This window comes from Lactuca serriola, chromosome 5 (assembly GCF_051521515.1).
Source record: "Lactuca serriola cultivar US96UC23 chromosome 5, Lser_US96UC23_V15, whole genome shotgun sequence".
NCBI classification, from domain to species: Eukaryota; Viridiplantae; Streptophyta; class Magnoliopsida; order Asterales; family Asteraceae; genus Lactuca; species Lactuca serriola.
This window is the reverse complement of record NC_136412.1, coordinates 8,825,509-8,897,597: the sequence shown is the minus strand read 5'-3', so window position 1 is coordinate 8,897,597 and position 72,089 is coordinate 8,825,509. Positions and strand designations below refer to the sequence as shown.

Here is a 72,089-nt window from a genome sequence, read left to right as displayed (position 1 = left end):
AACTTTTTTATTGAGACCGGCATAAGGTCGATTGGGAATGAATGGTTATCTAAGGTTAGGAGACAACCTAAGTATATGCTATTAGTACTTTCAGTTTTCCCATTGGCCATTTCTACTGTGAATTGTTCATTAAGTGCGTGTGGTTGTTGCTTAAGCATGCGAGCAAATTTGTGGTTTACGAAGCTTCGCTCCGCTCCACTATCGAACAAAATGCATGCATAGGAGTTATCAAGGAGGAACGTACCAGTTACCACTGTCGGGTCACCAACTGCTTCCCCGTGGCCTATAGCTAGTACCCTCCCTGCTCCTCTAGTATTCCTCGCCTTGGGGCAGTCCCTTTTAAAATGGCCTGTTTCGCCACATCCATAACAAGTTGGGCTCGCGCCAGAGCCAGGAACTTGGGAGGTCGGTTGCGCCGGGAACTTACAGAATCGGACGGTGTGTCCTTTTCTGTTGCAGTTAGAACACTGCATTTCACGGCAGGTGGAAGTTGCATTTGTTGCACTTCGGCAAACTTCCAGCATACTGCTTCCCCGGAGCAGTAACAGCAGTAGGGGTTACCGCAGCATGTACTGCCATGATTTGCTGTTTCTTTGAAGCTCGCTGCTTCTTCTTCTCATCCCAAAACTTCCGCTTGGTGCCAGCGGGTTTAGAGGGTTCTGGGATGGCTAGGGTGGTTGTGGTTGCAGGGGCCTTGACTCCATGGTCAATGAGTCTTTGTGCCAAACGCTTGACACTGTCGAAGGTAGCGGGGTTGGATGCTAAGACATTCCCCTGGTACGGAGGCACTAGCCCCCATACGTACCGTTCAATCTTTTTCCCTTCAGTGGGAACCATATTGGGGCATAGGGCCACCAGTTCGCTAAATCGGGCAGTGTAAGCGATCAAATTGGTGCCCTTCATGGTCAGATTCCAGAGTTCATGTTCTAACTTCTGGACTTCACCCCTCGGGCAGTATTCCTCAGTCATGAGGTCCTTCATCGTTTCCCAGCCCATGTCGTTAGCCACGACAAAAGTTAGGGCTTTGACGTGGCCGTTCCACCACGTTAGGGCTTTACCCTCAAAGGTGCATGCGGCATATTTCACTTTGCACGCAGCAGGGCATGAACAGATTTCGAAGACTGATTCAGTCTTCTCGAACCATTGCGAGAGGGCAATGACTCCGTCGGTGCCATAGAAAGGCTTCGGCTTGAATTTTGTGAAATCCTTGTAAGAGCACTCCCTTGAGCGCACAGGGATTTCGATCGGAGTAGATTCCACAGGGGTTCCACCTCTGCTGGCATCTGATGAGTGATACTGAGCCATGGCAGTTGCCACTGCTGCAGCTACGGCAACATTCAGGGCTGCAGTATCGATGACCGGAGGCGGTGGAGGCGGTGGAGGTGCAGGATAATTCCTATTCCTGGGAGATTTGCGAGGAGGCATCTTTCAGCTATAATTTTATAAAGATAAGAAAGATGGTAAGAATCAATTTGCAAGTAACTTGAGAGTGATACATGGACTAACTAACCATAGCCCAACAGTTGAATGAGTGTTTGAAATCACAATAAGAAGTATTAGTAGGAATACACAGGTGTACAAATTTTTCCCACAGATTAGATAGATTTCAATAGTACGGGTACTACTGATGTAATAAGTTCAAGGAAAATCGACCTAACAGTAGGTCTTACATCATACCATAAGGACAAGACTGACAGTCCTAGATTCCTAGTTAGAGTATCGAAACTTAGGAATATTTTACAGACAAGTGCTACTTAGAGCACATAAGTTTCAAGGCTATCCCTAAATCAAAAGACAGAGATGCACTAGACATCATCTAATGGCGATGGGAATTCCTCGGGCGAGCCCTGAGGTCGGACACTTGGCGAAACACCTCTTGAAGGTGTCGGTCCTGAGCTCTCTGACGAGCTCGAAGTTCTAAGACTTCAGCACGGGAGGCAGCTAGCTGTTGCTGCAGAGTTTCGTTGGTTCTCCGGGTCCGTTCCATGTCTTCTTCAAGACGGCGGATGCGGACTGTATTGACGCCTGAATTGGCATCAATCTCCATGACCCGGTCGATGGCTGCTCGACCTTGCTCGACATTACGACTTATTCTGCGGATGATTACCGGCAGAGCTCTGTCAGCAGAGCCACCATCGCTGATGTTGTAAAAGGTTCGGTCCCCAAAGTATGGTAAGGGTTGACCCTGTTCATCACTCCAGCGGTTCAGGTTGTTTGCCCACATGGGTGTAGGACCTGGAAACGCTGGTCGAGGGTTGTTGTTCGGGGCTTGACCTACAAGCGGTAGGTTGTTGACTTCAGGCTCGGAGTCAGATCCATCAGAAAAGCCTTCTGCGAGGTGATCATCCAAAGGGATTGGATGCTCATCTTCAGGCTCTTCATCGATCCACCCGGCATTGCCTTCATTGGGAAAGTACGGGTCGCCATGATGGAATCCAGCCATTTAGATCTACGCGAGAAGAGAGGTATAAGAATATAGTATACGTGTAACTAGTAGCACAAAATACACCTATTGTATTTTAAGTTTTAAGTTATACTGATCTTCTTGTGGTAGTGTTGGTAAGTTTTTAGACTTGTTAACATATCACAACCATTCTAGGGCATATCCTAATCACTCCTAGGACCAGCATAGTTGATTAGGCTATGCTATTCCTAGGACTGACCATACATCCCCGAGCTCACTTGTGATATTTAACAATCGTAATACTTTTGTTCTTGTCATTGTGACACTGATTTTAGTATGAATGTAGACTAGTATACTTAATTAAATATATTATTATTTAAAGTATAGACTCTTGGTCAGAGTGTTTTAGTCCCTTTTGGGTTTATAGATTAGTATATCTTTTATGGGTTGATATACTTGATTCACTATAAACAATGCTCTGATACCAATCTGTCACACCCGAAAACCAAGAACGGCGGAAACGTTCTGGGGCGGAGGACGTCATGTACAGTATCACAACACAGTAAATGTAAATAAGCAAACAACATCATCCATTGCATTAAATATATAATTTTAATACAAGTGTTCTGTACAGTTATAGACACCAAAAATAATGTAACACAAAATAATATGAGATGAGTCTTGAATGCACTCCATCTTCTCAAAAGCTGGCCTCGGTACCTGTCTACTGATGACCTGAGAATACAAGTTATTTTGAAAGTGTTTATCAGCATTAAGCTGGTGAGTTCATAAGTATTTTAGTGTCAATGTTTGTTGTCAAAACGTTTGAACCTGTCTCAATGTATAAGTTTGTAAAAATGTAAGCAAATGTTTGAAAGTGTTTGTAAAAGTTTGAATCTCTCAGAAAATCCTATATTTTCTATTAAAGTAACCTTCTACCAAGGCTTAACTGTTTTGTAAACTCGTCTGTTGTAAAAGTGTGTAATTACCCAAGTATAACTATCATTTGATAAAATGTAGTTTGTACATTAATGCTTAAGTGAGATTATCACCAAAATATGTAATGGGTAAATCATTGTAGTACTGTAGCTTTGTATAGTAAGAAATACTGTTGTACTAATTACTACTACCTTAAACCGGATTTATATTAAGGTATATTGTGATAAAAATTGCACCATGCTATCGACTGGTAACAACGACATAATGAATGGTCGTAATAAAGAAATGACGTTTGGCACCCGCAGACCTATAGGTCCAGCTGTAACTAGCAGCAAGGTGTAGGATAGTCAATCTAGTATAGATCTATACGCAAACTGACGCTCTCCCTCCAAGAGAATTCTGGCTACAACTCGGGCCATGACATTTAAGGCATGCTCCGATACAGTGGATCACAATTGTTAACGTATTCATGTATATGTAATGTTTCTCGTTCTTGTATAGTTGTATATGTTCATGTTTCTAGTATAACTGTATATGTACATGTTTCTAGTATAGTTGTATATGCACTTGTTTCTAGTATATCTGTATATGTACTTGTTTCTGGTATAGCTGTATATGTACTTGTTTCTAGTATAGCTGTATATGTACTTGTTTCTAGTATAGCTGTATATGTACTTGTGTTACCCTGATGGTAACTAGCTATTGATGTACTGATAAGTATGAATATGGAAGTACTTTTATGTCTATACATGTATATATGATATATAAGTAATATGGAAACGACCTTCGGATGGTCACCCGAAATCCCACCAGACCACATCCAAATCGAGGAAAAGGAAATAAGGCGGATGGCCTTCCTAAGCCCTTTAAACATTATTTATATATCTATACATATATGGGCATGCAATTGAATATGTAAAAGCATAAATAAGTTTTCATAAGACATTTGAAGCATAAATATAATTTCAAGAGAAGATCGACTTGATGTCGATCTATAAAACAATTTGAAAGCATAAGTTGATAAAACAGTTTAAGTATAAGAAACATTTGTTTGAATCACAGTTTGAGAATAAGTTTGGATAGTAAAAGAGTTTGTAAAACATTTCAAAGTAAAGCAGTTTGAATAGTGTAAAAATCGTTGTTTTCCTAGTTATTAATCACATGTGATTAAATGCAATCACATGTGATTGAAGCAATAACTATAAGTATTTGACTTGTATTCCCCCCATAAAGTATTTAAAACATTTAAAATCATTTCAAAGGTTGATTCAAGGGGTATGAACTCACTTGTGGTGAGCTGTTTGAATTGCAGTGTCGGATACCGTGCTAGGTGGCAAACGGAGACTTGTTTACACGCACGAGCCTAGTTATCATATAATAAGCATGTATATAACTAATTAGACAAATGATAACTTAATAAATAAGTTAAGACACTTAGGAAACATGTAAACACTTTTTATAAGTGTTTAAGGTCCAAATGGTTGCATCTAAGTTGCTACGGGACATGGCAAAAGGGTTTGAAACATCAAATGGCCTTGCATAAGAGTTCACCACCCAACAAACCCCACCCTTTGGAGTTTACGGCCATAAACTCATGGGTTTATGGCCGTGAACTCCTCACATGGTGGTTTTGGGTGCTTTATGGTGCTATCTTGATCCTATAACACTCCTAGCTTTGTTGGAATAACACATGAAGTAGTTTAAGGCCCTAGAATACTCCATAGCGGAGTTTACGGCCTAAAGTCCATTCACCCTAGAGTTTACAGCCGTAAACTCCTATGGGGTGATGGCTTTTAATTGTTTTGAGGCTCTTACACATCAAGGATGGCTTCCATGATTTTATCTAAGGCTAATGGGGACAAGAGGCACACATTTGTGCCATTACTTGGAGTTTACGGCCCAAGATATGTTCCTTGGCCGTAAACTCCTTTTAAGGAGTGATTATGATGTGTTTTACTCTCCATTCAAGTCCCATGTGTTCAAGGTAAATTGTCTTAAGGCCTATGGTGTGTTTGGAATGCTTTTTACCCTAGAAAAAGGGGTTTACGGCCCAAGAGGGGTTCTTGGCCGTAAACTCCGATAAACTTGTGATTTTGATGGGTTTTGATGTTCTAACTAAGCACAAGTATTAGTGGATAAAGTCCTTAAGCATTAGGGGGAAGTTTAGGGCACTAAATGCCCTTGAAAAGAGGTTTACGGCCCAAGGAAGTTCCTTGGCCGTAAACTCCAATGAATTGTGTTTCTTGGTTGCTTTTTAGTCCCAAATGATTATACACTAACCCCTAAACAAGTTGTCTAACAAGGAATCAGGACTAGGAAGCCTTTAGGCTCCGTTTTGGAGTTTACTCCCCAAGAACGTTCTTGGGCAGTAAACTCCCGGATCTTGTAATCTAAGCATGTTATTGATGTTAATAAGCCTCTAACAAGTATTGAAACACATTTAGTAAAGTAGACTCACAATCTGGGATGAAAACCCGAAGATCCGTCAGAGAGAATATAGCTTTTCTCTATTTGGAATTGTAAATAATGAATTTATTTAATTCAGAAAACTATTTATAGTCCTGGAATATTTTGGCAGAAAATATTTTTATTCCTGATTTTGGACTGTAACATTTTGAAAGTTGAAATGCCCAAATTTCACAAAACCAGGAGCATCCACTCTCCTGATATCTCCTTAAACATAAACCCTAATGTACACAAACTTGTTCGAAAAAGTGTGAAAATCACAGAAACTGAACTGGCTTCTATGAATAGATGATGTTCGTACAAATGGAAATTTCGGGTTGTCACATTAATTAGTTTTGGATAGTTTCAAAACTTGCCCTCAAGTTTTGGAATTTGTAATGTTTTCTCTTATGAATACTTTAATTCCAAGTTAGCCCTTAGAATTTTAAAAGTTAAAATTCAACCCTTATACTTTATAATATTATAAGTTAATATTATATATATGTATAAGAGTAAAGTTAGTCTTACCGCTAGTACACCTCATTCACGAAGCCGGTCTATAAGGTGGGTATAAGGTTGTTGCCTATAAAATGGCAACTTAATGGGTGTCCACTCTCACCCACCGCTTGCTTGACTGGTGGAGGGTCGTTAGCCGAACGGGTTTGACAAGACTAGAATTCTCCCTTCATTAAAAGTATTAATGATAATACTAAGTAACTAAACTCTTAATAATACCCAATCTTAGTTACTTAGGAAAAATGTGAATAAGGTGCTAACCCATGAAATTACACTTTACACTTTGTCTAAGTCGTTAGTGGAGCGTGTGTGGTTAAAGGGCACACTAACTTGGACTTAACAAGGTAGGTAAAGGGTGACTTAATATTTATCATAGTATCGATGGAGCGTGTGTGGTTAACCGACACATCGATTGAGGGGTAATTTATTAAGGGTACCAAGTGATTTTCATGGTTACTTCACACCTTGTTTTGTTATCCTCGGCATCCCAGTCACAAAACGTGAAGGGCACACTCGAGATTGAAACATGCCTTTGAAAAGTTCTATGAATCTCAAAGATCTAGGAGTTTCAAAACCAATTAAAACTTAATAATACATTTCGTTTATCTTGGTGGAAATTGGTGAATCATCATTCACCTACCTTCAAATATTTTATAGCTTGGATTACGGCATACCTCTTCTAAGTTATAAAATAGTTTGTTGGGTCCTAGCCTTAATATTTCATATTAGGTGTCATATTAAGGACTTTAAATCAACTATCTTGAATATCTCCCAAAAGATGTCTGGTTTAGACACCTATGATCTTCCCAAATCTCTTGAAACAAGGTTTCCTAATGAGGATGATGTCCCATGGATATCATACTTCTTTCTCCTCCTCCAATTATTCTCCCTAACCCACAAGTTCTTGAAAAGTTTAAGGTCACTCAAGCCCTATTGGCAGGGCAAGGTCTAGGTATGATCACATCTTGGAGATGTAGTCACATATTGACAAGCTGGAAGAGTTGGGTGTCAAAGTCTTGAGAAAGTTGGTGGTTCAACTACTTTCTAAGTCACATAGTGAGTTCTTTTGGACCACCTATGAAACAGACTATGACAAGACCCTTAATGATCTTATCTATTTGCTAAGATCAACTTCCTAAAACTTTATGGACATTGACAATGATGACATTGGATATCTAGTAAAGCTCTCTCTTCCCAGTGGAAAGGGATCGGCCATAGTCAACTCAGTTGACCAAATGGTAAAGAGAAAAGCTAAGTCTATGATAGTCTCATGTACCATTATCAAAGGGTCCATATGTTTATATTGCCAAAGGAAGGGGCATTAGTTGCGAAGCTGCCAGATTTACCTAAGGATGTTAAAGTCAATGAGTTTGACTCTACTTTAGGTAAAGTCCACTATCTAGCTCTGTTAATTTTCTATTATGAGATTCTTGATACATGATGTGACTGGGTCACATGGTGATGTTTTAAGAATCAAAGAAAAGTGAAGAAACTTAAAGAAAGAATATGCTGAATCTGATCGCATAGATGGATTTCTATCGCATAGTTTGAAAAATAGGATTCTTGAGCTACTTCTTAGGAGTTACGAGATATTGCTTAGGAATAGATAACAACAAGTTTTCATATGGATTGTAAGGATAAGTTTTTTCGCAAAGTTTTAAAATAAAAGAAAAATTTTTGATTTTATTTATTTTAAAATATCCTTACAATGGCATTTGAGGGAAAATTGTTGCTTATATGATTCCATTAAAAGCAAGAGTGGAAATATGAAATTGATTCTTTCATTTGCGGTAATGTCTAGATTTACCAAATAAGGAAAGATTCTCATCACCCAAGTTTCAATTGGACCGGAACTTGGAATCATGCAAGTTGTATAGCATGATGAATGAGAACTTTCAAGTATTGGAAAATTAAGACTAATTATTTGTTCACATGAATGTGTGAGTCAAGTGAAGGACTAAGGGTTCGAGTACACATTCTTGTGCACTGGTCAAGTCCACCACAAAAAGATTGATAAAACTATTCGTCATAGTTTACTAAAGCACAGTAAATATGATTATACTTACAAGCTTAAGTGTAATTCTGAGACATTGGAAAAGGGTTCCAATGTAAGGCAGAGCGAATAAGAAGAATCAAATTAGGCAGAAGGATAAAAGTTTCTCAAATCTGAAAAGATGGGAGCATACTTTAGTATCAGTTTTTGTGATCATCTCAATGATTAAGAAACCATATCAAAATTAGTTCTCTAAGGAAATCTTAGTGCATTCTTATGACTAAGAAGAGGGATCTTGAATTGTTGAAATGGTTAAATCAAGAAGATGAGTCATACTTCGTTCTAATACAAGTCTTAGAGTCATACTCCAAGATTGTCATTTGAATGACATGTCTTAAAGAAGGTTTAAAACACTTGTAAGAGTAAAAGTTTTCTACTCTTGTACATTTGAAATTGGTAAGTTGTGATGTTTTGGATAAAACAAAGACCAACTTAGGCCAATTGTGTGAAGTGTTTGTCTTGATTAGAATCCACACTATCTCTTGGATATTTGACAAGGGAGTCTTATAGGTCAAGAGGACAGTGGGAGTCTTAAAGGTCTTGAAAGTCTCAAGAACTAATCAAGAATAGAACCTGAAGTTCTTCACTAGCACACGACTTGAGGTTTATAACCTATCGTGTTGACATATTTTGTGCCCATTCTAGTTAAAGTTGGCTTTGCATATGAGTTCTTAGAGTTCTCAATTTGTTGCACAACAACTTGGAAGCAATGGCAGGCCCTTGAGCTGCCAGGTGGCAAGAAATTAAGATTGAGTTCAGTCCATATGAGTTTGGATTTGTCATTATCCTTGTCTTGTGACTATGATTTTGACAATTCACATAGATAAGAACACATACACCAATAAATCTAAGTGTCATAAGGTTTCTCTCCGATTCATGAAAGTGATGGTGAGGAAACACTTTCACTAAGTAGATTTTAGCTAGATAGCAACTGTGACATTTGCATTCTCAAAGTCGTTAGTGGAGCGTGTGTGGTTTACCGGCACACTAACCTGGACTTGTGAGAAGCGGCAAAAAGGTCTAAACATTATGATTACGGCATCCCTCTTCATAATTGTTTAGACACACAAGTGTGCTATCTAAGGGAAGGTGTATGATTTTGATAAAGTCTTACCAAAACAATCTAGTATCAGAAATCTGAACTTTGGTAAGAAAGTCAATGAAGTATTGATTTCTAGAAGTCCAGCTGATTTCTAAATACATGTCAGAGCTAGTGGGAGCATAAGTGTTATGCTAATAATCATCATGTTAGTGGGAGCATGATAATTATGATAAGTATTGCAAGTTAGCAATGTTAATTATAGAAAACAAAAGGTTTCAATTGGGAAAACTTGTTTTGCTATAATTAAGGGAGAGGAAATTATACTTCATCTCAAATCTATAAGCTTAGATCGTGAGGTTTTAATCATTTAGTCAAGGATATATATATGAACTTCATGTTGGAATGGCTCAACATAAGGAAATTCTGTATATGGGTCCATTATTTGCGTTCTAAAATTCGATTATGATTACGACATCCCTTTTCATAATCTGAATTATGAGAACTTGGCAAATAGAAATGGAAATGTTATAGCAAAAGACTGGTTTAGTCTTTATGTGAGACATCATGAATCGTGTCCCATATGCTTCGGATATAGGATCGATTACATGTGCTATATTCATCCTTTCTAAAATTTTCCAAATGTCTGGGGCATTAAGAAGGGAAAAGGTTTAGAACTGGATATGACTAAAAGGATTAAACAATTGTCGAGGACAATCTAAGGTTTACCAAAGATTGGTTGCTCAAGGACAGTTGGAAGTATAGTGATAATTCTGGAAGGACCATATTGACATCATCTGTAAGGAGGCAACTCTTGTTCAGAAGTGATAGTCAAAATGGAATCTAGAAATGTTTCAAAGTTAGAATTTTCAATCTGTGTAAGATTAAGGAAACTTAATGCAAGAAGGATGTTTCCAAGGAGTTGATCTCCTTTGGAATGCTCTGTAATGTTTGTTGTCAAGTCTTTATGACTTTGTGCATAATCGTTACAAGAGGATCAATGCATATAAGTTTAGAATCTAACAGATTTCAGTAAATGGCATGAATTTGGAATTCTTGCATTTGCAGTAAGGATTTGGGAGTGTGAAAAGAGAATCATTGAAGTTATGTTCAATTGATCTAGTTCACAAAGTAAAGATCATAGACAAACATAGTATGCATACTTGGTGTATGGCATGACTAGTGTTTAGAAAACATTGTGTACATGCTTGGAGCATGGGACAACTATTGTTTTAAATTCAAGAATAAAGTTGATAGCTGAAACAGTATTACAATGAATAATGTGTAATAATATGGTGATAAATAAAAGGTGTTTTATTTATATTCATAAGTTCTGAGACCATATTGGATTCTATTATTATTGTGTTTCATTTTGCATGTTTTGACTTCCCGAATAAACTAGGTTATTCTTCCGGAATGACTAAGTTATTCAAACCATCCACAGTCGGTCATATGTTGGAAGTAGATATGAATTAAGACTGTCATAGGTTGGCTTGTAGAGGTCTAAGGTGTTGGACAAAGGGCTACAACACTCATGAGTGCTCATAAGTTTTGAGTATTAGATTCAACCCGCGCTCATTGGAATCACTTCATGGATTTTATCACGAGTGATCATGAGACGATAATATCTTATATTCTTCAAACCTAGAGATATGAGTTGTTACTATGAGTTGATAGTACATTGATTGCACGAAAATGCATTTGGTAACTCGGTGCTATAAAACGTGCCTTTGTGTATGATTCAACAAGTAGTAGAACAAGCCATATGAGTCGAAGTTTATCCGTTCCTTTAACCTTTGGGATAAAAGCGATATCTGTGGGCCCCTCGATGATTTGATGATGACAAATGGAAGTGCTCGGCCGGGCCAGGACTGATTTGATTTGTTCAATTAGTCAGTCGTCATAAATCGGAAATCGGGAAACAACAAATGGACAGAGAGAATGATTATAATCCATGTCTCAGTCCATATGATATCTAGAATGGAGGAATATATGATCCCTTATCTAATGGACAAATTCGTTGACAAGATCAGAGTTCGACAGCAGCTTTAAGAGCTACGATTGCCAGTTGGTACCTGAAGTCATACGCAATAATAGTTTTAGACTTATCCAAGTGGGAGACTATTGGATTAATGTCTAAGTCCATAACTATATTTGTTATGTACTTGACCCGACCCGGCATGGTCCATTTGGGTTGCACTTCACCGACACAATTTATATGGATAATCTTTTGAGAATAGTATGTTTATGATTACTATTAATATATTATAAGTTCTAATATATTATTATGGAATCATATTATTTAATTAGTATTGATCAAGAATTAATTTATAATTAATTAAGTGATCAAAAGGAACTAATTAAATATGGACTCTTATATATATGGAATGGGCCAAGTTCATTTAGGTTGGGCTAAGCTTTCATGGATAGTCCATGGAGTGTTTAACCCATGGATCCTAGGAAATGATAGGTCATGGGTATTAGGGTTTAACCCTAATCCTCCATACTATATAAAGATGTCCTTGGTTAGTGAAATGAGCACTAGTGTGGATACACTAAGAGGGCTAGCCGATTTCACTAAGAGAAAACCAAGTATTCATATTCTCTAAAGTCTTCCAAGGTGTCTTGGTGATTTGTGATTCCACTTGAGGCTTCCACACTATTGGGGCTAAGCTCTTAAAGCTTGAAGACATCAAGCTACATCAAAAGAGGTATGTATTCTATCTTGCTAAGTCATTGTTTTGTATGCCAGATTAGGATAATACCTTGGAAGTTCTTATTTACATGTATAGTAGAGAAAACATAGATCCAAGGTATTTAGGGTTGCATGTACACTTAGGAGTGTTAGAATGCTCAAAACCCAACATGCTATGCCTCCCCGTAGTCTTACAACACTCTCTCGCTCATTGACTCACCATGGCTCACTCCACGGTTTCTCCTGATAATCCCAAGAGAATACTTCCACCCGGATCCACTTGCTTTCTTATCACCCCATAACCTCATCATCACACATCACTACACTGATTTCACCAACTCATGCTACGTAGTTCAACATAGATAGGTGCTTACACTCACCCAACTTATGCACTACCACTCCTAATGTAAATTCTCGTAAGCCATGCACTTATTTCAACACAAGTACACCCTTAGACAGTCTCGCTCTAGGGACAATTAACCGATGGGTTCCCACTGGAATAAAAGCCACTCGATACTCCAATTAAAACTCAAATCTCATAATAATTCAAAAAAAAAATTAGGGCGTCATACTCCTATACCCCGGTACACCATCACAAAACCTCATGATTTCTTGTCACGCACACTGATCTTCCACTTGCATAGCTCTGAACCTCGAAATACTTCTACTCACAACTTGAAACAGGGGGATTTATCAACGACTGAAAACACGTTGACAATATCTAAAGCTCCACCCTCTAATGATCACTGCCCAAAGGAACTACTCATACCGACTCTAAAATTGGTCGAAAAACCAAATGTTGCCTTCTATTGGGGTTTAGATTACAATCTATACCTATACCTGCAAATCTCAGATATTGCACCCTGCCTCATCGACCAATAACCCAGGTCTCAAGTGACCGCACCACATATCTCCATAAGTAGATCCATAACTGCACTTGAACAAATCGCTAATCTTCCCAATTGACTACCCAATTCTCCCCCAATCAGGGTTCGAACCATCACCAGCGGGCATACCAACAATTTACTCCATAGACTCTTCCAACAAGTACATCACACTTGACTCATGGAACATACCACGTAAACACTCAATGATCTTCCCGATGGAAACCAAGCAACTCAAAATATCCCAAAACTCAGACAAAATCTCAAAATCCTCCCAACATGATTGCCTCTAGACATCTCAAAATCTTAGACCGATATCCCGCCGAACACCTCAATTTTTCCGAAAATCCTGACCCTTAGTCCGGAAACAATGCCCTATCACGCACCATGTCTCTGACTCCTCGACCTGACTCCCAACACGGAAATCATTATCAAAGCACTGAATCTCATTCTTACAACCGATACATGACATAACAACGAGGGCCACCACCCTGATATATTCCTTTTAACGACCTGAAATTGCTGCTAAAAGCATGCTAAAGTTATATAGGCACCTTCCTGGGTCTCTTCCATCTCAGCCTCCGCTAATGACTCTTTGGTACCCGAAAATACCTCATAGTAGTCAAAATGTCCAAATATTTTTATGAAAAGGTCACCACCAATGCTACTCCATTGGGTTTTTATGAAAAGGTCACCATCAATGCTACCCCATAGGATTTTTCCTCCAAACTCTGAAATCGGAAACTCGATATCTCATTCGCTTCTCCCGGAAAATAGGAACAACACAAATCTTGCCACAGAAGGTGACATCTCATCCATCAGCCGATGGCCCGACTCAGACCTCAATCCTCCAATCAGCATCATCTCTACTCATCCCTGATCCTTGCAACTCCCACTAATATCTTGCCAATAAAATTCCTTGGGAACGAACTCCATTTCCCTTTTTTAGGTACACTCCATTAAAACTTGCTCGACATGGCCCTCTGGCTCCACACTTTATCTCCTGATCTCAGACTAGTCAACCACCACAGGACAACTGGTAAAACCAGAAGCACTAACTGCCAAAAATCATGGTACTTGAACCATGTGATCACCTCTCATCTGATACGGGTCATGGTACTCGAACCATGTGATCACCTCTCATCTGCTACGGATCATGGTACTCGAACCACGTGATCACCTATCATCTGCTACTTAGATCCTCTGGAATTTTCCCTATATTGATTATGGGTCCTCTACTTTCAGTAGTACGGGCCATACTACCTGCCACATCCACCCATACTTTCCACATGGATCATCCCAAATTTCCTAAGTAGCTGCTCAACCTCCTTAATCACCAATCTCATCATACTTGGTCGCTCCCCTACGAATACTTTTCCTCTATCAGTATACTTATCGGAAAAAGGTCACTCCCTAGGCTCTTCCTAGGTTCTCACACTTCTCCACCATCAGCTGCTAAAGAACTCCTCATGATGCTAGCCATCTACCTCTTGAATATTGTAGCTGACTACCATCATCAAGAGTTCCTCAAAAGACGAAGCAAGAAACATTTGGGCATTGAATATTCCCTAACAACACGTGTAACCACTCTAGGTTATAACTCCGCTTGCTATACTCGTACTCAAAAGGTATAACCAAGCTCAATCAACTCCACCCCTCAAGATTATATGACTACTCTCTCAGTATGCTCCTCAAATACTTATCTAGATATCTCTCCTAGATTACTCCTCTACTCAGATCCCTCTCTAAAAAGGATTCATGCTGGATACTCTTACTCCGCACATACTCAAAAGTAAATCACTGCTAGCAAACACCTAGGCTAAGGCATCACAAATCAAGCCACTCTAGTCCTAAATTATGAAATACCTAGCCTACCTTCTAGCATGCATAGCATATCTCATAACACTTATAACACATAAAGTAAGGGTATTTTGGGAAATCACCGTTCGGGTGCTGGCTAATTGTACACACTGCTCGTTTCCTCTTTTTCTTAAAATTCTCTTACTCATTTTTAGAAAATCGTTCCTTTTTGAAAACTTTTCTCAAATCCTCAGTTTGAGTCCAGACATGCCCGGAGGTGTATCCGAATCCTTCAATCCAAGGCTCTGATACCATCTTGTAACACCGTAAATTTTCAAACAAAATTTTCAATTTTAAATTACGAACATCACATATAATAATTCCCAAAATTTAAAGTGTCGATGTCATAACATATTTCAAAATAGTTTTCAAAAGTAATTATCAAAATTCAGGATCCTCATTCATGACTCTTTTCTCTTGTGTGTACAATCGAGTCGCCGCCTTCCAGCGATCCTTATCAGAAAATGAAACACATAACACATAAAGATGGTAAGCACGGAGCATAGTGAGTTCCCCAAAATGCCACATACATATAACTAGCCAGTCGAGGCTATGACTCTGCGAGACCTTCCGATCGATGTGTCTTAGTGGACCTTCCGGCTCCACAACTCTGGTAGACCTTCCGGTCCTACCCATGATGACATTCCGGTCTTGCAGATCGTTGGACCCTTAGCTCCGGTCTAGCTCGTTGGATCCTCTGGTCCGGTCTGGTAGAGCCTTCCGGCCTCATATATTGTTGGACCTTCCGGTCCGGTCTAAATAACTGATAGCATAATATCACATAGATAAGATGCATAACTCAAGTAAGCACATAAGACCTTCCGTTCACACATAAATACCACTCTAGGTAACATATAGTGAGAAGACTCACCTCGGGTGCTCAACAACCCCTATAACGTTGATGCTACGCACCGGCCTCTAGCTCTGAGCCAAAACCACAATTAACCCATTTAGAAACTAAGTCCAGACTCTCAATCATTAGTTCTAATGGAAGACCTCAAACCATCCCATTAAAAGCCTACAACCCATTAGGCCCACCAAGGCCCAATAATAAATGGGCTCACCCAAGGCCACCTCTAAAAAATAAATGGCAAGCCCAAGACAAGGGCCCAAGCAAAATTATATTATTTCTCTGCTCATAGTCTATAATTCACAAGCCCAAAGATTTAGGCCCAACCCTCATGGCCCATGATAAGATCCAACCCAAAAGCCCACAGTGAAGTTACGTGGGACGTACCTCTCTTGGTACGCTCAACGTACTTACACATGCATGACACTGATGGGGACTCCAACCCAATACGCGGGGCGTACTGGAACTTACGTTGGGCATACGTCTAGTTTTGCTTTAGTCCATTCTCTTGGTCTTAACCCGTTAAGACCTTAACTTATTTCTCAGATCTGGACTCCCTATCATCTCTTACTCCATAGAGTTAGTGACTTAAAGCCATTTCATGGCTAATAAGGTCACAAACACATAAAACTCTTATTCTCTTAACTCAAAATGCTCAAATCTCATGCACGGGTTGACTCTCACATTCAAGACCTCATTTTTATGGATCCTCACCACTAGAAACACTTAAAAGGACAGATATTGAGCTCTGGAGTGCAACAACTCATAAAGCCTCAAGCTTGGGGACCAAAAGCCCTAAAATGCACCATATCATGCACACAATAAAAAGGATGGGAAAACTTTGAGCTTTATACCTTCAAATGATGCTCCAACCACAGAAAATCATAGATCCAAAGCCTGAACTCCATCTCTATTCTCTTCCATGCTTCTTCTTCACTCAAAATTTCCACAATAACACTTATAAGCTCACAATGGTCGTACACAAGCTCAAGAATGAGGATTAGGGTTTAGAGGGGGTGGTTTATTGAATGAGGATGATGGTCAGGAAAGAGGCCATCTCATTCTTTATATAGGGACACTCCTCTTAATTAGGGTTTTCTTATGTGCCTAGTATGCCTAGCGTACTAGGTGGCTCAGCTTAAATGTCACGCGCATGAGTACGCAAAGTGTACACGTACATATGCCCACCATACTCTGCTACTATCAATTTCAACTAAAGGACTTATCTTGCCAAATCATCAAACTGTTATCGCTCCCTCGACATAACCCCGATTCCCACGAACCCTAATCATGGACGATCAGAAACAGGATGTTACAACTTTATTATTCTAGAAATGAGTTTTTGATTTGGATTTGATATTCAGATATTGGAACATAATAACAACAACTATTAGATAATGTTATGATATATTAGGATATAGTCATCACATTAATACTTGTTGTGTTCTATATTAACATATTTAATCCATGAATAATGTTATTATTCTAAAAGTTCATAGTTAGTTATAATTCTGGGGGAAATTATAAAGTAAGACTAACATGAATTGAATTGGTTGGCTCTCACTAGATGAAAGTAGGAAATTGGTTGTAACCAAGTTTGAAAGGTACTTGACTGAGAACTAGTATTGAACTGACCCGCATCAAGGTCATCTCATGGATCGCTATCGTTAATGATACTTGACTAAAAGGTAGTATCTTTGTATCCATAACACCTGAGATACATAGTGGGACTTAAGTGTAGGGAGTACTATGCTTGATATGGTCAAATGTTGTTCCTTGAATGTGCAGTTATAAAAGCCATTTTCAGGTATGGTGTGAACTATGCAAGAGGCTTATGTAGTCAAGATGGGATTTGTTCCTCTTATTTGTTGAGAGTTAGACATCTAAGGCGCCTTACCAAAAGTTGAACAACTAATGAGATTGATCGCGATCCGCATGTTCAACATGATGACTATAGCAAAATGATAAGTGATAAACTTACCTTATACACCAATTGTACCTTTGAGCTTTTTGGGAATTGGGTGTTGATAGAATGGAACAAAAAGTCTTATGGTCTTAGGGGCAGTGGAATGTTGCTAGACGTTCACCGCTATCTATATCTGTCTAATATGAGTCTTGCGCAAGTGGGATATTGTAAGGTTTAGTATGATCAAGGGTCATATTCAAGTGATATTGATAAATAACATATGATACTAATGGGTCACACTAAGAACAACTTGATACAATTGATTATTTATTAGAAATTGATTTTAATAAATATTCAATAAAACTCTTATAATTAAATTGGGAAATATTTATTACATGGAAATAATAATTTTAATTAGCAAGTAATGTCACAACTAGCATTTTTACTAGGGGATTCAATTCTCATGTAATCATCACCTGTTGTAAGATTTGCAATCTAAGTGAATATCATGCTATATGCTAACATGAAATCATCTATTAGAATCTAAACTCCTGATTGAAGTTCAAAACCTAATACAATACATCTCATATATTCAACTATGGGTTGAAAACCCTAAAAATCCCGGTTCAAGTTTATAATGGACTAGGATCCTCTTATTGGACCTAATGGACCAATAAACTTTCAATTTGAGTATTTTGGGCCAAGGAACCCAATTTGGGCTCTAATTGGACCCACATCCATGAAACTAAAGTATTATGGGTCATGTGGGCCTAGAATGATTCATCTTATCTCTAATGGGCCATGATGGGCCATAAATGGTTTCATAAGACCTAATGGGTCGTAAACTATATTCTTGGGCTTCATTAGGCCGTGAACCCTCATGAGGGCCCAATAGGCCAAAAATCTTCATCTTGGGCCTCATTAAATTCGAACTACGTCAAGAAAGGGCCCAAACCCTTTCATTTCCATTTTCGTTTTCCTCATCTCAGCCTAAATGAAAAAAAAAGAGAAAAACCTAATTTAATCAAACCTTGACACCTCATAATTGTTTAATGGACATCCATGATAATTACCTCACATATACCAAGAATTAAGTCCTTAACCCTCCATGCAATGACCACCTCACTCTTTTCTTTCTTCTTCCTCTATCTCTCGGCCTCTCACTCACCATTACATACATTCTCTCATTTCTAAAAACTCCTCTCTAACTCTCCAAAGAAAAGTTCCTCCTTTTCCTCCTAAAAATCGCTAATTGCTGTGCTTTAAGAGGTTCACTTCTAGCTTCTCATCAACTTGGTAAGTGATTGTGAAGCCCTATAGCTTTTAATCTAAGTTTACACTAGTAATCTCTCCTTAATCCACTCTCACTTGATGATCTATGCTCTTAAAACTTCATAGATCTCGAAAATCTCCTCAAGAACACATCAAGGGCCGAGATCTTCTTATTCCTCAACAAAAACCGAAAACTTCAAATCCAAGTGAGTTCATACTCCCTATTTTTGATTTTTGCTTTGTTTTGGAGGAAAATAGAAGTTGTTTTGTGTAGATCTATGTGTGTGTGCATGAGTTGTGTGTTTTCTTTAGTTACATATGTATTTATGTGTTGTAAACTTCATAAACTTAAAGATCTACTAAAATAATATGATATTGGTATAATATAATACTTATTTCAACATGTCTTAAAAGAAAAGGGTTTAGAATTTAGGAAAAACATCATAAAAAGGGCTAAAATCGACAAAATGACAAAAGTATGGGTTATTTATGTAACTTTTGGCTAGTAAGGGGTTCACAAGGGAATTTTTGCTAAATAATGGCTAAACTCGACATTTGAGACCTTATAGGGACCAAAAATGTAAATATTTTCGTAAATGGGCCTTATTTGGGCTTCTCACGGTTTTGGGCCCAAAATGTGAAAATTTTGACCTTTTGTGGGTTTAATTTTCATTTTCAAGAAAGTTGTCTCAAAAATGTAAATTTTTGATAAAGGTTGAAAGTTGCGAAAATTATGAACATTTGGGCCAAAAGATGAAATTTTCTATAAATGGACAGAAAATGTATATTTTCACAAAAACCAAGCCAAAAATGATATTTTTGACAAAAATGAGTTAAAAATGTTATTTTTATAAATACTAGCCTTAAATACAATTTTTGTCCAAATGGGGCCTAAAATGTTAATTTTTACTAAAATTGGGCCTTAATTGTAAATTTTTGGTTTAATGGGCCAAGAATGTCAATTTTTACAAAAAGTAGGCTTTTTATGCCGTCTTAGTAAATAATTTGAGCTAATACTAGCAAAATAATAACAAACGGGCTAATTTTGTCATTCTCATGTTATTTGGCCTGAGTGCCCCATTTATATACTTGATAGGTCTTGGATACTATTTATATGTTTATTGGGCCTCAATGACCCATTTACATGTGCGACAGACCTTAGATACTATTTGCATGCTATTTGGGCCCGTAAATACCTTAGATGTGAAATGGGCCTCGATTGTCCTTTTACATATATTTTGGGCCAATGTTATATAATCTCGTTCCTTTCGGACCTGGAAAAGACTCACATGTTTAGCGAGCCTCCGTGGTTTGTTTACATGACTCAATGGGCCTGGAATGAGTTCTATATGTTTCTCTTCACGTAAATTCGATTAAGGATCTAGTGAGACATGTCGGTTGACACCTACTGAGTGTACGATCGTAGCCTGTAGTTATAATCAAAGTCTATTAGAGGGAGAGCGGGGGTTTGTGTATAGATCTATAAGAGGGTGACACCCCACACCTGGGTTTGTTATAGTTAGACTACACCAGTCTAGGGTGACGAAAACCTTATTCTATTTCCCGTCGGCATTCAACAACGCCAAGACAGGTGAAATTGTCATAAATTAGTATGGTCATAACAACTCACTTAGAGGAATTAGTGTTATGAAATTTACGGGAGACCAACCTATTTTCTCTTTGGATTACTCAGGAACATACTCGCACCGGTACTCGACCTCTGGGGTTGATGTACCGACATTATTTTTACAGGAAACATAGGGTTGTCTGGGGGCATTCTCTTTACAATATCTTCATTTACCATTTCGAATTCCTTCAAACAAAAACACACATGCATTAATACAAGATCGGACACAAACATACTAAACTATTTTAAGAAAATAGAGGATTTTCTTGTGATTACAAAGCTATACAAATCATTTTCTCAAACATGCTTATGAACTCACCAACATTTTTATGTTGACCTTTTCAAATTAACTTGTATTCTCAAGAAACCATTGAAGCAAGTTGAGCTGAACAAACTAATGGATGTGTTGTTATATTTTTTTTCATCATACTTATATTATTTTGACATGTAGTATTTAAACACAATACTCGATGTAAACAATGTATGTTGTTATATTATTTGTGTGATGATGATGATGTTATGTTTCAATTATATACTATGTGATAATACTACAAGGATGAAGTCACGTGCAAGCCCCCAGACATTTTCGCTGTCTGGTTCGGGGGTGTGACAAGCTAAGCAGTTGTCGCGGTCGAAATTTCAATATCGGTCACATGCTGCTATTTGAAATCACGTTTATCGCGGTGGTATAGCAGTGGTATAGCAGTTTTTTAATATTATGTATAATTTATACTATATATTTATACAAAATTTATATATTATATTATTAATACTATACAAAATTTATATCATAAAATTCATATAGCACATAACATAATCTATATATAATATTCTAATATAGTAATATTGAAACTAAAAAATGTCAAATTGTCATCGCAACTCAAGTCGTTCGTGGTTTCGAAGTACGGAAAGAGACGAAAAAGAGAAGTTGTCATTAGTTGCTTTGTAGTTTGTAATTGATTATATTTATTATTTGGACTTATTAAGACAAAAAGTGTAGTGGACTAATTAAAAACATAAACATTTAATACTGAAATAGCAAACAATCGTTTTTTCTCTTTGTCAAAGCAACCTAATGTGTACGAAATTGTAAAAGCAGGTGCATCGTCGCTATAACGCTAATGAGGTTCGTGGTAAATAGCGGTCAATAGCACCGCTAATATCGTCATTACTATTCGTAAACGCTATTTCAAAATAGTGGTTCTGTAACACCGCAAAATGCTATAGCGCTGCTATAGCACCGCTATAGCGCTATTGATAGCATAGGTGACAAGTAACATTACATAATTCATATGGTATGAATTAATAAGTTGTGTACAACTTTTTTGTACTAGTTGAAAACCTTTTATCTTTTACTCAAAAGACAAAGTTTATATTTTATAAACCTTGAGTTTATAAAATTTAAACTAACATTATTATTTTGTTATAATTTTTGAAATTTATATCAGAAGAAGAAAAGTATAAGCTTTCCATTAGTTTATTCAAAAGTAATGAAGCATGGGAGACATGTTTATGAAATGGGGACATATGTGCTTAAAGTGTTAAGATCTAATTGTTAATACTTTCACTTTATACATATAAATAAGGGTTGCATTTGGCTATGGTGCTCATTCCTTACTTGATGCAATTGCCGAATTCTCTCCTCCATCTCCCTTTCTCTCTAGTTTTGGTTAGAAAAATTGAAGAACACTTGCATCTTCATGCCCTCTTTAAGTTCATATTGGTTATGAACTTAAAACTTAAGGGTTTAAGCATTTTGGGCTAGCATCTACATCAATTTGAGTTATTATTGGTGTCTCAAAGGTTCCACATTCTTCATCAATTTCCAAGCCTCCCAAGAGGACCCAAAGAACTACAAAGGTTGTTATTTCTTCATCCTTCCTTTGGTTGGTGTTTAGTCTTTCTATAACTTGCAAGAAGATCCTTATTGGGTATAAAATGTTTATGTTATTTCAAAATTAAAGTCTTCCGTTGCCATATTTTTCTAGTTTATAAAACTATTTTTGAACTAAAATTCAACAATTTATTGATTCGGTTATTATAAAAAAAATAATTATTTATTTCCTTTAATAAAAGAAGACATAGGCCCTAAGGTTATTTCATATCTCTCCCCCTATTTCTTCTCCACAATTCCACTCAAACAATATTACAATCAGCTCTCTCATATCTACCAGTATCACCGGTGGCCCCACTACTCTGACGACATCTTCGACCTCTCTAAGACACCTCCGACGACACTATGAACCATCACCCACCACTCTACACTACACCCCAACCCACCCTTCCCTTCAATTTCCCCTTTCACTCCTCTTCGGAAACCAAGTCACCAAACCAGGTTAAAACCAAGTTACATCTCAATGGCGGTGTTGATAATCGATGGTCTCCACATCTTAGACACGATGGAGGCAGAGATCAATCTGGATATGTCAAAGTCCTAGCTGAAGTAATGGCGATGATGCAAATGTGACAAAACACTAATCGGCGGAGCTGAAGGTGGCAGATTGGAGCCGATGGCGATGATTACTTGTAGGGCCGCCGTCGGTGGTTTAAAGGGGACGACGATGACTTTAGAGGTACCTCTAGTGACTAGATTTTGACTGTGTTGTTGGTGTTTGAAGGTGGTTGATGAGACAATAGTTGTGCTCGATGTGGAGGCTCTAACTCTAATTGTACCTCGATCCACCTCTAAACCTCAATTCCACCTCCTATGCTTTCTTGTCTCGAGAGATTGAATCCAAAATTCTCAAATTCTTCAAAATCTTCTTGAAAACCGGTTATTTTTGTCTCCACCAATTCATCCATCCAGTGACGTCTCCATAAAACTCTTACTGGCTAGATGAAATTCTTTCAAAATGTTCAAAAATATTCTTGCATTTCCATGAGGATTGGGAAAGCTTCTTGTGTTCACTAAATTTTTTTTATCCTTTTACTTAAATATTAATGAGAGAGAGGGCCCACTCTAGTTTTTATATATTATAATTAATAAAGAAATAAACAATCCAGGAGAAAATAAACAATGGCAATACAGTCTTTTTAAGTCTCGTAAGGGATGAAGTGTGTAGATTTAAACTAACTAAAGATGAAGCATACAATTTTTAATCAAACAAGGTCGAGTTATTTTTTTTTTTTTAAAAGGGACGAAACTTGTATTTTTGCAAGGTATGATTCGTGTAATTTACTTAATAATAATCACGTGGAAGATAAAGAATAAAATAGTAGGCCATGTTTGACGATGGAGATGTTGTCTACTGCTCTAGAATCGCAAAGTAAACACTACACACCGCACAATGCTCCGAGCTATTACTCTCAGTCACTTAATCGTTCACGTTCCTCATTCAATCTCCTCTTGTAGATACATAATCCTTGATATTGTATTCTGAATTGATTGCTCCTTTTAAGGTTAATTATTTATTTATTTAGTTATCGATTTTAAGTTGCGTTTTCATTGTTGCTCTGAATCTCATCTAATTCAATATTTTTGATTTATACTATTGGTTATTGATAGCAAACTGCTCAAATCACTTGATCGTTGATTCATATTGTTAGCTTTTGTCAAATTTGTGATGGTTATATGTGTCAATGGCTTGCCCTAGCATGCAAATGGTTGATTAATGGAGTGTTTGGATGTGGTACAAAAGCAAATATGCATCTGACTCTACTGATTTATTGGGGCACAAATAACTTTGAATTGATGTAGATGATTACCTATTTTGAGAAGTCGCAGTATAATGAATTTGGAAATTCACATCCGAAAACACTTTGCAATCAGGGTTTTAGAAGCTGAGTAGTTTAATTGCCAAATTTACATCTATGTTAATGTTATGTATCAAAGAGGACATTTGTTATTAGGTTAATTGTCAGTTGTAGTTTCTTATGTCATCCTTTCTGTTGCTTGCATAGTTGGTGCTACTAGTGCTGCTGTTGATGCATGATATGTTTCCAACGAGCTCCAGGCACAGATCTGACCCCAAGAGGTCAATAGAGCTGGTGCATGGCTTGAAATCGCCGAGTTGTTCTTGAGACTCGACGAGTAGGGTTAGGTTTTCACGTGAATAGCTTTGTGAGTAGACTCACCGAGTTGGGGAATAACTCAGTGAGTCAGAAGGGGATTAGAGGACTGGGGTTCAAGGCGGTACTCGCCGAGTTGTTCTTAAGACTCGGTGAGTTGAGTTGGGGTGGCCCTGCGATTCATGCCAGGTGTGACTCGTCGAGTAAAGAGAAGGACTCGACGTGCCAAGAAAAGGACTATGAGAGTCAGTGGACACGTGTAGACTCGCTAAGTCGCCCAAGTGCACTCGACGAGTCGGGTCAAAGTTTGGCAGTTGACTTTTGTTGACTTTAGGGTTTGGTCAACAGTTAGGCCTTTGAACCAGGAGAGGGGTAAAATGGTCTTTTACCCTTCAAAGGATGATAAGAAAGGTTGGAGTATAGTTATATTTATGGAAGTATTTGCTATATCTGATTAGGCGGAGGCTAGATCACGTTTCTACCGAGACAGAGACTTACCGAGTTATCAGAGGTGAGTCTTCTCACTATACTGTACCTGGGAAGGTACCTATGTGTGACCGGAAGGTCTTGTATGCTATGAGTTGCATGTTTTGTATGCTATGCGTTGCATGTTCTGTATGCGTTATGTATGTGAGATGTATGCTATGGGTCGGAAGGCATTATGACGTGGACCGGAAGGTCAGGGAGTCATGGACCGGAAGGTCAATACGAGTAGGACCGGAAGGTCTACTTGGATTGGGACGGAAGTCCCCTAAGACACATGGACCGGAAAGTCGTGTAGAGTATGGCCTGGAAAGGAGTACGTGTGTAAGGGTATTTTGGGGAACTCACTAAGCATTTATGCTTACAGTTGTTGTGTTATGTGTTTCAGGTACTAGCGAGGACTGTGGAAAGGCGCCGGCGTGACTCGTACACACTAGAGAGAGGATTTGATTTTTGTGATCTTGGGATACGATATGTTTTGATAACTATTATTGGATATTTTATAAAACTTTTTATGTGAAAATGGTTGTGACAAAAATGAAATTTTTGTTTTGAAATTTACGTTGTTACAAGTTGGTATCAGAGCCTTGGTTTGAGAGATTCGGATGCACCTTTGGGCGTATCTGAACTCAAATTAAGGATTTGAGAAAAATTTTATAATGAAGTAAAATTTTTGTAAAGAGTAAAAGAGTTTTGAGACAAACAGAGCAGAGACGTGTGTACGATCAGCCGGCGCCCGAACGGTGAATTCCCAAAAGTACCCTTACATTATGTGTTATGAGATATGTTATGTTACATTATGCATGCTAGAGTAGGCTAGGTATACATATTAGGACTAGAGTGGCCTGATATGTGATGCCTTAGCCTAGGAGATTTCTGCTGCTGAGATGCTTTGAGAGCGAATGGATAGCAGTTAGGAGTTCATGAGGGTAGAGTACTCGTAATCTAGGATCCATGGAGGAGGACTTGGAGTGAATACTGATGCGGTGTGGTCAGTAGTATTGGGCTCGTACTATTGAAGACATCGGATCAGCGAGCATTCGAAGTAAGCATCTTTTGGACAACGGAGGACGAGTAGGGTTGCGTCATTGAGTATGAGTATGCTCGATCGAGTCTCTAATAATTTTTGTTGTATTTCAAAGGCATCATGGTTGGGACACACCACAGACCTGAGGCGAGCGGTGTGAGTGATGAGGAACTTCGTCAGATGATCCACGATAAGGTGGCTACGGCGATCAGGGCCAAGATTTCGCAGATGTTTAGGTCTATCAAGACCACACTGTTGGAGACTTTTGATGAGCGGTACGCCAAGGTGACTGAGGCCGTAGCCGATGCAGCCACAGCAACTGTGGCTGCTGCTAGGCCTCAAAGAGGTGACTCGTTGTTGTTCCGGGAGTTTAGCAACACGAAGCCACCTGAGTTTGATGGGACGCAAGATCCGATCATTGTGATGAGATGGATTGCTGACATTGAGGGATGCTTCTATACGTGTTCATGTCCGGATCATCTGAGGGTTCGGTTCGCTTTGAACCAGCTCCGCTTAGGAGCGAAGGATTGGTGGAAGTTCGTAACAGCGAACGTCACTCTGGCAGAGATTTCAGCGGTGACCTGGGAGAGGCTCACCACCATGTTCGGAGACGAGTATGTTCCCCCGGTGGAGAGGGAACGGCTGGTTCAGGAGTTCTTGACCCTCAAGCAGGGTAATCATTCGGTTACTGTGGTCACCCGGAAGTTTCATGAGAAGGTGATGTTCTGCCCAGAGCAGGTTTCTACTTAGCAGGCACGGATGAGCCGGTATTTGGGTATTCTGAGGAGGGACATTCGGGAGTTCGTGTTGAACTCGACGTACCGGACATTTGCTGAGCTCCATGAAAATGCCCGGAAGAGGGAGATTGAGTTGGAGACTCAGTCCAGGGAGGAGGTTGAGTCTCATAGGATGGATCGGCGGCCGGCTCAGTCTCAGCCGGCAGCCAAGCGGACTAAGTCCGCTGATTCGAGGACTGGAGGCCAGAAGGGCCGCACTTACGGGAAGTACGGCAAGGGTCATGAGGGGGCCTGTCGATCCGGTGGTTGCTACAAATGTGGCAAGGAGGGGCATATCGACAGGGATTGCCCCAAAGGATTTATGGTTTGCTTCCATTGCAACCAGACCGGCCATCAGAAGGCCGAGTGCCCTCAGCTACACCAGGGATCAGCGCAGGGATCTGTGCCTGCTGCTAGGGTTACCGAGGTTCGACCGGTGAAGGCCGAGGCTCCGAAGGCTTGTGGGAGATCTTTTCAATTGACTGCGGAGGAGGTCCGCACGACGCCCGATGTTGTGGCTGGTATGTATTCTGTACTTTATCTTTTGTTTATGATGTTATACTTATATGATGATATGTGTAGGTACTTTTCTTGTGAGCTCTGTACCTGCTTTGGTATTACTTGACTCGGGTGCGAGTCGGTCATTTGTTTCCTTGGCATTTAGTCAGCACATTAGTATCTGTCGCGAGGCATTGAGTTGACCTCTGCGAGTTTCTATAGCTGATGAGCGCGCAGTGTATACTTTGGAGGTAATTCGAGGGTGTATCCTTGAGATCTTCTGTGTTGTATTCCCGATAGATCTGGTCCCGATTGCGATGGGGGACGTGTGTGTTATAGTGGGCATGGATTGGTTGAGCTGGTTTGGAGCTGTTATAGACTGCGAGCGTCAGTTGGTGACGATACGAGACCCTAGTGGGGGAGTGCTTACGGTGTATGGCGAGGGGACCCGGTGTGGGTCAGCGTTTTGTTCGGCTGCCAGGGCAAGGCAGAGCTTGCAGCAAGGTTGCATTGGGTTCATAGCCTATGTGATGGACACGCGAGTGGCCGCGGGGAGGCCAAGTTCAATTGATGAGGTTCCGATAGTGTGCGAGTTTTCAGATGTTTTTCCCGAGGAACTCCCGGGCATGCCTCCGGAGAGGCAAGTGGAATTCTGTATCGATTTGGTTCCGGGAGCAGCACCTATCGCCAAGGTGCCTTATCGCCTCGCACCGCCAGAGATGCAGGAGTTATCCTCGCAGATTCAGGAGCTATTAGGGAAGGGATTTATTCGACCAAGCAGATCGACTTGGGGAGCTCCGATCCTTTTTGTCAAGAAGAAGGATGGTTCACACCGGATGTGTATTGATTACCGGGAGTTGAACAAGTTGACGATCAAGAACCGGTATCCGTTGCCGAGGATCGATGATCTGTTCGATCGGTTACAGGGGGCATCTTGGTTCTCCAAGATAGACTTGAGGCCCGGTTATCATCAAATGAGGGTTCGGGATGAAGACATCCAGAAGACAGCATTCAGAACTCGTTATGGGCATTACGAGTTTATGGTGATGCCTTTTGGGCTCACCAATTCACCAGCTGCGTTCATGGATCTCATGAACAGGGTGTGCAGGCCGATGCTGGATCGGTCGGTGATCGTATTCATTGATGATATTTTGGTATATTCGATGTCCAGAGAACAACATGAGGAGCATTTGAAGGAGATCCTTGGAGTTCTGGGATCGGAGAGGCTGTATGCCAAATTCTCCAAGTGTGAGTTCTGGTTACAAGAGGTTCAGTTCTTGGGACATCTCGTCAATCAGAATGGGATATTGGTCGATCCGGCCAAGATTAAGGCAGTCATGAGGTGGGAGGTGCCGAGATCACTCACCGAGATCAAGAGCTTTCTGGGATTGGCCGGCTATTATCGTAGATTTATTAAGGATTTCTCCAAGATTGCGGTGCCACTCACCAAGATGACCCGAAAGGGTGTTGCATTTTCATGGGGTCCGGAGCAGCAGACCTCATTTGAGACACTTCGCCAGAAGTTACGCGAGGCCCCAGTATTAGCCCTTCCAGAAGGGATGGAGGATTTTGTGGTATATTGTGATGCATCGATATCCAGATTGGGAGCGGTGCTTATGCAGAGGGAGCATGTGATAGCGTATGCATCGAGGCAGCTCTAGCCTCATGAGTCGAGATATACCACTCATGATTTGGAACTGGGAGCCGTGGTGTTCGCCCTCAAGATTTGGCGACATTATTTGTATGGGGTTCGATGTACGATATACACGGACCATAAGAGCTTGAAGTATTTGATTGATCAGCCCAACCTGAATATGCGCCAGAGGAGGTGGTTGGACATTGTCAAGGATTATGATTGTGAGATCATGTATCACCCGGGAAAGGCTAATGTTGTAGCCGATGCTCTGAGCCGAAGGGCAGAGGGCACCCCATTGCGGGATGTTTGTTTGAGATTGACAGTGATGACCCCGGTGTTGGATGCTATCCGTGGGGCCCAAGCTGAGGCTATGAGGTCGGAAAGCCAGAAGAGAGAGCGAGTTGTCGGGCTGGTATCAGAATTCGTTACCGATAGCCGGGGGCTTATGACTTTTCAGGGTTGGATATGGGTACCGTCCGTGGGCGGAACACGTACCATTTTGATGGAAGAGGCTCATCGATCGAAATTCTCGATCCATCCCGGGGCCACTACGATGTATCTGGACCTGAAAAGGGAATATTGGTGGCCCTATATGAAGAGGTATGTCACATGGTTTGTAGAGAGATGCTTGACCTGTCGTAGGGTTAAGGCCAAACAACAGCGTCCACATGGTCAGCTGCAGCCATTAGAGATTCCCAAGTGGAAATGGGAATAGATTACCATGGATTTCATCACCAAATTGCCAAGGACCGCGAGGGGTATCGATGCAATTTGGGTGATTGTGGACAGGTTGACGAAGAGCGCCCACTTTCTTGCTATCAGTGAAAGGTCTTCTGCTGAGAGGCTGGCAGAGTTGTATGTGAGGGAGGTGGTATCGCGACATGGAGTTCCGATCTCGATTGTTTCAGATCGAGATGTGCGATTTACTTCCAGATTTTGGAAGAAGTTTCACGAGGAGTTGGGTACGAGACTGCATTTCAGTACCGCATACCACCCACAGATGGACGGGCAGAGTGAGAGGACGATTCAGACGCTTGAGGATATGCTTCGGGCATGTGTATTGGATTTTGGAGGGAGTTGGGACACATATTTGCCCTTGGCGGGGTTTTCTTATAACAAAAGCCATCATTCGAGCATTGGCATGCCGCCCTTTGAGCTGTTGGATGGGAGGAGGTGTCGAACCCTCATTTCCTGGGGAGAAGTAGGGCAGCGTGTGATGAGCAGCACTGAGATTGTGCTTCAGACGACAGAGCAGATCCAGCAGGATAGACAGAGGTTGTTGACCGCTCAGAGTCGACAGAAGAGTTAAGCGGACAGATGCCGGTTCGAGCTTGAGTTTCAGGTCGGCGACTTCGTGCTCCTGAAGGTCTCTCCTTGGAAAGGAGTGATCTGATTCAGGAAGAGGGGCAAGTTGGGCCCCCTATATATTGGTCCATTCAGGGTAATTGTGAGGGTAGGAAGGGTAGCCTATCGCTTGGAGTTGCCAGTAGAGTTGGGTCAGATTCATGACACTTTCCACGTATCGCAGTTGCGAAAGTGTATAGCCGACGAGTTGGCAGTGGTGCCATTAGAAGATATTCAGGTAGATGCGAGCCTGAATTATGCTGAGAGATGGTAGCGATCTGGGATCGGAAGATCAAGGTTTTAAGGAACAAGGAAGTGCCACTGGTGCAGGTCCAATGGCAGCATCGGAAAGGGTCATAGTTGACTTGGGAACCGGAGCAAGAGATGCGGGAGCAGCATCCGGAGTTGTTTGCAGAGTGAGACTTCGGGGGTGAAGTCTGATTCTAGTGGGGGAGAATTGTAACACTCGGATTTCCAGGTATGAGATTTTGTTCCTTTATTTTTGGGTTTTGTGGGGGAACTCGGCGAGTTGGCGTCTAGACTCACCGAGTATGGTCGCGGTCTTGGATGCTAATTCACAGCTGGACTCGGCGAGTTCATGAGTGGACTCGGTGAGTCCACGTTGTTTAATGAAACCCTAATTTCAAGGGTTTGAGACCTATTTAAAGGCCCTTATGGCCGTCCATTGCGGCTACCACACCCCAGAGAGAGTCCTAGATTGCTTGTGTTGGGTTTTGAGCAATCTAACACTTCCTAAGTGTGCATGCAACCCTAATAAACCTTGGATCTATGTTTGTCTAAATACACGCAAAATAATAATTTTCCAATGTTCATAACCTATCTAACATGGCATGGGGTACTTTTAAACATAAAAGAATTAGATGAGATTACATACCTTTTTGATGAGTTTGATTCTTAAGGAGTTTAAGGGCCAAGCACCAATAGTGTGAATGCCTCAAATGGAATCACAAATCACCACAAACTCTTGGAAAACTTTGAGAGAGTGTATACACACTATAAAATCGGCCACACACAAGCACACACACTAGTGACACTAGTGGCTATTTCATGCAATATAAGCATGCTTATATAGTGTACATGATTAGGGTGAAACCCTAATAACCCATGACCTTTCCTTTTCCAAGGATCCATGGGTTAAAAGCTCCATGGATCATCCATGGACTTCCATACAAGCCTAGCCCATTAACAAATGAGTGTTAGCCTACACTATATAAAACCAATAGCCCACAATCTAATTAGTCTTCCTTTTAATCTCTAAATTAATTCATAATTAATTTAAGACTAAGACTAATTAAATAACATGACTTCATATTAATATATTATAACTTATAATATATTAATAAACATATGTGTATAACTCTCATAAAATTATCCATAAATAGTTTGGATGAAATGCAACCCAAATGGACCATGCCGGGTCGGGTCAAGTATATACCAAATAAGTTATGGATTCAGACACCTTATCCAACAGACTCCCACTTGGATAAGTCTAATAAATATCTTTGCGTATGTTACTTCAGGAACCAACCAGCAATCGTAGCTCTCGAAAACTCTGTTGAACTATGAAGCGCCATTTTAGATAAGTGATCATATAATCCTCTGTTCTCATGATATCAGCCGGACAAATACATGGAACAACGTCGTACTTATTGTCCAGCAGTTTGTTTCCCGATTTCCGATTTGTTTGACAAAGAACTTAATCGAACACATCAATTTAGTTCTGACCGGCCGGTACATAGGTCACAACAAAATCATCGAGGGGCCCAGATATCGCTTCTATTTCTAGAAGGAACAGATAAACTTCGACTCATATGCTTGTTCTACAACTTGTTGAATTGTACACAAAGGCACGTTTTATAACATCAAGTTACTGATGCGTTTACATGCAATCAATGCACAACCAACTCATAGGTAACAACTCATATCTCTAGGTTTGAAGATTTATATGATATTACCGTCTCACGATCACTCGAGATAAATTCCATGAAGTGATACAAGTGAGCGTGGGTTTATTCCAATACTCATAACTTATGAGCACTCATGAATGTTGTAGCAACCATTGCTATGAATAAACCCATTTAGCCATCTACAAACTCGATTCATGACAGTCTTGATTCATACCTACTTCCAACATATGAACGACTGTGGAGTGTTTAAATAACTTAGTCATTCGGAAAGAATAACCTAGCTATTTTGGAAGTCAAAACATGCAAAGTGAAACACAATAATAATCGAATCCAATATGGTCTCAGAACCCTTTTGAATATAAATAGAACCACCTTTTATTTATCACCATATTGATTACACATTATTCATTGTATAATGTTTCAAACAATCAACTTAAGACTTGAATAAAAAACAACAGTCGTCCCATGCTCCTAGCATGTACACTTTGTTTTTCTAAACAATAGTTATGCCATACTCCAAGTATACACACTATGTTTGTCTATGATCCTTACATTGTGATGTAGATCAATTGAACATGATTCCATTGATACTCATTTCACAATCCTAAATCCTTATTGTAAATGTGAGAATCCCTGATTCCTATCATTTACCAAAAAAAATATGTTAGATTTTAAACTTTTATGCAATGTTCCTCTTGTAATGATTATGCACAAAGTCACCAAAACCTTGTCACCAGTCATTACAGAGTATTCCAAAGAAGGTCAACCTCTATGGAACGGAAGTCTTATATTCAAAGTACATTGCTTTGAACATCCTTCTTGCAGTAAGGTTTTCTAATCTTACATAGATTGAATAACTTCCACCTATGGAGACATTTCCATAGTCCCATTTTGACTATCACTTCCGAACAAGAGTTACTTCTTTTCAGAATATGTCAATATGGTCCTTTCTGACAACTTACATCATACTTCCAACTTTCCCTGAGCAACCAATCTTTAGCAAACCTCAGATTGTCCTCGACAATTGCTTAATCACTTTAGTCATATCCAGTTCTAGACTTTTCCCTTCTCAATGCCTTCAGCATTTGGAAAATTTAGAAAAGATGAATATTATAGCACATGCAATCGATCCTATATCCGAAGCATATGGGACACGATTCATGATGTTTGACATAAAGACATTATACTAGACCAGTCTTTTTCTACAATATTTTTTATTTGCCATGTTTTCAAAATTTAACTATGAAGAGGGATGTCGTAATCATAATCGAATTTTGAAAACGCAATATATATAGAATTTCCTTAAGTCGAACCATTCACACATAAAATTCATACATATATCCTTGACTAAAGATGATCAAAATCTCAATCTAAGCTTTAGAATTGAAATGAAGTATAATTTTCTCTCCCTTAATTATAGCAAAACAATTTTTCAACCCCTGCAACTTCACGAATTGAAACTTTGTTTTCTATAATTAACATTGCTAACTTGCAACACTAAACATAATAATCATGCTCCCACTAACATGATGATTATCAACATAACACTTATGCTCCCACTAGCTCTGACATATTTCCAGAAATCTGCTGGACTTCTGAAATTTAGATTCATACACCCTTTCTTAGATAGCTCACATGTGTGTCTAAACAATTTTAAGAACTATGAAAAGGGATGCCGTAATCATAGTCTTAATTGTTTAGGCATTTGCCATTTCTCATAAGTCCATGTTAGTGTGCCGGTTAACCACACGCGCTCCACTAACGACTTTTGAAAATGCAAATAACACAATTGATATCTACGTAAAATCTACTTAGTGAAAGTGTTTCCTCACCATCATTTTCATGAATCGGAGAGAAACCTTATGACACTTAGATTTTATAGTGTATGAGTTCCTATCCATGTGAATTTGTCAAAACCATAATCACAAGATAAGGTTAGTGACAAATTCAGCCTTACATGGATTAAACTTGTTCAGTCTTAGTTTCTTATCACCTTGGTAGCACAATGCCTACCAATGCTTCCAAGTTGAACTCTAATAACTCACATGCAAATTCAACTTATTTGAAGTAGGTACAGAAATAAGAATTATGTCAACACGATAGGTTGCAAACCTTAAGTCGTGTGCTAGTGATAAATTACAGGTTTTACTCTTGATTAAATCTTGAAACTCTTTCAGGATCTTTAAGGCTCCCACTGTCCCCTTGACATATAAGTTTCCCCAGTCAAGAACCATTCCTTGACAAAACAAATATTCAAGGGATAGTGCGGATTCTTATCAAGACTAACACTTCACACAATTGGTCTTAGTTGGTCTTTGTCTCATCCAAGACATCACAACTTACCAATCTCAAATGTACAAGAGTAGAAAACATTTTACTCTTACATTTGACTAGTGTTAATAAATCTTCCTTTATGTCACTCAAAGTTACAATCTTGGAGTATGACTCTAAGAATGGTTTTGGAAAGAAGTATGACTCATCTTCTTGATTTTAACCAATCCAACAATTCATGACCTCTCTTCTTAGCCATAACAATGCACTAAGACGTCCTTAGAGTATGAATTTGTAATATGGTTTCATAATCATTAAGATGATCATGAAATACGATACTAAAGTACTCTCCCATCCTTTCAGATTTGAGAAACTCTTATCTTTCTGCCTAATTTGATTCTTCTCATTTGTTTTGTCATACATTGTAACCTTTCCAATGTTACAGAATTATACTTAATCTCATAAGTATAATCATAATCTTTAGTAAATCATGACAAATCAATCTTTGTAGTGGACCTTGACCAGCGCACACCCAGTGTACCTAATTCCTTAGTCCTTCAATTGACTCACATATACATGTGATCAAAGAATTAGTCTTAATTTTCAAAGATGAAAATTCTCATTCATCATACAATACAACTTGTATGATTCCAAGTTCTTGTCCAATTGAAACTTGGGTGATGAAAAACTTTCTTCATTCGGTAAATTTAGACACTACCACAAATGAAGGAGTCAAATCTACTTTCTAATATTGCTATTACTGGAAACATATAAGCAACAATTTTCCACAGATGCCATTGTAAGGATATTTTAAAATAAATAAAATTAAAACCTTTTTTTTCTTTTATTTTAAAACTTTGCGGAAAAACTTATCCTTACAATCCACATGAAAACCTTGTTGTTATCTATTCATAAGCAATATATTATAACTCTTAAGCAACAGCTCAAAATTCTGATTACCGAACCATGCGATCGAAACCCACCTTCGCAATCAGAATCAATATATACTTACTTTAAGCTTCCTATCTTTTCTTTGATTCTTAAAAACATCAACATGCGACCCATTCACATTATGTAATAAGAATCTCCAAATAGAAACTTAATAGAGTTAGTCAGTGGACTGAAGTAGAGTCAAACTTTTTGACTTGATCAATCTTATGATCTTTCAGGTAAATATGGCAGCTTCGCAATCAGTGTCCCTGCCTTTGGCAATAAAACATATAGACCCTTTGGTAATGGCACATGAGACTATCTCAGACTTAGCCTTTCTCTTTACCATTTGGTCAACCGAGTTGACTATGGCCGATCCCTTTCCATTGGGAAGAGAAATCTTTTTCTAGATATCCAATGCTACCATTGTCAATGTCCATTTAAGACTTGGGAAGTTGTTCTTTTAATCAAATTTGCTTTACTAGTGTTCCAAATCATTTCTGATTCCACAACACCAAGCAAATAGATAACATCATTAAGGGTCATGTCATAGTCTGTCTCATAGTAGTCCCAAACAGACTCACTATGTTACTAAGAAAGTGATTGAACATCCAACCTTCACGAGACTTTGACACCCAACTCTCCCGGCTTGTCAATATGTGACTTTATCTCCAAGATGTGAGCACACATAGACTATGCTTGCCAATAGGGATTGAGTGACTTTAAATTTTTCAAGAACTTGTGGGTGAGGGAGAATAATTGGAGGAGGTGGAGGAAGTGAAGCATGATGTTGAGGGACACCATCTTCAAGAGATTTGGGAAGATCATAGTTGTCTGAACCAGACATATTTTGGGAGAAAATCAAGTTAGTTGATTTTTAAGTCCTTAATATAACACCCAATATGAAATATTAAGGCTAGGACCCAACACAATATTTTATAATTTGGAAGAGGGATGCCGTAATCCAAGCTACAAAATATTTGAAGGTAGACGAATGACGATTCACCAATTTCCACCATGAAAAACGAAATAATTTATTAGGTTTTAATTGGATTTGAAATTCCTAGATCTTTTGAGATTCATTGAACTTTTCAATGGCATGTTTCAATCTCGAGTGTGCCCTCTCAAATTTTGTGACTGGGATGCCGAGGATCACAAAACAAGGTGTGAATAACCATACCAATTCACTTGGTACCCTTAATATTATCACCTAATCAATGTGCCGGTTAACCACACACACTCCATTGATCTATGACAAACATTAAGTCACCCTTCGTGATCCTTACTAGTCCAAGTTAGTGTGCCGGTTAACCACACACGCTCCACTAACGACTTGGTAAGGTACAAAGTGTGAATTCCATGGGCTAGCACCAAATTCACATTTTTCCTAAAGCAACTAAGATTGGGAATTAAATAAAAAATATTTAGTTACTTTATAATATTCATCATACTTTTAATGAGAATTTAAAGTCATTGTCCTACCCGTTCGGCTAACGACCCTCCACCGATCAAGCAAGCGGTGGGTGAGAGTGGACACCCATTAAGTCGGCATTTTATAGGCAACAACCTTATACCCACCTTATAGACCGGCTTCGTGAATGAGGCCTACTAACGGTAAAACGACTTGTTCTTATACATATATATAATAATTAACCATTAATCTTATAATAGTATAAGGGTAGAATTTTAACTTTTAAAACTTCTAGGGTGTGGAATTAAAGTTTGTGTGAGACTTTACAAATTCCAAAATTTGAGGGCAAGTTTTGAACAATTCATAAACTTTTGGATATTCATAACTTATGAGTTTTAATTAAGTGTTTAAAACTTTTAATGAAGAGTCTCTTGGAAATCCATAACTTGAGGACAAGTTATGGAGTCCATAAAACATTTATGGGAAAAACTCTTCAAGAAAATGTAACCTACAACTTCTTAAAAAAACATTTAAAAGAAAACCTCTTGGAATTCCATAACTTGAGGACAAATTAAGAATTCCATTAAAAACACATTAAGATCAAGAATTAACTAACAAACAATTTGCAAATAATTCCTACGATCTAACAAAACTCATATGAACATGAACATCCACATCAACACTTTCAAGAATCATATGAACACATATAAAATTGAAATTTTGATTATAACTTTGAAATTGGTCCACCATCATCATTACCACATCAAAAACAGGTTTTATGAGTCCAAAACAGTTTAAGGTAATGATTCTAGACCAATTCCAGCACCAAAACTCGAAGATATGCTGTCTAGGGGTCCAACTCGTCGAGTGCATGAACCAACTCGCCAAGTTGGATGAGTTTTGCCTTGGACTCGGCGAGTCAGCTGTGCAGACAGCATAAAATCTTCGATTTTCAGCAATTTGCATCAAGTATTCAAACAAGCAAGCCTAGGCTTTGATACCACTGTTGGGTTTTGAGCAATCTAACACTTCCTAAGCGTGCATGCAACCCTAATAAACCTTGGATCTATGTTTGTCTAAATACATGCAAAATAATAATTTTCCAAGGTTCATAACCTATCTAACATGGCATGGGGTACTTTTAAACATAAAAGAATTAGATGAGATTACATACCTTTTTGATGAGTTAGATTCTTAAGGAGTTTGAGGGCCAACCACCAATAGTGTGAATGCCTCAAATGGAATCACAAATCACCACAAACTCTTGGAAAACTTTGAGAGAGTGTATACACGCTATAAAATCAGCCACACACAAGCACACACACTAGTGACACTAGTGGCTATTTCATGCAACATAAGCATGCTTATAGTGTACATGATTAGGGTGAAACCCTAATAACAAATGAGTGTTAGCCCACACATTTCATGCAACACACTAGTGACACTAGTGGCTATTTCCTTTTCCAAGGATCCATGGGTTAAAAGCTCCATGGATCATCCATGGACTTCCATACAAGCCTAGCCCATTAACAAATGAGTGTTAGCCCACACTATATAAAACCAATAGCCCACAATCTAATTAGTCTTCCTTTTAATCTCTAAATTAATTCATAATTAATTTAAGACTAAGACTAATTAAATAACATGACTTCATATTAATATATTATAACTTATAATATATTAATAAACATATGTGTAAATAGCCCACAATCTAATTAGTCTTCCTTTTAATCTCTAAATTAATTCATAATTAATTTAAGACTAAGACTAATTAAATAACATGACTTCATATTAATATATTATAACTTATAATATATTAATAAACATATGTGTATAACTCTCATAAAATTATCCATAAATAGTTTGGATGAAATGCAACCCAAATGGACCATGCCGGGTCGGGTCAAGTATATACCAAATAAGTTATGGACTTAGACACCTTATCCAACAACTTGTGGGGAGAAGAGAGGCCATTGTTGATCATTTGTTGGTGAAATTTGAAGGAGAAGATGACCAAGGCAAAAGAAGGCTGAAGGAAGTGCAAATTTAGTGTCTTCAGAGATCAAAGGCTTCATATTAAGGTATTCCTTTGGACCTTCTCCATTTTTGGGTGTTAATTCATAGAGTTAGGGTTTTTAAATCCTTTAGAAGAAGAATATGTAGAGTATTTAGTCCCCTCTCGAGTTTGTCCTTTGGATCTGGACTCAAAGGGGTCCAGAGACTTTAACCCATGAAGCTTTATGAGTCATTTTGGGATGATTGGACTTAGGTTGCCATTTTTGGGAAAAAAATCACCATTTGATGCCCTTAAGTATATATATAAGCATCAAGTTTCGAGCTTTACGTGACTTTCGTGCTTGGGGAGGGCAGATCTGTGGTTTAGGGGCACAGATCTGACCCCAGGAGGTCAATAGAGCCGGTGCATGGCTTGAAATCGCCGAGTTGCTCTTGAGACTCGACGAGTAGGGTTAGGTTTTCACGTGAATAGCTTTGTGAGTAGACTCACCGAGTTGGGGAATAACTCAGTGAGTCAGAAGGGGATTAGAGGACTGGGGTTCAAGGCGGTACTCGCCGAGTTGTTCTTAAGACTCGGTGAGTTGAGTTGGGGTGGCCCTGCGATTCATGCCAGGTGTGACTCGTCGAGTAAAGAGAAGGACTCGACGTGCCAAGAGAAGGACTATGAGAGTCAGTGGACACGTGTAGACTCGCTGAGTCGCCCAAGTGCACTCGACGAGTCGGGTCAAAGTTTGGCAGTTGACTTTTGTTGACTTTAGGGTTTGGTCAACAGTTAGGCCTTTGAACCAGGAGAGGGGTAAAATGGTCTTTTACCCTTCAAAGGATGATAAGAAAGGTTGGAATATAGTTATATTTATGGAAGTATTTGCTATATCTGATTAGGCGGAGGCTAGATCACGTTTCTACCGAGACAGAGACTTACCGAGTTATCAGAGGTGAGTCTTCTCACTATACTGTACCTGGGAAGGTACCTATGTGTGACCGGAAGGTCTTGTATGCTATGAGTTGCATGTTTTGTATGCTATGCGTTGCATGTTCTGTATGCGTTATGTATGTGAGATGTATGCTATGGGTCGGAAGGCATTATGACGTGGACCGGAAGGTCAGGGAGTCATGGACCGGAAGGTCAATACGAGTAGGACCGGAAGGTCTACTTGGATTGGGACGGAAGTCCCCTAAGACACATGGACCGGAAAGTCGTGTAGAGTATGGCCTGGAAAAGCGTATGTGTGTATGGGTATTTTGGGGAACTCACTAAGCATTTATGTTTACAGTTGTTGTGTTATGTGTTTCAGGTACTTGCGAGGACCGTGGAAAAGCGCCGGCATGACTCGTACACAATAGAGAGAGGATTTGATTTTTGTGATATTGGTATACGATATGTTTTGATAACTATTATTGGATATTTTATAAAACTTTTTATGTGAAAATGGTTGTGACAAAAATGAAAATTTTGTTTTGAAATTTACATTGTTACAATTTTTTAGTTATTTCTGTTATTATGTTTTTCTAGTTATGTTTGTTATTATATTGTAAATTTGCAATACTGATGATAATTTATTTTTCAAGTGCAGGTTGCGGACTTGTAGGTGATTTTTATGAAATAATACCCGAGTTGATAGAGAAACACCTGGAGAAAAAATAACTTACCAAAAAAATATTTTTACGTCTTCTTTTGTCCTAGCATTAAGAAGATATTGTGATTCAAGTCTCTATTTTTGTCGTCCCTTTGAAAAAAATAAAATAAAATTCACCCTTGTTATCCTCACCGTTGTAGTCGTGTACTCCCTTGGCTGTTTTAGTGGCATGTTCAATTTAATGTGCACATTCATGATTCATGTAAGTTAATGTGAATAAAGAGTGTTGAACCCAACCCACAGAACCAAAAGGACACTGATGAATTTAATAGATTAGGATTAGGATTAAGAAAATAAATTTGAATATGGTAAAAGATGTGAATGGGATGCCTGTTTCTTTCTTATATTAAATGCCGGGTGTGTCGTGTGTCATGTATATTTATTGATTTATTTAATACAGGTGATTCAAGGTCTTCGCTTCCGTCCATGTCTCTATAAGAATGGCCACGACCAGAGCTGCTTTTACTCCTCATTTCTCACTCATTATGTGTCAGAATTCGAATTAAACGGAATATTCAATATTTTGGTTTTGAATTGACGGGTATTATAAATTATAACCCTCCATGTTTACTGTCATTTTTAATATACCTTATTTTATTTTAGTAACTATACTTGTTCTTCTATAAGAATATTAAAAAGTATTAGATAATATTTAATTTAATTTAAGTTTCTTGATAACTTTTATCATGTTGAGCTAGATAGATTAGATTAGCTTTATCCGTTTTCCTTTATCCGTTTTCTTTTCCTATAGTTTAGGAACTTTGTATCCTTTTAATCCCATTATGGGATCTGCCGATGATGAGAATAAATCAACAATTCAATACCATCAAATTTATGATGGTATCAGAGCGGTTCAAGAAATTCTAAAACACAGCAAAACAGCAAAACAACATCACCTGTATCTTAATCGATGTCAGGCGAAAAGAAGACAGAAGGAGGAAGCTCCAGCAACCCCATCGATCACAATTCTCCCTATTATTTGCATCCATCTGACGTACCAAAACAACTACATGTCAACGACATCCTCACAGATTCCAATTATGCCGATTGGGCACAGGAGATGCAAAATTTCCTGTTTGCAAAGAACAAAATAGAGTTTGTTGATGGAACTCTTGCAAAACCAGAAAAGGGGACTCCCGAATACATGCCGAGGATGCGGTGCGATGCCATGGTGAAAGGCTGGCTCGCCACCGCAATGGAGAAAACGATACGGGATAGTGTCAAATATTCTACGACTGCCTCACAGATGTGGAAGGATTTGCACGAGAGATTTGGCAAAGAAAGCTCACCAAGGGCGTACGAATTAAGACAAAAAATATCCGCTACTCGACAAAACGGAACGACTGTCTCAACTTACTACACCAATCTGAGGTCCTTATGGGATGAGGCGTCGTCGATCTTACCACTTCCGGTGTGCACCTGCAAGAATTGTACCTGCGAAAACGGGAAAAGGATGCTAGAGTACCAAGAAAAGGAGCGCCTTTATCAATTTCTGATGGGGCTCGACTCTGATTTCAACGTAATTAGAACCCAGATTCTAGCGACCAAACCGATTCCATCCTTGGGAGCGGTGTACCACCTGGTTGCAGAGGACGAGAGACAGAGATCTATTTCCGGTGAAAGCAGATCGGCGCCGGAGGCTGCAGCATTCAAGACCAGTCAAGGGAAAAATTCGACTTTCAATCAGAAGAACAACTGGAAGATCCAGAAAGAGAAGAAGGAGAACGATTATTGCACTCATTGTAATCGCTCAGGGCATAAACGCGATGGTTGTTTTAAACTGGTGGGCTACCCAGACTGGTGGCCCAACAAGAAGACTGAAAAGGGAAGTCCACGGTTGCATTTGCAGATACAGACTCTAGCCCAATCCCAGATTTAACAAAAGAGCAATATCAAATGTTTGTGCGCCATTTTGCAAACGACGAAAAAGAAACTCCGGTACGAAGTGCGAACATGGCAGGTAAATCAAGTAATGAAGAGGACTGGGTCATCGATTCAGGTTGTACTGAGCATATAGCTTATATTCCTAGTCTTCTTAAAAATAAAACCAACACTCCTTTTGAATCACCAGTGGTCATACCCAATGGTGATTCCATTCCTGTCAAAGGCAAAGGTGAAAGTATACTCCCAGGGGAGTAAAATTAGATGGAGTTCTTTATGTACCGGATTTCAAATGCAACTTACTTTCAGTAAGTCGCATGACAAAAGACCTACAATGTGCTATAACCTTTTTTCCCGACTTTTGTGTCATGCAGGCCCTCTACAAGAAGAACTTGATTGGAGCGGGTAGACGGGAAGGGGGGCTTTACCGGATGAGGTCAAATAAAGATAGACGAGCTATGTCGACAACTACAAGAACTTGGCACAAAAGGTTAGGCCATGCCTCGAAGGGAAAGCTTTCAAATGTTGATTTTCTTAAAAGTAGTTCAATTGAATTTTGCAATAAGACTTGTGATTCGTGTGCCAGAGCCAAACTTATTAGAAACCCATTTCCCGTTAGCAATAATAAAAGTAAATTTGCATTTGATCTTATACACTGTGACATATGGGGTGGTTATCGTGTACCGTCTTACACAAAGGCAAATTATTTTCTCACAATTGTTGATGATCATAGTAGAGCAGTATGGGTTTTTCTCATAAAACACAAAAACGAAGCAAGTAAATGTCTTATTGATTTTCATAAAATGGTTAAGAATCAATTTGAGAAAAACATTAAGAAAATTAGATGCGATAATGGCGGAGAATTTACTTCAAATTTAATGCGCGATTTTTATAGTAAAGAAGGGATTTTATTAGAGACTTCATGCCCTCACACGCCTCAACAAAATGGCGTTGTTGAGAGAAAACATCGTCATCTGCTTGAAACAGCTAGAGCTATCCGTTTTCAAGCAAGCATACCAAAAAGATTTTGGGGAGAATGCATTTTGACAGCAGCCTACATAATCAATCGGCTCCCATCAAAGGTAATAGACAACAAAACTCCCTATGAATTAATTTGGAACGAGAAACCAAAATATGATCACATGAAAATTTTTGGATGTTTGACTTATCACAAAAACATGAACACTAAAGGTGATAAATTTGAAGAAAGAGGGAAACCGGGTATTTTCTTAGGCTACCCCTCGGGAACAAAAGGTTACAAAATTTTTGATATAAAAGAAAAGAAAATAGTCATTAGCCGAGATGTTATATTTTGTGAAAGTATATTCCCATTCAAAGAAATAATTGTAGAAAATGACGAGCTGGATGAAATTCCATCTAAGGTTTTTGATGACATGACCCACGATTATGAAACCCAAATATTTGATGGTGGGTCCGCTGAAACAATTAATGAGCCCACTGAATTTTTAGCCTAAAGTGATCAGACTTCCGCTAGTGATTCAATTAATACCGAGAGCCCAAGCGCCGTTTTTGGGAGTCCACCTCAAACTGATGTGGAAAATGATTCTGGTCCAGTGAATAATGATGGCCCAATGTTTCAGCCTGTCACGAGTCCAACAGAACAGCCAATCCATCAACCTTATTTTGATGACCTCGTTGAACCACAAAATTCAGAAAATCGAACTCGGAGCACTCGCACAAAATTTCAGCCTGCAAAATTTAAAGATTTTCAAGTAAAGCTACCCCCTTCCGTCAGTCACGATGCACCCGTTTCCAATCAAGAAACTTCTACGGTACACCTTATTTCCAATTTCGTGTCTTATAATAATTTTACTCACAATCACAAAGCTTTTTTAGTGGCCATTACTTCACATAGTGAGCCAACATCTTTTAGTCAGGCTTCAAAGGATGAGAAATGGCGTGTTGCAATGAAAAATGAAGTAACGGCTCTTGAACAAAATGACACATGAGAGATAACGATGTTGCCAGAAGGAAAACGAGCCATAGATTCGAAATGGATCTATAAAATAAAATTCAAACCCGATGGCACTGTGGAAAGGTATAAAGCTAGACTTGTGGCGAAAGGTTTTACTCAAATGGAGGGTGTTGACTATCATGATACGTTTGCTCCAGTGGAGAAGCTTGTCACCGTTCGTACACTTTTAGTAGTGGCAGTCAAGAAGAACTGGTTCATTCACCAATTAGATGTCAACAATGCCTTTTTGCACGACGATTTGGAGGAAGCAGTGTACATGAAGATTCCTGAGGGATTTTCAGTTAAAGGTGATGATCGGGTCTGTCGCCTTAAAAAGTCTATTTATGGGCTCAAACAAGCTTCAAGAAATTGGTACCATAAGCTTACCAAGTTTCTTCTTAGCCTTGACTTTATGCAATCCAAAGCAGATCACTCCTTGTTCTTATGGAATAAAAATGGTGTTTATTTAGCTCTGTTGGTGTATGTTGATGATGTTATCCTTGTGGGGAATGATCTACAACAAATTCAACGAACAAAAGACTTGTTGCATGAAGCTTTTACTATAAAAGATCTAGGAGAGTTGAAATACTTTCTTGGAATTGAAGTGGCACGAATGAAAGATGGGTTAGTTTTAAGTCAAAGAAAGTATGTCATAGATATTCTTCAAGACAGTGGGATGTTGGGATGCAAGCCAAGCTCTTTTCCCATTGAGCAAAATTTGAAGCTTGATAAAGGAGAAAAGTTTTGATGTTACCTATTCAGTTAATGTCCTCAGTCAGTTTGTTTCAGATCCAAGGCAAAACCACTTGGATGCTTTAACAAGGGTCTTGCGTTACTTAAAGGGAACAGCGGGGCAAGGTGTCCTCTTGCCTAAAAGCGGTGATCTCAGTCTAACAGCCTTTTGTGATTCAGATTGGTTGGGATGTCCTTATACTAGGCGTTCGAGGACTGGGTACTTCATAATGTTTGGAGGTGCACCGGTTTCGTGGAAGACTAAGAAGCAATCTGTTGTTTCTCGCTCATCGGCTGAGGCTGAATATCGTGCCATGGCATCTACTGTGAGTGAAATTCTTTGGCTTCGTTGGTTACTTCAAGATCTTCAAGTCAACATACAAGACTCGACTCCTTTGTTTTGTGATAACCAGGCGGCTAGGCATATAGCAAATAATCCAGTGTTTCATGAATGCACCAAACACGTGGAGATGGATTGTTTTTTTGTTCGAGAAAGAGTTCTTTCAAAAGAAATCATCCCTATGAAGATCGACAGCAGACAACAAGTGGCCGACATTTTAACTAAAGGACTTGGAGCTCAACATCTTCTCTACCTACTTGGCAAGATGGACATCATTAATTTACATGCTCCATCTTGAGGGGGAGTATTAGATAATATTTAATTTAATTTAAGTTTCTTGATAACTTTTATCATGTTGAGCTAGATAGATTAGATTAGCTTTATCCGTTTTCCTTTATCCGTTTTCTTTTCCTATAGTTTAGGAACTTTGTATCCTTTTAATCCCATTATGGGATCTGCCGATGATGAGAATAAATCAACAATTCAATACCATCAAATTTATAAAAAAGAACATTGAACTATATACAAATTGGGGCAAAGATTTATTGCAAATATTCAAATATTTATACAAAAAGCCATTTATCATATTGACATTTTTAAGTTGAGGATACCATGGAAATATTATTTTATTTTATTTAATTTGAGCTTTTGTAGAAAGAATCATACCTTTTACTGTACGTAGACCTAGTACAATAAAAAAAACAATGTTTAAAAATTGGTTTTACAATGTTTAAGAATGAAAACTGTATAAGTTTATTAGTGAAATTCATGTGATTCGAACTCGACAAACTTTATTAGAATGTTAAATCTCAAGTGATACTCAAAATCATCATGTGAATGTTAAATTTTATTATTTTCTCATAGTCTTGATTAATTTTTTATTTTTTTTCTAAAATGTCAAAAACTTAATAACATACTTGTAAGATGTTAGAGTAATTATTACATTGAACTACAAAGTTAGATGTATTCGTCCAATGATGATTTGCAACAAATTTTCTTGACGATGGTTTACATATATATATGCACATTAAGCAAAATTAAAAAGCAAATTAACCCATGCTTATTATGAAAATGCACATTATATTTCAACATGGTTTTGGATTAATTGCTACTTGTTTCGAGTTCATTATCACTGATAAACTGTTTCAGGAGTGATAAATTTCAGCAATCTCATTATATAGATTTTTGGATTTCTCTTGAAAAATTGATCCACTTTCAAAGAGCCGTTCATCAAAGAAAAAAAATTCAAGAAAAATAGTTGGCCAATGAAGATAAAGGTACTAAACAAAGCCCACGTTTCTTCAACTCCATATTTGGATTAACCTTTCTCTTGTTTCCTTCTTCACAAAACCCAACCTTCTCCTACAAAATCCAATCCACATTTACAAACAACTAATTAACCTTTTGTTCCATCATATGTAATTTCTTTAAGTCAAGATGTTGTGAAAATGGAAAAAGAGCATCACTCTTTATAAAAAGCAAAAATGTCAAAAATTATAACGTTTTTTTTTTTTTTTTTTTTTTTTTTTTTTTTCATTTGGGTAACACGACAGAGGAGGCCAGGATTCTTTTAACTAACCTGATCAGAGATGTCTACGAATTTAGTGTTCTTGCTTTTGTTCTTGATTTTCACTTGATCAAAATAAGCAACCTTCTTGAAATAACAAAACATGTGTCAATGATCTTTGTATATAAAGTGACAACCATATAAAGACCCGAGAATATGTAAATTAATTCTTGAAAACCCAAATGATATATCAGTGAACCTGCAATATGCCACTTTCATTTTGATCTTGGGTCGAATTACTACATTAAATCCCATTAATGAGTTTTAATGGTTGATATTAAATTGTTGAATTAAAGATAATTAAACGCATGAAGTCTAACCTTGGGACTACATACAGGAGAACTAGCGGTATCTTCTAAAGAATCATCAACCATTACTCCAATGGTTTTCCTCTTCTTGAATCTCAGTTTCTTATCTTGATAATGATCATTTCGGATCTTGTTGATAGCCAAAGAAGAAGCAACATGAGGCACTCGAGAATTTAGGGTTTCATCATCACAACTCATGATCATTTCTTCATCATTTTGCCATAGAAACTCCTCGAAGTAACAGGTCCAGCTGCTTTCTTCTTGCTCATCAGCTAAATCATTCATGGATGTTTCTTGAAAATTCATGTTTTCAAGACACATATGTATATATATATGAAGCGAAGAGTGAATTGTTAGGGTTTGTCGCAAAGCCCTTAGTTCTGGGTGTGATAAGTGGTATTATATATAAAGCTAAGGTTTCATAAATTTAAAGAAAAATAAACTTAAGAACATATATGTGTGGGAATCTCGATTGTAGCCTTATATAGAGAGTTGAGGGAAAGTTTTGACCTTTGTTGGTTGTGACTCTTGAATTAGATTATCATTAATAGACCATATTTCAAACCCATTTTCTTTCCACTAATGGTTTGAATGGGTCACCTTTTAAATTAATCTTTTAAAAAACTGATGTACGGATAATTTTGTTAAAATTATTCAAGACTATATCCTATCTTGTGAGTATATACCGTATATTATAAGTTGGTAAAGCACTAAAACATGATCATTAAACAAACTGATCGAAATGGTCGTTTCTTAACTTTGTGCGAAAAAGTTATTTGATTGTTAAAAGAAGATAGATTTTGTGATTTATTCTAATCGGATGGATGTGTAGTGTAATTTGGATCATATTATAATAGAACGAAACTTTTTTAACTTAACTTAAATTTAAGAAAATATAGGCCGAAGACACATTTTGTAAGAAAACAATTATTTTTCTGTTGCTTTTCTCTTTATTATGTATGTTATAAAAAATTAAACAGATGGTTTTGTTTTCGATGCCACTATAATTCATGAAAATGGCCGTTTGACCCTCGTATGACTTTAGATGTGCTGACAAATCGTTTTACTTGAGATAATATAATGTTTTGGATTTTACACTTCTTGCAAACATTATTATCATCATGGGTATGACATCACCCACAAATTCAAACGATCCTAATTGTTGTGGATTAGCCTATGACTTTATGAAACACTTGTCATATTTTGGTTGGTAATGGTTGACATTAATTTTATATATAAAATGTTATATTATTAAATTATTATATCCATTTCGTCACTCCATCTATATTAATTATTACCGATTTTTGTCATCTTAAAGGAACTTTGCAACTCATAACTTAATGTTTATTGAATAAATTTAGTTAATTAAAAGTTAAAAATCAATATGTCACTAACCATATCAATAAAACCGGTAACCAATATGTTTGACAACAAACATATTTAGCTGCTAATTTTTTCGTAACCGAAATACACATATAAAGCTGACAATTGATTGACATAAGCTAGGTTCGGGTTCAATCCATTTATTAATTGGATTGAATATTTCAACTCAACCCAACATTTTTATCTAAATGGATGGGTATTTCCAACCCAATCCAATCTTTCAAATACTTGGGTTGTCATCGGATTGACATGTTTATATAATTCTCAACCTAACCTATTAAATAAATAGGTTAAACCTGAGTTAACCCATTTAAAATAAAAAATTAAATAAATTAACTAAAGAATACCCAACTTAAAATAGTTTCAAAATTAAATAAACTTTGAAAGTATAATAAAAGCACAATCTTTTTATTGTTCAAATAACATTAAAGATATGTAATTTCGAAATAATTTTGAAGAGTTATAAGTGTTGTTGGCGCAAAAAAAGAGATAGGAATTAGGATTGCATTTTTTAAAAATAAATTTGAATACAACATTGTAATTTATAAATTAATACTTAGATTAATACTTGGTAATATTTAAATAATTGTTAAATTAAATATATATTAAAGTTAAATGGGTTAGAGGGCTGAAAATGGGTTGATAATTTTTACCCAACTCAACCTATTTAATTAAATAAGTTAGACGGGTTGACGCATTTAACATAAATGGGTAAAAAATCTCAACCCAACCTATGAATTTTGGGTTGGGTTCGGGTTAGATTATGTGTCAGATCGATTTTTGCTAACTCTATATACATATATAAATGTCGTAACTAGAAAGACCCTACAGGACAAGAAACAAGTACAATTACAAATTTTAACTTCTTAATACGATATCAAATTTTAACGGTCTTTATATCAACTTTTTCGTTTTTTGAGTATATTATAATTTTCGTTAAGATTACCCTCGTTAAAATGCAATACATTTTACTTATGATTTTATACGAAAAACATTCATACATACATTCATAAAAAAACGTATGGATATAAAGATCGTACGTAAAAATATATTACTTTTAACGAGAGTAATCTAAATGAATGATGTAGTAGACTAAACTAAGAACATATAGATATAAAGATCGTTAAAATCTGAGATCGTATAAAGAAGTTATGAGGTTCAAAACACATTACCTAAGCTATCAAGTAGTCGAGATTGCGATTGACATAAGCATCAAAAGCCTCAAACTTCTCATTAATGATTGTCCCACGTAAGATAGCATGAGAAAAACATAAAAAAAATCATCCATCAGTACTGAATGAGTAAAAAAAAATGAATTATTTTACAACAAAAAATACTAAGGACTAAATGTGTACAAAAATATTAAGACTAAATATGTACAAAGTGAGAAATATATTACCCTATTAAGTCATTTTTTACCGGCTAACTTACAGTAGTCGGTCATAAGAACCGAATTAACAAGTTGAAGGGGTAAATGTGGACGAAAAAAAACTCAGAGATTAAATGTATACAAATCGAAAAATACACTACCCTTTTAAGTCATTATTTCAAAAGGCAACGAGTAAAAGTATTCAACCACCATTCCTAATATATCTAAGTAAAATATTGTAAACATCGACGTGTCTATGTGTAACACCTAAAGTCAGGAAGGCCAAGAAAGGAAAGGAAACTCTAATTTTAAAGGACGACTAGGAGAGTCCAAGGAGAAACTCGGCGAGTCCGAGCGGGGTCCGGGTCGAAGAGTAAGTGATCGACTCGGCGAGTCGGCTAAGGAGACTTGGCGAGTCTGGTTTGTGCGAGGAAAACCCTAAATTCGGGACTTGGAGCCTATTTAAGCGCCTCATTCTCTTCCCTAGGGTCCCTTTACTGCCTCTCTAACCCAGGACACCAAACCCTAGCCGCCATATCCATTGATTGAGCCATTTGTTGCCTTGAAGAGTGCATTAAAGCTTGGAGAAGGAAGAAGGATCTTGGAGGTGCAAAAAGGGGCTATAGATCTAGGATTGGGAAGATATTTCTGAAAATTTGGAGGTAATAAACTAGTTCTTGGACTCTTTTGCACCTAGATCTATGTGTGAGTTTTGGGGCTTTTTAGCCATGATGGTATCCATTTAAGTTAGAAGCCAGATCTGAAGTTGCTACTTCGGATCTAAGCATATTATAGTCTTGAGAAGCATAAAGTATCTGCCCTTGAGTTGATTATGAAGCCTCTTTGCCTTAAACCCTAGTTTATGGTGTGTTTTGCCTAGATCTCCTTCTCTACACGTAAAGTTTGCAACTTTACGTGAGGAATAGGCTTGGGAAGGGTAGATCTACAGTCTGGGGTCCGTGCATGACTCAAAAGTCCTCTGCATGTGTGGAGATCTGAATGGGCTCGGTGAGTCCTTTGAGTGGACTTGGCGAGTAGCATGAAGATTTGAAGGAACTCGAACAAGTGGGATGAACAGCTCCTCGAGTCGGATGAAGTTGGGCAGGAACTCGGCGAGTTGGATGAACAACTCGGCGAGTTTGTTGAAGGTTGTCTTGGACTCGACGAGTCTGTTCTTGGACTCGGCGAGTCAGGTTGCGAAACCCCAAAACCTTCGAGTTGAGACTCGAATCAGTGAGTCGAGTGGAGACTCGGTGAGTTGGACAGGTCAGGACTCGGAAATCGGTAGACTCGATGAGTCATGGACTGACTCGGCGAGTCGAGTCGTAAATGGAAGGACTCTGATCATATGAACTCGGCGAGTCAGTAGGGTGACCCGGCGAGTAGGGTTCACCTGGAAGGTTGACTTTGACTAGGACTTTGACTTTGACAAGAGTTGACTTGGTTGTCTTTCGGGGGTCAGTTAGACTCAGTGTTGCATTGACATTGGTAGCTCGGGGAGCGAGTGGAGCAGGAGTTCAGAGAGTTGTCGGGCGGCAGCTAGTGGGATCATTAGCAAGTTCATCCAGTGCAGGTGAGTTTCCCTTTGTGTGAATGGGTGTAAGGCCACAATGTCGGCCCATGTAGTTATAAGTAAAAGACCCGGGGGTTAGCCCTAGGCACATTATGCTAGTATGATATTCAGGACGAGGTCCAGTAGTAGCGGGCGGGTGCCCAAGGAATGGTTTATGTGATAGTTTATACTTGTTGTCTATGTGATGCTTGTATGTGCCTGGTAGGGAAGTGAGTGTGGGCGAGGTCCTGTAACTCACCAATAGTAGAGTGTGCATGGTGTTCCACATCTCATTAGCAGCAGATCAGGAGCGAGGCCCGTATCTCACAATCAGTAGGAGCATGGACGTGGTTCCATGACTCATCAGTAGTAGGGCAGGGGCGAGGCCCAGGATAGGCGAGGCCCTAGGACAGGATCATTTCGTATGTGTTTAGCTTATGTGTTATGATATTTTTATGTTTTATTATTTGTTTGTGGGCGAGGCCCTGTGACAGGCGAGGCCTAAGTGAAACAGATTTGTATCCGAGCGGGGTTCGAAGTCAGGCGGGGCCTGGAGCGGTGAGGCCGTTGTAGCGGGCGAGGCCCGAGGTAGGGGCGAGGCCCAGGATAGCGGGCGTGGCCCGGTTTGTGCAGTATGTGATTATGCATGGTATGTGGTAGGGTGGGGAACTCACTAAGCTTCGTGCTTACGGTTTTCAGTTTTGGTTTCAGGTACTTCCGGTAGCGGAAGGAAGAACTCGGGGTGATCGCATGGCACACACCATAGATTAGACAGCCTGGGAATGTTTACTCTGATAACGAACATGTGCTTTGGAAATTAATACTATGTTTATGTTTTGGGTCGATGACCTTGCTTAAAGTAATGTTTTATTAAAAGAAATTTTTAGTCTTGAATTTTGGGACGTTACAAGTTGGTATCAGAGCCAGGGCATGGGTCGATGTGTTCGACGGGGACGTCAAACCCTATAATGGGGGGGGGGTGAAAGTCGGTTAGATCTGATCCCACATCGGCTGGGAAGGAGAACTAAGCATTCTTTATAAGGGGCGTGGATACCTTCCCTATCACAACGCGTTTTAAAGGTGCTCGGGCGAGAGTAGTACCGGGATGGGTGACCCCCTGGGAAGTCCTCGTGCCGAGTGGCCCAAAGCGGACAATATTGTGATACGTGCCAGAGGGGGATGTTACAAGTTGGTATCCGAGCCTTGGTTTGAGGGATTTGGACATACCCTCGGGTGTGTCTGAACTCAAACTAAGGGATTGGGATAAAAGTTTTCAAAATGAAAAGCCAAGTTTTGTAAAAAGAGTTTTAGAAATGAAATAGTTTTTCGAAAAGCGAAAAGAATTCAGAAAGAAAAGAATTTTGATAAGATACAAGGGTGTGGTGCATGCAATCAGCCGAGCTCAAGTAAGTACCCCAAAATACCCATACAAGTTTATGTTATCATTTTAAGTTAATAGAACAGCATGCTAGATTAGGACTAAGGATCTAGGGATGATGCCTTATGTGCCTGTTATATGTGCTTTGAGATGCATGATAATGCTGATTAGACAGTAGTAGGATAGCCTATTTAGGTTATGCCTGAGTTTATGAGTTTGTGTGAGTCTATGAGTTTGTGTTGCATGCTAGTTCAGTTTCTTGCTATGTGGATATGATTGCTTGAGTATGTTGTGGTTAGATTTTCCCTTGTCTGAATGCTGCTTGCTTTGTGCATTGTGGGATTCTGAGTGATGGGAGTTAGCCATTAGGTGAATACGTCACGTCACATGTGATCAGGGTTGAATAATCTCAGAGTGCTGGATTTGGCCCTATTGCGCAGCTCTCGTTTGAGTCTAACCGTTGTAGGGACGAGTCTTTTACTCGAAGGATTATCTGAGCCTCGTCACATGTGATGGTATCCAGGTAATGGCTAATTGGCATCACAAGGAGACCTTCACCAGCTGAGGACTGGTTGGATTGAGTCAGAGGTTTCCCTAGGGTAAGCCTAGGATGAGATAGTCCTGAGCAGTAGTAGTGGATAAGGGACCTGGTGGAGTCGAAGCAATTCCTGAGGAAAGTACGGATAGATGTGGAAGGTAGTATGGGCCCGTACTACTGAAAGCAGAGGATCCGTACTCGATTTGGGAAAGGCCGAGAGAAGACCGGGAACCTGGTAGGGTGTGTTTGGTCTCGGATCAGTGATCAGTATTCTGATAGTGGTTGTGGTATATTTTCAGCATGGTGACGTTGCGAGAGAGACCAGCGGGCGGATCAGGCGCCGGAGAGGGATTAGGCTCGGGTTCAGGGGCTGAGCAGCTCGAGGAGCGAATGAGGGAGTTGATATCTGCCGAGGTTACGCTTAGTATTCTAGATCAGACTCCTGTGATCTTTGGCACGGTCAAGGAGGGTATGTTGGAGATTTTGAATGAGAGGTTAGGAGCCTTTCGTACTGAGATGATGGCATTGATGGGAGCGTGTACCTTGACATTTCAGGAGTTTAGGGCTTGCGGGGCACCAGATTATCATGGGGCTAGGGACCCCATCGCTAGCAACAGATGGTTGGCTGATGTTGCCAACGCGTTCCATACGAGCCGGTGTCCTGAGGAGGACAAGGTCAGACTCGTTTCCTGTCTTCTAAAGGACAGAGCGAGGGATTGGTGGGAGGAGATTGGTCATGCTCTGGGGGATGATACCGCGTTAGACGTGATGACTTGGAGCAATTTCTCGGCCAGGTTCAAGGCGGAGTTTTCGCCAATTATTAAGGTGCAACAGTTGGCATGGGAGTTTCAGGATTTGACGCAGACCATTGAGACTGTGGCGGAGATCACCGCCAAGTTCAGGGAGATGGATCTTCTTGTACCGCAGTATGTCGTGGATGAGGAGATGAAGAAGGCCCGTTATCACGAGATGTTGAGGGCTGACATCAGGGAGTTTGTGAGGAGGTCCGGCTGTAAGACGATGGAAGGTATGATTTCTTGTGCCAGGGAGAGGGAAATTGATATGGAGCAGATCCGTAAGAGGAAGCCGGATGAGGTTCAGGTAGCCACGAGTTCGGGCAAAAGGCCCAAGGGATCGGATTCGAGATTAAGGGATTATCAGGACCGCAGTCGATGCGGGAAGTGTGGCAGGGCGCACGGGGGCACGTGCAGGAGTGGTAGCGGCGGTGAGTCTGGCTGCTTCAAGTGCGGTCGGACTGGTCATTTTAGCAGGGATTGTACTGCTACCACAACACAGGGATCAGACTTGATATGTTTTAACTGCAATCAGCAGAGCCATAAGAAGGCCCAGTGCCCCAGTGTGTTTTCAGCAGGACGGGTGATGGCACCTGCCCCTACAACTTTGAGGATCACAAACGGCCGTCAGGGCCGTGTAGAGGCGCCTGCGGTAGGAGACAGGGCTTTTCAGATGACTACCATGGAGACACGAGCAACATCGGACGTTGCAAGTATGCGATTTCAGTTTTCAATTCTTTTATTTGTGCATGATTATATTGATTTGGTTCTGTATCATTATCGGTATGAGTATTTTATTTTTCTAAGCGGCTTGATTGTGATCGAGTTATATGCCATCTGCATACCTTGGATATTTGGATGGTAGTTAGGGGATGTGACCTATTGGGGGAGGTTGCTTAGGATGTAGTAACTGTAGCATGCGTGGGAGGGACTTGGTATGTCTTGCTAGTTTGGAGTCGTATAGTCATAGAAATGGAGTGGTTAGATCCCTAGCTATGGTAAGCTTGGGGTTCCTCAGCAGGCTGATTATGGAATGGTAGCGAGGATTGGGATTTCTTTTCGAGCATTGAGCAGCAAGGGTTAAGCAGGATCGAAGTGGGGGAGAATCCTCAGAGCATGCAAGGTAAGAGAACGCAGATCCAGAATGAGTGCGCAGCCTCCAAGAAGGAAAAGAAGTGGTACAACGTTTGATGGATTGAGGAGTTCAGGGTTGGGAGTTTGATAAAATCCCCCTCAGCTAGTGCGTGTATTGGCGATGGTTAGTATGTGGATGAGAATTCAGGTTGGAGGATCGCCTGTAGGACTCGAGTATGTCAGAAGGAGGATCTTGAGAACTGATAGCATGGGGTGCATTCGTATTAGCAGTCAGTAACGGAAAGTGTTGTAAGACTACGGGGCAGCCGTAGCGTTCACCAGCAGTCAGTGGTGAAAGGTGTTGTAAGACTACGGGGCAGCCGTAGCATTCACCAGCAGTCAATAATGGAAGGTGATGTAAGACTGCGGGTAAGCCGTAGCATTCCATAGTGGCTTCGTTGGCGGAGTTGGGGCGAGGCCCTTATCTCTTAGTGATCAGATAGGGATCATGAATAGGGTTGTTCGTTTGGATGGATCGGTTTGATCCGATCCAATCAGGTGAATCCAAATTGATTTCGGTTTTTAAAATATGGATCCGAATAGTCCAAACTAAATTCAAATCCGATCCGATCCGATCCAATTATAATTCAGTTGGATCGGTTTTTATAATTCGGTTTTAAAAAATCAAAACATTTTAAAACGACATAAGTATAATATTACCCAACTTTACACAAGAGACAAAAACAAATTATTTAGTTGCGATTTGAAAATTATAAACAACTAATAAGAAGATATATTATAGTTAAATATTTTATAGATAGAAAACTTTTGAGAGAAAATGCATATTAACGTTTTTTTTTATCTGGTGAAATGTTTTAAACCTATTTGAAAAAATAAATTACAAAATTAATAAATAACTATAGATATATATTATAAATAGATAAATAATAAATGTTTATTCGGTTTTTTTGAACTATACGGTTTTTATTTTATAAACCAAAACCAATCCAAAATCCAAAATAATAATTCGGTTTTGTTGAAAACCAATCCAAAAATCCGAATATCCGAACCAAATAGTCCAATCCAAATTGTCCAATTGGATAATTCAGTTTTATCCGAATACTGAACAGCCCTAATCAGGAATGGGTAAGTGGACGAGAATGATAGGGAGTTTGCCTATTTAGCCCTAGAGAGGTGAGACCTTGGGAGAGGCCGCTTCAGGATATAGTTGGGTGAGACCCGTGGGTGAGGCCCGTATGAGAATAGTAGTATAGGTGAGACCTGAGAGCAGGGTTGCTCAGTAGTATGGTTGGGTGAGACCCATGGGTGAGGCCAGAGCGAGAGTGGCTAGACAAGTAGGACTAGAAGGATAGAGGCGGGTGAGACCCGTGGGTGAGGCCCGTGAGTTTTAGCAGCACAGGTGGGACCTAGTAGGGACCTTAGTGTCAAGATAGGGGACCAGGGATCCTAGAAATTGTAGTGCCTGTATGGCAGAATAGATTGAGCAGTTACAGGTGGTCGAAGTTTCTACGAAAGTCACTGGGAGCGACTAGTAGTCGTGTTGGGATAGTGATCGGTGGGAGCCGGTAACCCAGATATTGATAGGTTGGTAGGGACCAGGGTGGTGTCAGTTCATCCGGAAGTCAAAATGAGGAATAGCAGAATTTCCAGTCAGTAGCAGTGCGGGTATGCAGCGTGTGGTGGAATTCAGTTAGTTGATCGTGGGGTGCTCGACACCAAATTATAGTAGAAAGAAATGCCTAGTGGATACTAGCGATAATGACCCGAACTGGAGGTAATGGGAGTAATGGATTGGTGAATATAGGATCTTCACAGTAACAGAGGAAATAGTTGGTTATGGAGCATTGCCTTGGGGAGGCAAGGAAATCGCGCAAGGAAAGAAGGGGTGAACCCCTATGGGTTCAGTGCAGTACTCAGTGAGTACCAGAAGGATTGTCGGTTGAGTAAGTTGTGTTTCCAGAATGTTCAGGGTCAGGGTTGACCCGAATTATTATCCACAAGGTTTAATGCTAGTCGGAATGACTGGGCGATATACCGTCGAAGGTAGGCAGCTAGTGATGGATCATTTAGTAGGGTTTTGGAAGAAGATCGCATACGATGGGGCATAACAAACTTCGAGGAAGAAGTTTAGTTTAAGTGGGGGAGAGTTGAAACACCCACAGTCAGGAAGGACAAGAAAGTAAAGGAAACTCTAATTTTAAGGGACGACTCGGCGAGTTCAAGGAGAAACTCGGCGAGTCCGAGCGGGGTCCGGGTCGAAGAGTAAGCGACCGACTCGGCGAGTCGGCCAAGGAGGCTCGGCGAGTCTGGTCAGTGCGAGGAAAACCCTAAATTCGGGACTTGGAGCCTATTTAAGTGCCTTATTCTCTTCCCTAGGGTCCCTTTACTGCCTCTCTAATCTAGGACACCAAACCCTAGCCGCAATATCCATTGATTGAGCCATTTGTTGCCTTGAAGAGTGCATTAAAGCTTGGAGAAGGAAGAAGGATCTTGGAGGTGCAAGAAGGGGCTATAGATCTAGGATTGGGAAGATATTTTTGAACATTTGGAGGTAATAAACTAGTTCTTGGACTCTTTTGCACCAAGATCTATGTGTGAGTTTTGGGGCTTTTTAGCCATGATGGTATCCATTTAAGTTAGAAGCCAGATCTGAAGTTGCTACTTCGGATCTAAGCATATTATGGTCTTGAGAAGCATAAAGTATCTGCCCTTGAGTTGATTATGAAGCCTCTTTGCCTTAAACCCTATTTTATGGTGTGTTTTGCCTAGATCTCCTTCTCTACACATAAATTTTGCAACTTTACGTGAGGAATAGGCTTGGGAAGGGTAGATCTACAGTTTGGGGTATGTGCATGACTCAAAAGTCCTCTGCATGTGTGGAGATCTGAATGGGCTCGACGAGTCCTTTGAGTGGACTTGGCGAGTAGCATGAAGATTTGAAGGAACTCGAACAAGTGGGATGAACAACTCCTCGAGTCGGATGAAGTTGGGCAGGAACTCAGCGAGTTGGATGAACAACTCGGCGAGTTTGTTGAAGGTTGTCTTCGACTCGACGAGTCTGTTCTTGGACTCGGCGAGTCAGGTTGCGAAACCCCAAACCCTTCGAGTTAAGACTCGAATCAGTGAGTCGAGTGGAGACTCGGTGAGTTGGACAGGTTAGGACTTGGAAATCGGTAGACTCGGCGAGTCATGGACTGACTCGGCGAGTCGAGTCGCGAATGGAAGGACTCTGATCATATGAACTCGGCTAGTCAGTAGGGTGACTCGGCGAGTAGGGTTGACCTGGAAGGTTGACTTTGACTAGGACTTTGACTTTGACCAGAGTTGACTTGGTTGTCTTTCGGGGGTCAGTTAGACTTAGTGTTGCATTGATATTGGTAGCTCGAGGAGCGAGTGGAGCAGGAGTTCAGAGAGTTGCCGGGCAGCGGCTAGTGGGATCATCAGCAAGTTCAACCAGTGCATGTGAGTTTCCCTTTGTGTGGATGGGTCTAAGGCCACAATGCCGACCTATGTAGTTATGAGTAGAAGACCCGGGGGTTATCCCTAGGCACAGTATGCTAGTATGATATTCAGGACGAGGTCCAGTGGTAGCGGGCGGGTGCCCAAGGAATGGTTTATTTGATAGTTTATACTTGTTGTCTGTGTGATGCTTGTATGTGCCTGGTGGGGAGGTGAGTGTGGGCAAGGTCCCGTAACTCACCAACAGCAGAGTGTGGATGGTGTTCCACATATCATTAGCAACAGATTAGGGGCGAGGCCCGAGTTAGGAAAAGAGTGAGTATGGGCTGGGACCGTATATCACAATCAGTAGGAGCATGGACGGGGTTCCATGACTAATCAGTAGCAGGGCAGGGGTGAGGCCCAGGATAGGTGAGGCCATAGGACATGATTAGTTCGTATGTGTTTAGCTTATGTGTTGTGATATGTTTATGTGTTATTATTTTTTGGTAGGAAAGGCCCTATGACAGGCGAGGCCTAAGTGAAACAGATCTGTATCCTTGCGGGGCTCGAAGCCAGGCGGGGCTTGGAGCGGCGGGGCCGTTGTAGCGGGTGAGGCCCAAGGTAGGGGGCGAGGCCCAGGATAGCGGGTGTGGCCCAGTATGTGCAGTATGTGGTTATGCATGGTATGTGGTAGGGTGGGGAACTCACTAAGCTTCGTGCTTACGGTTTTCAGTTTTGGTTTCAAGTACTTCCGGTAGTGGAGGGAAGAGCTCGGGGTGATCACATGGCACACACCATAGATTAGACAGCCTGGGAATGTTTACTCTGATAACGAACATATGTTTTGGAAATTAATACTCTGTTTATGTTTTGGATTGATGACCTTGCTTAAAGTAATGTTTTATTAAAAGAAATTTTTAGTCTTGAATTTTAGGACGTTACACTATGGTTCACTATTATTAAGAGATAAAAAACCCACTAATAATGACAATATGAATTACCTTCTTGATGTTGAACTTGAAAAGGTCTAGTTAGTGGTGTAAGTGAGACAAGCCAACTCGCGAGAAACTCGAAGCCGACTCAAAAAATACTCGAAACCGACTCAATCTTAATCGAGCTGAGTTCGAGCTCGATCTACTCGAGTACCTTATCAAGCCGAGCTCAAGTACAAAAATACTCAGCTCGTAAGGCTCGCAAGCTTAGTTGAGCTTAGTGTAATTTACATATATGTCATTTCTTTATAATTGATCATTTATAACGTATATGTCATTTCTTTATAATTATTCATTTTCGACATATATGGTTGATGTTATATTTGTATTAACTGATTAATAGTGGTTTTTATCTATACTTTGAATAGATTTGTAGAACCTAACCCTATTTACAAAGTTATTGATGATGTAATTTGGATTAGGGATATAAATGAGAAAATGAAGGCCTTATAGAAATGAGACTTGGATTGATCCTCATTTACCCAATGGTAGAAAACTCATTAGTTGTGAATGAATCTATAAGGTAAAATATAGATATAAGGTTTAAGACGAGGTTGGTTGTAAAATATATAACAAAAGAGACGGTGTTGATTTTGTGAGACAATTTCTCATGTTTTAAAGCTAGCTTGACACATTTAGAAAAGTCATTAGTTGTAAATGAATCTTTAATGTAAAATACAGATATAATTGTGAGATAGACAAATTTAAGTGCAGGTTGGTTGTAAAATATATAACAAAAGAGAGGGTATTGATTTTATGAGACCATTTCTCATGTTTTAAAGCTTGACACATTTAGGTGTGGTATAAGTTTGACTATAAATTTTAGATGCAAAACTTAATAACTTGATGTCAATAACTTTTTTTTGTATATATCCATTAATGAAGAGGTTTATATAAAACTTCCTCAAGGTTATTTTTCAAAAGATGATAAAACAATGTGTAAGTTAGTCATATCTTTATATGAGCTTATACACGCTCCTAAAAAATAAATGAAAAACATAGCTCCTATTTAGTTGAATTTAATTTTATTCAAAGAAAAAAAATATTGTTCATTTTTTTACTAAACAACGAAGATATTTATCTATTGTCTTGTTAGTTTATGTGGATGATATCATCTTTGACAGAAACTATAAAAAAAGAAATAAAGGTTGGTAAAATATTTTTGAAATTGGGTTTATTAAGCCAACGGTTATATCTTTCACAAGGGAAATATTTCAGGAACTCATCCATAAGCTGGAATTGTTGAGTTCTAAATATGTTGCAACTCCTTTAAATCATAACAATACTTTGATTATGATTTGTTATGTAGTATAAGGAATATCACTAGTTGGTTAGAAACTAACTGTTTTATTTTTCATCATACAACGAATGAGAAGGCAAACGGGCAACAAGTTGCGCCGCTAAGCCCTTTTGTATGGTAAAATCAATTCTTTTGAAGAATACATCCATAGATATAGGGGATATAACATGGCTATGCATGATCCGTTGTAATCTACTAAGAAGCTCCACCGCATCCGGTGCAAGGAAACCAAATGTATCAAATGCAAATGCTATGAACGCGTGTTGATTTTCGATGCATGGTTTCTCATGTTTGGTGACCTTGCAAGTAGCAGCTTTTAATGCAGCCTGTCCTGTCGTGAAACCCCCGACCCTTAAACTTATGAGAGGGGATAACCCTATAAGGTCCACACATGCGTGCTTCCCTCTAACCCATCCAAAAATCAAAATGCCAGCCGGTCTAAGGGTTGACCTTCCTTCTATCGGTTCAATCAGGATATTCACAAGAGCCTCTTTCGTGGCGGAAATGCTGACACACTTACATATGTAAACCAAAACATTAACCATATTGTGTATGTATTTGAACCCCAAGAGTTCTTTGCAATGAACTGCATGCTCGCCGAAAGAGTCCAAACATGGCTTGCGGCACACCGGACATATCCCATCGGCTGGGAATATTGGAATCATGAGTCGATATCTCAGGATGGTACGATACTCCACCAGAGACATATGTTGGCCAAGCCCATCTATAGGGATATCTAGAAGAAAATCTTGAGCATGTGGTGCACGTAAACACTGGAAAACGGCTTTTTGCCGAGCCGTCATATTGAAATTCATTTCCATATCTTGGATAATTTTATTAAAAAGGGCACTCGCCGGTGTATTCTAAGATTTAGGGGGGGGGGGGGCGGTGTCCTTAGTAGTAAAGCTGCCAAGGTCAATGTCCGGAAGCTTGTTACGAAGAGAATCTAAGGCACAAGCATAATCAGAATCCATACCATAAATGTCGTTATCCCGTAAGATGTGGCCTTGCAATACCCAAGATTGGGCCCTTGAGGCAACAAAAGCATATGAGGTAGCCTCTACTGCCGAGTATAAACGCAAACCACCAAACTGAATGGGTAGGGAAACAAGTCGCCACTGTAAGTCTCTAAAGAAGGGGCCACCACAAACCACAATGTCCTTAATCACCTCGTGTAATCCATTATCGAAGAACAACGCCGCCTCCTCCATGTGAATGGGTTAGCATGTCCTCAGCCCAAAGAAAAGTTTAGCAATACCCATACAAGACCAAAGAAAAGTAATAAGTGACATGATGATGTTGGAATAGTGTCTAAGGCTGCAACTATATTAGGCAAGTATTTGACCCGGTTGTGCATGGTCCTTTTGGGTTGCCTTCACCATAGCAACTTGATAGGATGATTTATTAAGAGAGAATAAATATTATAAAGAATAATATATGGTTATTTGATTAATATAAGTCATAGAATTCATTGGAATTAATTTGGTGACTTAAAGAGATTAATTAAATAAAGGGGTATAAACTGTCAATTGTTTGATAGTTAAGCTTTAGACAGTAAATCCTTATAGATATACAAGGGACGGATTCTAGAAGCTAGGATAGCCTCAAAATCGTCCATGACTTATCTAAGGAAAGGATTTGGATAGCCTTAAGAGAAGATTATCCAATTAGGGTTTAGACTGTAACCCTTAAGGAGTCTACAAATATAAATAGACCCCATGGGTAAGGGAAATCGGCATCTCACCTAAAGTAAGAGAACTCTGGCCGATTTTCTCCCCTCTCCTCTCTCCTAAATCATCTTCCTTGCTATTGGTATTTGTAAGCCATTAGAGGAGTGACATTTGTGACTCTAGAAGCTCCAAGACAACAAGGTCGTCCAAAGGAATTCAAAGGTATGGTTCTAGATCTGTTTCAATGTTGTTATTTAACCTAGTTAGTCATTAGAAGTCTTGAATTCAAAGCATGTTTAATTAGAAAGCCTAGATCCAAGCATTAGGGTTTTGCATGCGCACATAGGAAAGTTCTTATGGCTAAAACCCATCAGTGGTATCAGACCCTAGCTTGGTTTTTCTTTAAATTGTTGCTTGATTAACTGAAACAAACCTACAAAATTCAATTTTTTGGTTTCTCAGTCATGGACTCGGGGAGTTCCAAAGTGGACTTGGCGAGTAGGCCTGACTCGGCGAGTCCCTTTGTGCACTCGGCGAGTCCAAGCGTCAGGAATGACCAGATTCGGGATTTTTCCATATTTATCTTATGGAAACTTTCCTTAAACTAATTAGATCAACCATAATCCGATTTTTTGATATATGACTATAATCTTGATCTAATTAAAGATATTTATCATCTAATAAAATATTTAATTTCCTTATATGATAATTAATTAATTATTTTGATTATTTTGGCAATTATCTTAAAAGTTATCTTGAATAAAATCAAATATAGATAATTAGGATATTAATTGTTAATTGGAATTATTTGTTATTTGATCCTCCATGTTTTAAATGTTTAAAACTTGTCCTCAAGTTTTGAAATTTATATTTGTGATTAAAAGTTTTAATTTAGACAACTTAAATTTCAAACCCTAGATTTTAAAAGGTTTAAAATACCACCCTATACTAATATGATATTACTAGAATAATATATATATATATATATATATATATATATATATATATATATATATATGTATGTATGTATGTATAACTAAAACGATAGTCTTACCGTTAGTAGGGCTCATTCACGAAGCCGATATATAAGGTGGGTATAAGGTTGCGACCTATAAAATGGCGCTTAATGGGTGTACACTCACACCCACCGCTTGCTTGATCGGTGGAGAGTCGTTAGCCGAACGGGTAGGATAGGGCAACCTCATTAAAAGTATAATAAGTAATAAAAAGTAACTACACAATTTTAAAATTTCCCAATCTTAGTTACTTTAGGAAAAGTGAATTGATGCAATCCCATGAAGTTACACTTTGCACCCTTGCTAAGAAGTTAGTGGAGCGTGTGTGGTTTACCGGCACACTAATTGGTTCTAAGTAAAGGTGGCAAAGGGTGATTCATTGTTTATCATAGTTCGATGGAGTGTGTGTGGTTTACCGGCACATCGAATACGTGATCGTTACAATGAAGGCACCATGTGAATTTGCATGGTAATTCACACCCACTTTGTGATCCTCGGTATCCCAGTCACAAACAAGAGGGGCATATCGAGATTTAAACATGCCATTGAATAGTTTCAATGAATCTCATCCGAACCTAGGAATTCTCAATACACTTAGGACTAATAGTTTAAGTTTTGTGATGGAGAATTAGTGAATCGTCATTCACTTATCTTCAATCTATTTACATGTTAGATTACGACATCCCTTTTCTAGTATGTAAATGTTATTGTTGGATCCTAGGCCTAATTTTTCTTATTGGGTGATAATTAGGGATTCTTATTCTAATCTATCTTTGTCCTTTCTATTTTTAGATGTCGAATGCTAACAACGCTGCTGCTAGTTCTTTCACGTTGATGAGCCTTTGCCAAAAGGTCACCTTCGATGGAACGAACTTTAGCGAATGGATAAGATACATTCGCACCATTGCTCTCTATGAGGATAAGGAGTATGTCCTCGATGAGAAGCTCGAGAAAATCAACCCCGAAATCGCTACTCCAGCCGAAATCACCGCTTTTGAAACTCAAAAGCGTGATGCAACGAAAGTGCATTGCATCATGATCGCGACAATGAACTCCGAATTCCAAAAGTCCTACGAGGACATGTACCCGTACGAGATGCACCAAGACTTATTGGAGAGATACCACCAAAACGCAAGACAAGAGCGTTATGAGATTTTCACTAACATGATTTCCGCTAAGATGGGTCATGGAGAATCTCTTACCGTGCACCTGCAAAAGATGCAAAGGTATGCCGACCGCCTTCGCAAGTTAAATGTTGACTTTGGAGAAGACTTGGCGATCGACATGGTGCTTCACTCTTTGCCTCCGATGTACAACCAATTTAGGATGACCTACCACATGAACAAAAAGGAGGTCACCCTAAGCAAACTCCAAGATCTCTTGAGGGTCGCTGAGAGCAACTTCAAAGACAAGTCTGTTGCACCTACTCCCAATCCGCCTGCTGCTGCTCCTGTCTTGGCTATTGGTCAAGGAAAGGGAAAGAAGAGGAAGGCCTCGTCCAAGAACCATCGCAAGGTTAAAGCCCGAGATGGTGCCTCTTCTAGTGGGACCAAAGTTGATCCCACTAAGCCCTGCCCTAACCCGAAGGAGGCGGAGTGCCACCACTACCACAAGATAGGACATTGGAAGAGAAGCTGCCCAGATTACCTGCAAGCAATCAAAGAAGGAAAGATCAAGCCATCTTTTGCAGGTATATACACAATCAAATCTAACGATTCTAATCATGCTATTTCTTGGGTTCTTGATACCGGTTGTGGTTATCACATTTGTTCTAATGTGCAGGGACTAAGAAGAAGTAGGGATGTGGAGCAAGGAAGGATCAATCTAATCATGGGGAACAGAAGATCGTCGCCTATGACCAAGATTGGAGTGTATTCTTTAGTGCTTAGGAATAATTTACTTTTAGATTTGAACAATTGTTGTTATTCGCCAGAAATGGCTAGAAACATCATTCCATTTCATGGTTTATATAGACAAGGATTTAGATTTTCTTTAAATAATGAGAACGGTTCTATTTTGGCTTATCTAAATGGTGTCTTTTACTTTGAAGCTATACCATGTAATGGAATATATGAAACTGTTATGATTGTTGATAACTTAGGAAATGATGTTTTGAATATTGATTCTTCCACTAGTATGGATAAAGCATCCTTGTGGCATTGTCGTCTTGGACATGTCAACAAGAAACGCATAGCCCAACTCCAAAAGGATGGAGTGTTGGAGTCATTCGACCTTAAGGAAGATGACACATGCGAGTCTTGTTTACTTGGAAAGATGACTAAGTCACCCTTCACGAGTACATGTGAAAGGGGTGAGGGTCTATTGGACCTAACACATACCGATGTATGTGGACCCTTTAGATCAACCACGAAGGATGGAAACCGCTTCTATGTGACTTTTACCGATGATTATAGTAGATATGGGTATATCTATTTAATCAAGCAAAAGTCAGAAACCTTTGAAAAGTTCAAAGAGTTCAAGAATGAAGTGGAGAATCAATTGGGCAGGAAATCAAGATGCTTCGATCCGATCGAGGAGGAGAGTACCTAAGTCTTGAATTCCACAATTATCTCAAGGAGTGTGGAATAGTTTCGCAATTGACGCCTCCTAGGACACCGCAGTTGAATGGTGTGGCAGAAAGGCGTAATCGAACCTTATTAGATATGGTTCTCTCTATGATGAGTCATGCTTCACTACCTATCTCTTTTTGGGGGTATTCCTTAGAGACTGCCGCCCATATCCTTAACCGAGTCCCTACTAAGAAGGTTCCCAAAACACCTCACGGGATGTGGACAGGGAAAGCTCCCTCGTTGGCACATACCAAGGTTTGGGGTTGCGAGGCTTTCGTAAGACGAGATACTCACTACAAGCTTGAACCTCGAAGTGAGCGATGTATTTTCATCGGCTACCCGCAGACATCCTTTGGATATCTCTTCTATAGACCGAAGGACAACGTTGTCTCTGTTGCGAGTAGAGGAGTTTTCCGAGAGCGAGAACTCATAAGCCAAGGAGACAGTGGGAGGCAAATCGAACTTGAAGAGATTCAAGAATCGATGGATGAAGGAACCTCTACCACTGGCACTCAACCCGAGGAGGAAACTCCGGTTGAACTGATTGACGAGTCCTTAACTCTTAGACGTTCCGAGAGAGTTAGAGTTGATCCCTAGTTTTATGGTTTTCATATTACTACCGAAGGGGACACATATATTAGTGATGGTACACTAGTAAATCTTGATGAACCTAATAGCTATAAGGAAGCCATGACAGGCCCGGAGTCTGCGAAATGGAAAGAGGCAATGGATAGCGAGATACAATCCATGTATGATAACCAAGTTTCGAATTTGGTTGATTATGTGCCCGGACGTAAGACCGTTGGGTGCAAATGGATCTTCAAGAAGAAGAACGACGTGGATGGTAAAGTACATACATATAAAGCACGATTGGTTGCGAAGGGCTTTACTCAAACTCCCGGAGTTGACTATGATGAGACCTTCTCACCAGTTGTGAAGATTAAATCTATTAGAGTTATGCTAGCGATTGCCGCATTTTATGATTATGAAATTTGGCAAATGGATGTCAAGACTGCTTTCCTTAACGGAAAGTTGGCTGAGGATGTTTACATGGCTCAGCCAGAGGGGTTTGTGGATCCGAAGCATCCAAATAGAGTGTGTAAGCTTGAGAAGTCCATTTATGGACTTAAGCAAGCGTCTCGCAGATGGAATCTTTGCTTCGATGAGAAAGTCAAAGAGTTTGGATTTGTACGAAGCGAAGACGAATCTTGTGTATATGTCAAAGTTAGTGGGAGTATACTAAGCTTCCTCATTCTATATGTCGATGACATATTACTCATAGGAAACGACATCCCGACTCTGCAGGAGGTTAAGTCCTGGCTTGGGAAGTGCTTCGCTATGAAGGACCTCGGAGAGGCTTCTTACATTTTGGGAATAAGGATAGTAAGAGAAAGAAGTAAGAGACTAATTGGACTTAGTCAGAACACTTACTTAGAGAAGGTACTAAAACGTTTTAGTATGGAAAATTCAAAGAAGGGAGAACTACCAATACAAAGTAATGCCAAGTTGAGTAAGACTCAAAGTCCGAGTACCGAAGCTGAAATAGCAGAAATGAGCCGAGTACCATACGCTTCCGCAGTTGGCTCAATCATGTACGCTATGACTTGTAATCGCCCTGATGTAGCATTCGCTTTGAGCATGGTTAGCAGATATCAAGGGAACCCTGGCAAAGCACACTGGATTGCGGTGAAGAACATCCTTAAGTACCTTCGAAGGACGAAGGAATGGTTCTTAGTCCTCTGAGGGAGTGATGACTTGAAGGTACAAAGGTATAGTGACGCCAGTTTTCAGACCGACAGGGACAACTACCGTTCGCAGTCGGGCTGGGTCTTTACCCTAAATGGATGAGCAGTGACATGGAAGAGTTCAAAGCAGGAGACTGTAGTTGATTCAACGTGCGAATCAGAGTACATTGCAGCGAGCGAAGCGTCGAAGGAGGCAATATGGCTGAAGAACTTCATCGGTGATCTTGGAGTTGTACCTGCCATAAAGGAGCCCATGGAGATTTTCTGTGATAACGAAGGTGCGGTTGCCTTGACCAAGGAACCGAGGGATCATGGTAGATCAAGACATATCGACAGAAAATATCACTTCATTAGACATCGTGTAGAAGAAGGACAACTCGTAGTGAAGAGGATATCATCAGAAGATAACCCAGCAGATCCGCTTACGAAGGGACTGAGTAGGGTTAAGCACTTGCAGCATGCTAGGAGTATTGGGCTGAAGGATGATATTAGCATAGATTAGATAATATTAGAAACGTGTAATAGATAAATGTAATTAACATTTGATGATTAAATAAAGGAGTTTTATTTATGAGTAATGTTACTGTCTTATGTTAATTGTTTAAATATTGTTTCACTTTGCATGTTTTGACTTCCAGAATAATTGAGTTTATTAGGAATAGTCGAATTGTTCAAATTGTCCACAATCGTTCATATGTTGGAAGTAGATATGAATGAAGATTGTCATGAATTGGTGTGTAGATTGTCTAAATGGTGTTAGACATAGCAAAGGGTTGCTGCAACGTTCATGAGTGCTTATGAACTAGTTTTGAGCGTTGGAACAAACCCGCGCTTGCTGGAATCACTTTATGGAATACGATATAAAAGGTGATCGCAAGACGATAATATCATATAGTCTTAAAACCTAGATATATGGTTTGTTATGTATTAATTGATTGTACATTGATAATGCGAAAACGCATCAGTAACTCAGTGTTATAAAACGCATTGTTGTGTATAGTTGGTTAATGAATAAGTAAATGCATATAAGTCGAAGTTTATCTGTAACTTTTATCAAAGAAGGTAAAAGCGATATCTCGGCCGCTCGATGATTTGATTTGACTTATGTGCCGGGCCCGGTCAGAACTGAATTGATGTGTTCGATTAAGTTCTATGTCAAATAAATCAGAGATCGAGAAACCTAAATGCTTGACTAACCATTCCATAGGATTGTCAGCATGATATCTAACAGAGGACTGTACGATCCCTTATCTAAAGGAAAAGATTGATTAGATCAGAGTTTGACAGCGTCTTTGAGAGCTACGATTGCAAACCGAATTGTACTTGTGCATATAGTTACTAGACTTATCCAAGTAGGAGACTGTTGGAATAGTGTCTAAGGCTGCAACTATATTAGGAAAGTATTTGACCCGGTTGTGTATGGTCCTTTTGGGTTGCCTTCACCATAGCAACTTGATAGGATGATTTATTAAGAGAGAGTAAATATTATAAAGAATAATATATGGTTATTTGATTAATATAAGTCATAGAATTAATTGGAATTAATTTGGTGACTTAAAGAGATTAATTAAATAAAGGGGTATAAACTGTCAATTGTTTGATAGTTAAGCTTTAGACTGTAAATCCTTATAGATATACAAGGGACGGATTCTAGAAGCTAGGATAGCTTCAAAATCGTCCATGACTTATCTAAGGAAAGGATTTGGATAGCCTTAAGAGAAGATTATCCAATTAGGGTTTAGACTGTAACCCTTAAGGAGTCTACAAGTATAACTAGACCCCATGGGTAAGGGAAATCGGCATCTCACCTAAAGTAAGAGAACTCTGGCCGATTTCCTCCCCTCTCCTCTCTCCTAAATCATCTTCCTTGCTATTGGTGTTTGTAAGCCATTAGAGGAGTGACATTTGTGACTCTAGAAGCTCCAAGACAACAAGGTCGTCCAAAGGAATTCAAAGGTATGGTTCTAGGTCTGTTTCAATGTTGTTATTTAACCTAATTAGTCATTAGAAGTCTTGGATTCAAAGCATGTTTAATTAGAAAGCCTAGATCTAAGCATTAGGGTTTTGCATGCGCACATAGGAAAGTTCTTATGGCTAAAACCCATCAGATGATGCATTCTTCTAATAATTCACATCTTAAATTACATATTTGTGTTGTAAGATGCCTAAAATTAAGTTATGAAAAGTATGTGTTGGTTTCTAAATGTAGTTTAATGTCCTTTTCTACTTGGGGTGAAAAAAATTATGGTAATGTGCTAGCTCTAGGATGTATATTAACAATTTTGTCTGTTTTTAGGTAGCTCAATCATATCTTGGAAAAATAAACAATAGTCGATTTCTAGATCATATATTGAGTTTGGGTTTAGAAACTATTATTTGTGAAGTAGTTTTGATATTGTTAAAAGTAATGTCTAATTTAACTTTAAAGTGTGATATCTATGTTAGTGTTTTTTGTGATAACATATCATCTATCTTGGTTTTCTCGAATCCTATTTTTCATGATCGGACTAAACACCTAGAGACTGAAAAATGGGTAAGTTGTATCCTTTGGTCACACCAAACTTTTCCCTAGGTCTGTCTTATAAAGTAGTTGTTGGGTTATGAGCATTCTAACAATCCTAAGTGTACATGCAACCCTAATAAACATTGGATCTATGTTTGTCTAAAATTCATGCAAAATATGACTTCCAAGGTTCATAATCATATCTAGCATACATGGGGAACTTTTGACTTAAAAGATGGCTAGAATAACATACCTTGTTGATGATTTGATTCATTGAAAACCTTGAGAGCCTAGCACCCCAAGTGTGATGCGTCAAATGCTTCAGACAACACCAAATGCTTGTGGAGTAAACTTGAGAGAAATAAGAACACTTCTATTTTCGGCCTTACCCTCTTGTATTCCTAGTGTAGCCGAAAATGGGGAGTATGATGCTCTTTATAGAGTGTGTTACAATTAGGGTTACACCATGTAAACCCTAATGATGGCTCTTCATTGCCATGACCCATGGGTTTAAACTCCATGGAGCATCCTATGGGTGTTAGTCCAACTTGACAATCCATGGAACCTTTAGCCCAATAAACAAGTTACGGATTATTTACATAATCAACCCTTATATTTAATTAGTTATCTTTTGATCACTTAATTAATTCTAGATTAATTCTTGATCAATACTAATAAATAATATTATTAATATATTAGAACTTATAATATATTAATAAACCATAAGTGTTATTTCTCTCATTTTAGTCTATCTAAATGGATGATGTTATGCAACCCAAATAGACCATGCCAACCGGGTCAAGTACATATGAGAAATAGTTATGGACTTAGACACCTTACCTAACAGTCTCCCACTTGGATAAGTCTAATAACTATAACTACAAGTATGACTTTAGGAACTGATTAGCAATCATATCTCTTTCAAGGTCTCTCGGAATTGAGAAGATGATGATATGTTATTTAAGATAAGTGATCATATAATCCTCTGTTTTAGATATTAGCCAGACAAATACATGGAACAACGTCTTACTTATTGTCCAACAGTTTGTTACCCGATTTCTGATTTGTTTGACATAGAACTAAATTGAACACATCAATTATGTTCTGACCGGGCCCGGTACATAGGTCAAAACAAAATCATCCAGGGGCCCAAATATCACTTCTAATCCAAGAAGGAACATATAAACTTTGACTCATATGCTTGTTGTACTTCTTATTGAATCATACACAAAGGTAAGTTTTATAACATCGAGTTACCAATGCGTTTTCATACAATCAATGCACAACCAACTCGTAGGCAACAAATCATATCTCTAGGTTTGAAGACTTACATGATATTACCGTCTCACGATCACTCGAGATAAATTCAAAGAAGCGATACCAGTGAGTGTGGGTTGAATCCAATACTCAGACCTTATGAGCACTGATGAGTGTTGTAGCACCACCTTGTCCAACATCTTAGACCTTTACAATTCAACCCATGAT

At 39.2% G+C, this 72,089-nt stretch overlaps 2 protein-coding genes across 3 annotated transcripts; one reads left to right on the top strand and one right to left on the bottom strand.

The window, feature by feature from the left end:
* Positions 1-41,365: 41,365 nt before the first annotated feature.
* LOC145049321 (uncharacterized) lies at positions 41,366-42,334 on the top strand. The gene has a single exon (XM_078997747.1). It carries the CDS (start codon positions 41,366-41,368, stop codon positions 42,332-42,334), a length of 969 nt encoding a protein of 322 aa, XP_078853873.1.
* A 4,127-nt stretch (positions 42,335-46,461) lies between these two features.
* On the bottom strand, positions 46,462-47,738 carry LOC145055789 (vascular-related unknown protein 1-like). 2 transcript variants are annotated; one of them, XM_079004173.1, is made up of 3 exons: positions 47,271-47,738; positions 46,963-47,037; positions 46,462-46,745 (listed from the first exon to the last, which is right to left on the bottom strand). In XM_079004173.1, the coding sequence occupies exons 1-3, from the start codon at positions 47,577-47,579 to the stop codon at positions 46,629-46,631; spliced, it is 501 nt and encodes a 166-aa protein (XP_078860299.1). In that variant the 5' UTR covers positions 47,580-47,738; the 3' UTR covers positions 46,462-46,628. The 2 variants fall into 2 exon arrangements, with proteins under 2 accessions (XP_078860299.1, XP_078860300.1); XM_079004174.1 differs by having other exon boundaries at positions 46,963-47,034; positions 47,271-47,737.
* Between the last annotated feature and the right edge of the window lie 24,351 nt (positions 47,739-72,089).

Excerpts from the sequence above, each read along its gene's own strand:
- LOC145055789 (XM_079004173.1), bottom strand. The coding sequence starts at position 47,579 with ATGTGTCTTGAAAACATGAATTTTCAAGAAACATCCATGAATGATTTA. Across the intron at positions 47,038-47,270 it reads CTCCTGTATGTAGTCCCAAG|AAGGTTGCTTATTTTGATCA; the intron begins GTTAGACTTCAT and ends TGTTATTTCAAG. Across the intron at positions 46,746-46,962 it reads TCGTAGACATCTCTGATCAG|GAGAAGGTTGGGTTTTGTGA; the intron begins GTTAGTTAAAAG and ends TGGATTTTGTAG.
- LOC145049321 (XM_078997747.1), top strand. The coding sequence starts at position 41,366 with ATGTCAGGCGAAAAGAAGACAGAAGGAGGAAGCTCCAGCAACCCCATC.